The 70,305-nt window shown below is 36.8% G+C and overlaps 8 protein-coding genes and 1 long non-coding RNA gene across 12 annotated transcripts in view; 7 read left to right on the top strand and 2 right to left on the bottom strand.

Moving 5' to 3' along the window:
• The first annotated feature begins 11,442 nt into the window (after positions 1–11,442).
• LOC130988947 (uncharacterized) lies at positions 11,443–14,101 on the top strand. Its single transcript, XM_057912957.1, has 7 exons — positions 11,443–11,831; positions 12,839–12,993; positions 13,075–13,345; positions 13,435–13,534; positions 13,692–13,825; positions 13,926–14,010; positions 14,056–14,101. The coding sequence occupies exons 3-7, from the start codon at positions 13,153–13,155 to the stop codon at positions 14,099–14,101; spliced, it is 558 nt and encodes a 185-aa protein (XP_057768940.1). The 5' UTR covers positions 11,443–11,831; positions 12,839–12,993; positions 13,075–13,152.
• Positions 14,102–14,116: 15 nt separating this feature from the next.
• On the top strand, positions 14,117–15,600 carry LOC131006796 (replication factor A protein 1-like). The gene is made up of 5 exons (XM_057933936.1): positions 14,117–14,254; positions 14,331–14,497; positions 14,710–14,833; positions 14,992–15,159; positions 15,335–15,600. Exons 1-5 carry the CDS (start codon positions 14,141–14,143, stop codon positions 15,356–15,358), a joined length of 597 nt encoding a protein of 198 aa, XP_057789919.1. The 5' UTR covers positions 14,117–14,140; the 3' UTR covers positions 15,359–15,600.
• A 201-nt stretch (positions 15,601–15,801) lies between these two features.
• On the bottom strand, positions 15,802–16,590 carry LOC131006797 (uncharacterized). The gene is made up of 2 exons (XR_009095768.1): positions 16,026–16,590; positions 15,802–15,876 (listed from the first exon to the last, which is right to left on the bottom strand). It is a non-coding gene; the product is annotated as an uncharacterized LOC131006797 (long non-coding RNA).
• Positions 16,591–23,161: 6,571 nt separating this feature from the next.
• Positions 23,162–25,822, top strand: LOC130988889 (uncharacterized). The gene is made up of 4 exons (XM_057912892.1): positions 23,162–23,402; positions 23,511–23,544; positions 23,942–24,855; positions 25,035–25,822. Exons 1-4 carry the CDS (start codon positions 23,162–23,164, stop codon positions 25,820–25,822), a joined length of 1,977 nt encoding a protein of 658 aa, XP_057768875.1.
• A 630-nt stretch (positions 25,823–26,452) lies between these two features.
• LOC130988798 (ATP-dependent DNA helicase RRM3-like) lies at positions 26,453–27,515 on the top strand. Its single transcript, XM_057912787.1, has 3 exons — positions 26,453–27,148; positions 27,248–27,412; positions 27,459–27,515. Exons 1-3 carry the CDS (start codon positions 26,453–26,455, stop codon positions 27,513–27,515), a joined length of 918 nt encoding a protein of 305 aa, XP_057768770.1.
• A 1,280-nt stretch (positions 27,516–28,795) lies between these two features.
• On the top strand, positions 28,796–36,636 carry LOC131006792 (uncharacterized). Of its 4 annotated transcripts, none has more exons than XM_057933932.1 (14): positions 28,796–29,012; positions 29,153–29,242; positions 29,523–29,645; positions 29,870–30,037; positions 30,122–30,205; positions 30,345–30,481; positions 31,742–31,786; positions 32,088–32,852; positions 34,249–34,491; positions 34,575–34,724; positions 34,810–34,947; positions 35,045–35,937; positions 36,256–36,307; positions 36,420–36,636. In XM_057933932.1, the coding sequence occupies exons 1-12, from the start codon at positions 28,992–28,994 to the stop codon at positions 35,715–35,717; spliced, it is 2,637 nt and encodes an 878-aa protein (XP_057789915.1). In that variant the 5' UTR covers positions 28,796–28,991; the 3' UTR covers positions 35,718–35,937; positions 36,256–36,307; positions 36,420–36,636. The 4 variants fall into 4 exon arrangements, with proteins under 4 accessions (XP_057789915.1, XP_057789914.1, XP_057789913.1 ...); XM_057933931.1 differs by having other exon boundaries at positions 36,237–36,307; XM_057933930.1 differs by having other exon boundaries at positions 32,058–32,852.
• Positions 36,637–38,122: 1,486 nt separating this feature from the next.
• Positions 38,123–40,489, top strand: LOC131006794 (protein PLASTID TRANSCRIPTIONALLY ACTIVE 16, chloroplastic). Its single transcript, XM_057933933.1, has 5 exons — positions 38,123–38,683; positions 38,820–39,269; positions 39,416–39,484; positions 39,614–39,672; positions 39,776–40,489. The coding sequence occupies exons 1-5, from the start codon at positions 38,306–38,308 to the stop codon at positions 40,257–40,259; spliced, it is 1,440 nt and encodes a 479-aa protein (XP_057789916.1). The 5' UTR covers positions 38,123–38,305; the 3' UTR covers positions 40,260–40,489.
• Positions 40,490–40,511: 22 nt separating this feature from the next.
• Positions 40,512–45,498, top strand: LOC131006795 (uncharacterized). Its single transcript, XM_057933935.1, has 3 exons — positions 40,512–41,706; positions 44,650–45,171; positions 45,241–45,498. Exons 1-3 carry the CDS (start codon positions 40,915–40,917, stop codon positions 45,337–45,339), a joined length of 1,413 nt encoding a protein of 470 aa, XP_057789918.1. The 5' UTR covers positions 40,512–40,914; the 3' UTR covers positions 45,340–45,498.
• Positions 45,499–69,611: 24,113 nt separating this feature from the next.
• Positions 69,612–70,305, bottom strand: part of LOC130988715 (uncharacterized) — a 2,847-nt gene continuing 2,153 nt past the window's right edge. The window contains exon 3 of the mRNA XM_057912682.1: positions 69,612–69,707. Coding sequence (XP_057768665.1) covers positions 69,612–69,707 — 96 coding nt within the window. The remainder of the gene's footprint in view (positions 69,708–70,305) is intronic.

Here is a 70,305-nt window from a genome sequence, read left to right as displayed (position 1 = left end):
TTTCCCGGAGTGCCCATAGCCGAGCTGTCCATATTAACCTCGATCCACTTAGCTATAGGAGGCCACCAGTAAACACTAATAATGTGAGGAGGTGGCACCGCTCAGGTAGTAACGCCAATGGTTCAAATAATGGTATAATCGTCCCAACTATTTCGCATATGACCAAGCTTCCGAAAATTACCATCCATTTCCTAAAACGACACTTTGACATAATGCAAAATACGCTTAAGCTCAAAACTCTTGTTATGAAAAATGCAAGTGTTTGTTTGTGTCCAAATAATCCAGAGCATATAATAACGCCAGCTTTCCACAAATCGTTAATTTACAGACTAAACTTGTGATTGCAAGAAGCCACAACTGATTGCCCTGAACTATCACACGAAGAACGCAAACAACTACGACTCAAAAGAGATCACAAGTACGCAAAGAAGAAAGTAATGGTAGCTGGAAAATGCTGAAAGATTCTGGATCAGCAACCGTGTCTTCAACCAGCAACTCCACCAGCTCAAACGACGAGAGCCAGGCTCTCATGGCTAAAAGTGCCGAAAGCGTGGCTGATAACTCCTCCAACAGCTACGATAACGGAATGAATGGGCCTGAGGTAAACTCACTCTAGAACTCTTAATACTGATAACTCCTTGTTGTTTACAGGAGATAATTCAGAATCAAGAGGCACCTGAACCGAGGAAGTTGATGAGTATGATCAACTCATGACTGATCACCAACTGCTGAGATCAATGTTCGAGAATCTCCTGCGACAAAATGAGAAACTGGAAAGAGAGATCGGTGAAGATCGGTCAAAGAAAGAGACAATCAAAGTCTACTATCCAGATGATACCGGTCTTAATGAACTAATCAAAGAGAACAATCAACTGAAGACAAGAGTCAACACTCTTTAGTCAGAACTGAGCGAGCTCCAGTCTCAACTGAACGAGACCAAGACTGAGCTCAAGAAATCAACAGTGGAATGTGAGAAGGCCTCACATGAAACCAAGAGGCTCAACTACAAGTTGGAGCAAGCAGTCAAGAACTGCATGAAGAAATCTCCACTGATGGACGACTTTCCATCAACAGCTTTAGTGGAAAGTATCGGAGGAAAGTTGACCACTGCTGATAAGGAAAATGACTTATAATCCAGGATGTAACTGAAGCATCCGACGACGACACATCAGAAGAACCCAAGGATTATGATAAATAAGAAGTTTAGAAGAGAAACATGATGGTAAACAAGAATGTTCCTCCTCCACAAAATTTCAGACGAGCAAAGGAGGCACCCAATCAGCTCATCCTCCTAAAGAGACTGGAAAGTCAATTTCAGTTAAAGTATGGGGAAGGAACTTTCGGACTGAAGCAACATCAACGTAATGGAGCCAAGAATCAGAATCTTCCTCATCAGTCCAGGGGAAATAACAAGAGCAACCAGAAACTGAAACCAATTCAGTTCAGAAAAGAGCAACAACCATGGAGACAAGATAATGATAAGTCCAGTCGAGCTCAATATCAACCATGACATCATATGACTGGACCTCACCAGTCTCGGTTCAGATAAAATCAGTTCAACGCTCCACACTATCAGTCAAGACGCCATCAATCAAGATCAACTCCAGTATCTCAAGGGAGATACACTACCGATCAAAAGAGACCTCCAGTCTACACAAGACCTAACAACTACAAGAAGGAGGTTCCTAAAGAAGAAGAAGACTCAACCGAGAAAAGCTCATGTGCCAACTGAAGTACCTTCAACTTCAGTCAGACGACCAATCAACCGCAAAGGAGCAATGGCACAACCTGTGCTAAAGCAGATCTGGGTTCCGAAGGGAACACTAACTAACGCTCAAGGAACCAAACATTGATTGGGTACCTAAAATATCTTTTCCTTGCAGGGTAAATCCAGGAAACATAAAAAGAAGGAAGAAGTTAAAGCTCCAATCAAAACATGGTACCTGAACAATGGCTGTTCGAAGCACATGACGGGCTACAAAGAATATCTAACTCAATATGTTGAGAAAGCTGGATCAAAATTTGCATTCAGAGATAACTCATTAGGAGAAACTAAAGGCTATGGTGTGCTCAACATGGGTAATGTCCAGTATCAGTAATGTTAGCTATGTTTCTAGACTAAAACATAACTTGTTGTCTGTGAGTCAATTTTTTGACAGCGGATTCGCAGTGAAGATCAAGAAGGATGAATTCACTGTAAAGAACAATAAGAAGAAGGTGGTGCTGAGAGGAATCATGCAAGGGAATCTCTACGTTGTATCATGGAAAGGCAGCTCTTCTGAAACATGCCTCATCAATAAGAGCAACTCAGAGCTCAACTGGCTATGGCACAGAAGATTCAATCACCTCAACTTCAAAACGATCAACAAACTTGCAAAGCATCAACTGGTAGAAGGTTTACCTTCTATTGTGTTTCAGAAGACGCAAGAATGTGAAGCATGCCAAAGAGGAAAGCAAACCAGAGCCACATTCAAGTCAAAATCATGTCACTCATCTGAAAGGATTCTCCAACTGCTTCACATGGATCTTTTTAGTCCAGTGTCTCCTAGAAGCTATAACGGTAGAAAATACACCTTGGTAGTAGTAGATGATTATTCAAGATACACTTGGGTTGTTTTTCTATACAGAAAGAGCGAGACACTGAGGGAACTACCAAAGATGAAGAAAAGATTAAGTGTTGAAAAGACATGAACATCATCAGTATCAGATCAGACAGAGGAACTGAATTCCACAATTCAGTGATTCAGAACTACTGCGAGAAAAGAGGGATCAGTCATTGGACCTCTGCAGCAAGAACTCCACAGCAAAATGGAGTAGCTGAAAAAAGAAACAGGTCTTTGAATGAAACAGCAAGGACGATGCTAGCTGAATCAAAACTTTTACTAAAGTTTTGGGCTGAAGCCATCAACAACACTTGCTACACTCAGAACCGCTCCTTCCTCACTTAAAGACATGGAAAAATTCCATATGAGATATGGAAGAATAGGAAGCCAACAATTTCTTATTTTCATGCTTTCGGTTATAGGTGTTTCATCCATAACAAGATAAAAGAGAGTTAAACACTTTTGATAGCAAGGCTGATCCATGAATTTTTCTTGGATATTCTGGAACTGAAGAATCCAGCAAAGCCTATCGAGTGCTTAACTCTCGAACTTTAGTTATGGAAGAAACACCTTATGCTATTTTTGACGAGTCTATTGATGATTTCAGGAAGCAGGAAACTGAAGAGAATGCTAAGAATAAAAGAGTTTTTAGTACTGAAAAGAAAAGCACCGAACCAACAGAGGTGTTGGTGTGCAGACCAGGAAAAGATGAAGATAATGAACAACTTCAGTATAAGAAGATCAGTCAAGTAACTGAAGGTCCAACTGAAGTTGCTACAGAAGGCATCGGTCAAGGGGGAACTCCACCCACTGGAGAACCCAAAGAAATTGCAACTGAAGAACGCGCGGAACCAAACTGACCACCAGTTCAATACTCCCCTGCTCGAGGAGCAACTGAAGCCATCATAGAACAACAGTCAACTGAATGACTACGACCCATCCTGACTGAAGAACCTCCACCTTCACCAGAAGAAATCAAGAAGTACAGAAGATGGTTTGAACTACATTCGAAGGGCAACATCATTGGAAAACCATCAGAAGGTGTAAAGACTTGAAGATCAATATGCAACCTCGTCTATGACATCAACCAGAACTGCATCAACGAAGATGAAAATTTTAGTTGTTTCTTATCAGAAACTGAACCGAAGGATGTAGAAGAAGCACTCAAATCCACTCAATGGGTTATAGCTATGCAAGAAGAGCTAAATAAATTCAACAGGAATTCAGTTTGGGAACTAGTGGATCGCCTAGATGATGCAAAGGTTATAGGACTGAAGTGGAGTTTCAAGAATAAGAAGGACGAGAAAGGAATTGTGGTCAGAAACAAAGCAAGGCTAGTGGTCAAAGGATACAGTCAAGAAGAAGGGATCGACTACGATGAAACCTTTGCCCCTGTTGCTAGATTGGAAGCAGTAAGACTTTTTCTAGCCTATGCAGCATACAAGAGATTCAAAGTACACCAGATGGATGTGAAGTGTGCATTTCTCAATGGAGTGCTCACTGATGAAGTTTTTGTGGAACAACCTCCAGGTTTCGAGGTTGCTAGACCAGATAAGGTGTACAAGTCAAGAAGGCGCTCTACGGACTGAAGCAAGCACCGAGAGCGTGGTATGATACTCTCTCTGAGTATTTGATCAAACAAGGATTCAAGAAAGAATCAGTGGATAGAACATTGTTCACACTGAAAGAAGAAGAAGATCTCCTACTTGATTACTTATCAAGTATTGTATGCCTTATCAAATTCCCATCATACGGATTTATTTATGGGGAAAAACTTTATTGAAGTACCAGAAATTTTCAAAGAAGTGGCCAAGGCGATTAGCCCGAATCGAGTTGAAATCCTAACAATTAGGGAAATCGACATCCAGGTCAAAGATAAACAGGTGCCGAAGCACAATCAAAGTCTCAGATTAGGAGCACCAAGATTGTCATTCCAAGGAGAAAGGCTGATATCAAGGCCTTTGGAAAAAAGTTTCTCTCATTCATACGAGAGAAAAATAATACAGGAAGCACCAGTCCAAGGCATAAGGGTAAAACTCAAGTGCCCCAAATGATGGAGAAGTGTTTCCACAAGATTTGATACAACTGAAAGGAAAAATCAGTTTCCTTGCAACACATTGTATTATTTAAGGAATCAAAAGAGCAACCGTTATATCGGACTTCTGGAGATTGGAGGCTTTGAGATCGAGATCGAAGGCAAAGTCGGACAAGAAGCTGACGTCCTAATCCTAGGACGAAATTTCCTTGACAAATATCTACCATGGTCAAGGAAAGAAGCTGACGTCCTAACCCAGAAGATGGAGTTTCAGGGAATCGAGATCGATGAGACTGGGATAATTCTGCAAGATCATATTGTGGAAAAGGTCCAGAATTTTCCAGAGGATCTTAAGGAGAAGAAGCAGCTCCAAAGCTTTCTTGGAGTTGTTAACTTTGCAGGGATGTTCATCAAAAACCTTGCAGAGCATAGGAAAGTCTTCAGCTCTCTACTGAAGAAAGATGTTCCCTTCATATGGAAGGAGGAGCATCGTGAGGGTATGAAGAAGCTAAAAGAGATTTGCAAAAATCTCCCAAAGCTTTCAATATCACAAGATGAGGACAACCTAGTCCTCTACACCGACGCGAGTGATTTTTGGTGGGCACCTGTTCTCACTAAGATGTGGAGAGGAACCATGCAGATACTATAGTGGTCTCTTTTTTTACAGTGAGACTATGCGATGGCACATCAACGAGAAGAGTTCTATGCAGTCAGAAAGGCGTTCAAGAAATGGCCGCTATTTTTACTGGCAAAGAAATTTATTTTGGAAGTTGATAACACTAACGTTAAGGCTTTCTTAACCAAGAAAATAGAATCTAAACCTGAAAGGGCTAAATTACTTAGATGACAAGTTGAATGTCAATATTATGATTTTGATATTGTCATTCTGAAATCTGATGATAATATTCTTGCAGATTTCTTAACAAGAGATGAAGCCAACTGAGGTTGAAGCCATCACAACACGTCAGGGGCAACTCCGTGAAAATATGGAGATGCTATTACAAGAATGGCAAGAGTGTCTACTTCATGCCAAATAAGTAGGAATGATACAGGCGGCTAACGAAGCCAAGGTATCTGACTGAATACAAGTTTGCCTTAAGAAGATGATAAATCTTCATAATGCAATCCACATGCCGCTCCTTTGCGCAATCAGAGAACCTCTGATTCAAGAAGGCATTACCGTACAGGGCAGATTACCTGTAGCAGGGGATTCAATTACCCCTAGTACAAGTTTTGAGGCAATGGCTTCCAAGCCGAAAACTCAAGAAAAAGATGATGTTAAGGGGTCATACCCTGAATCATCATGTCAACCCACCACATCTGGGTTAAAAGAGGAAGAGATCAGTCTTAGGCCAACGACAGGCAAATCTAAGACTGATACTGACTTTTTGAAGTATCTCCAAGTTGGCAGGTATACCAGTCCAGATGGGAGAAACTCAACACAAAAAGGGGCATTAATCCGGGAAATAGTTGAGTTGATGTCAAAGAAAAATATCCTCGAGTATGGATGACCACCGGAGCCAATCCACAGGAAGTCAAGGAATGGTATGAATTTGGGACACTGGCCTCAGTTTATACTATTTCTCTAGCCTTCAGCGAAATCAAAGGTCTACCGAGGTGGATCCAATAAGTAGTCTATGACGCCTGGGCGAATAACGAATCCCTCAAACGAGGAGATGCTTTGGAACTGTATTTCTTCAGTGCAGTGCTAGAACCTGCAGGAAATGGCAACCACGAGGCTTTCCATTTCATAAAGCTTCGTCGGCCCGACAATCAAGCCTTGAACCGGATCAAGGCTCCCGATCATCAATCCTCTATTATAGCCACATTACGGAAGATCAGATTTCTACAAGGCGAGCATGGAGATTATGGGTCTGTCTCACAAAGATGGACAAAGTCAAGTCCTGATTTAAGTTCTCTCAAAATTCGAGTTTGAGATCATTCCTGGTAAACACCATGATAGGAAATACTACCAAATATGCCGAGAAAGCTTTTGAAAAAAAAAAAGGCTAACACTTTGGCAAAACAAGATCGCGGGGAGCAAAGAAGTTTGTCGCGAGTTCTGCAATATGGCTCACTTGGGCCATTGGAATGAGCATGTCTGCATGGAGTGTTCCACGCATGTTAGGTCCCGGAAAGTCTAGAATAGGTGTAGGGGAGGGGATACACCTATAGGCTATTTTTTAAAAATAAACCAACAACAAACTTTTTAATAAAAGAAAGAGTTAAGGAAAACTTTGATTCCAAAGGTTGATGACTGATACTGAATCTCTCTTCAGTAAAGAGATATCAGTTAAGTCCAAGACCTTAACTGATATGCGTTAGGCTTCAGTCAAGTTTGTAAAACAGAGGAGAGTTACGAATCTTACTGACTATCAGAAGATTTATCAGTTAGACTAATAACATTGGCAACAGAAAACTTTTCTTTTGAAAAAACCTTTAAGATTAAACACGTTGTCAAGATTTAGTTTCACTTTGCAATTAATCAGTTTCAGTTAACAAAGACTTTGTGCACAGATAAGAAAGTAAAGACTAAAAGCGATAAACGACAAAGGGATTTTTACGTGGTTCGGAATCCAATTCCTACGTCCACGGTCAGTTGATCACATTGACAAACACTCTGGACTTGTGCTTACGGGTGCACAACAAACCTTACAATTGAAAATCAAATTTCCAGTACCAAGACACTGGGTTGGATTTCTCGCTCACTCTTAGCTCGCTGAGACAAAACAATGTTTACCCTGTGACTGCTAAGATCTCTTGGAGTTAGAACACTAGTCTGAACTCCTCTCGGCTCAAACGCTCTTTTCGGTCAGTTGAAAGGAGGTTCGAAAACTTGCCAACTAGATGATCACTAATTTCTTAGCAACAAAAATGACTGCAACTAACACAGGTAATTGTAGCAAGCAACAAGTAATCGAGTATCGTATCCTCAGGGACTGAAAAACCGAAATCACTCTAGCTATCTCCTAAACAGACTGTAACAGTAGACAGGCAAACGAATAAAAAGAAGGTTTTAACTAGAACTAAACTCAAACAATAGCAAATAAAAGCACGTAGAAAAATCAAATATTAAAGACAACTGATCCTAGGGTAGTAAATTCATTAACTAAATCTACGCAATTAATCTATTAATCCTATGTACCAGTTTAATCCAGTTATGATGAGAGATCACTTAATTAATCAATCACTCTCGCTAGAGCAGCAACGATCGTAGATTAGTAAATTCTCTATCTCCGTTAGGTCTCAAGAAAATCTACTAACTCTCAATAGCTCCTAAGAATGGCTCCCTATGATCCACCTATCTCCGCTAGGTCTCAAGGTTAAAATCATATCATACATTCCTGAATCCGCTAAACAGTTATCTCCGCTAGGTCTCAAACCGAATAGCTACACATGCAAACTATTGATCAGATAAATCACAAGAAATTAAGCACCAGGAATTATGAATCATAAACTGGAAGGCACAAAGGTATTAACAAATAAATCACATAAATTCAATCAACTATTTACAAACCCTAGAATCAGCTAAACTAAACAAGCCAGACATAATAAAAGAAAGCATAAACATAATTAAAAAGAAATCAGTAATAAAAACTGAATTAAATAAAACCCGGAATGAATGTTGAATGACAGCTGAAATCTTGCAGGAAAAATAAAGCTAATGTATGGAAGCAATAAAATTCTAAGTCTAAAAATAAAAAGAATAAGAAAAGAAATAAAGAGAGGTAAAGAGATGTGAAAAGATGTGTCTAATAGGTCAGGGATATAGGCACAGGAGATAAATACAATGTAGAACTCGAAAATACTGAGAAAATATAAAAAAACACGAAAATTCCCGAAAATTCGGAAATTTCCGTCAACACTATTCACTGCTTGTGCGCGACTTTCTTATTTTGGCCATAACTTTCTCGTCCGAACTCCGATTTATGATCCGTTTGCGCTCACGAACTCCTATCGAGACGATCTACAACTTCTATTAAGACCAATAGTCCAAATTCGAACTCCATATTTCTGTAAAAATCATCAAAGTTCAAGCAAGTAACATATTTCACAAGATAAAGCAATTTAAGCACAAAACAATCATCAAACACTCAATTTCCTATAAAATTAACATCAAAACAACAATAAAAACCATGAAAACATGAGTGTTATCACTAGATCACAAAGAACAGACTCTCTGTAATCAGTAACTTAGGCGTTGGATATACAATATTTGCCTAAGGTTCTAAGGGAATACATGTAATCAGTAGTAGACTGATTTTGGCTTTGGGATTATCTTCTTCGATTCAAACTTTGGAAGTCTTTGATTTGTTGAGTTGCGAATTTGGCAGCGTTTCATCTTGTGTATTTAAATCGGTGAAGATCGAAGTGTTCCTCGAGCTCTATTTATAGGAGAGGTCTTGAATAGATCCGTTGGCGAAGATGGTCTTCAAGAATTCATCCGTTGGAGAGAAATTCGAACTTTGTTGAGGCTTCAATCTTCGAGGTTCCTTGTTTGGTGAGAAACGGCTACTCTGGTACAGGAGGTAGGACGTCTTTGAAAAGGTAATCACTAAAAAGGAATGCTCTGCAGAGAAAGGACGATCCTTGAAATCTCTGCATTTAATGCGGCTGTACTTGGGAGTGTGTGGCTTCCTTTTAACTCTGGAGGTTCAGTCCGATGAAGAATGTTAACTGATACTTGACTTTAGTATCAATCCGCCAAATTCACGTGGCCAGCATTAATGAATCAGTCATAATTGATCCTTCAGTTGAAAACTCATTTAGTCAAACATCAGTATTTGACTATGCCTTTAATTAATCGCGAACATCAGTTGAGTTCTCCAGTCTTTAGTCTTTAGTCCTCCGGTCTTCAGTCTTCAGAACACTTGGCAAACTAGAAAAAGAACTCCAACACTTGAGTTCGAAAAGTTATAACAAGGAAAACTTAACGATTTTGGTATCATCAAAACTAAGACAATGATATTTGGGATAATTGCGTGAAAATACACAAACTTTGCCAAAAATCCATATTTGACGCGAAGTTAGGATTTTACATTTTAATACACCAACTTTCGTTGTTGTCCAAATTTGACACGACTTAATTCTTAAAAATTCAAAAAATAACCCCTTTTTGTAAATAATTATACAAAGAACCACTTATGTTATTATTTGGGACATTTAAACCAAAACAAGATATTTCCTTATGATGTTTTCTTTTAATCTTTGATCCGCACCTAAAATGGTTTAAAAGAAAACATCATATGAAAATATCTTGTTTTGGTTTAAATGTCCCAAATTATAACATAAGTGGGTCTTTGTATAATTATTTACAAAAAGGGGTTGTTTTTTGAATTTTTAAGAATTAAGTCGTGTCAAATTTGGACAACAACGAAAGTTGGTGTATTAAAATGTAAAATCCTAACTTCGCGTCAAATATGGATTTTTGGTAAAATTTGTGTATTTAGGTGCAATTTTCCCATGATATTTCACTGAGTTCCCAACAACACAGAAGGAGCCGGAGTTTGCAAAAGGTTTCCTCCCGAAACCTGACAAAAAGAAGTTCCGGTCCGACGAGTACGAAGAGCACAAGACTTCGCGTGGACGAGCACCTCGGGCACCAAAAAAGTAAGAGGTCTGACAAAGAAAAGGGGGTTATGTGACTCAGGACAAGAGGACCACCCACTAAATGAAAAACGACAAAAGTGGGTGGAAAAGAATGCAGACTGATTACCCACTAGCAGAAAAGACGAAAGTGGGTAATTCTACAAGAGATCCACTCACCAAAAGGCAAAAGACAGTGTTGAGTTGAAGGAAAAGCAGCTGGTCCTTACCAACAATTATCACAAAAAGATAAAAGGAAGGTTCAGCTCCATGTGAAGGCACTATAAGGTGTCGGTAATCATGGCTGACAAAGGAAGGTGGTAGTCACCATCCAAGACTACTGGCCACCATCCAGGACAACTGGCCATAGGATAAGAATCTGAGGCCAACCGCCAAGCAAGGAGAGAGGGCATCAGACCTCTATATAAACCCAAGACTCTGGAGAGAAAGGGGCATCCGAAAATTCACACAACTTCACACAACACACTCTCTCCAGAATTTTTCTTTGTAATTTTAAATTTCTGTTTTCAAAAAGTTTTTCAGTTCTAATTTAGTTTCTTTTTCTGTATATAAGTATTAGCTACTAATGAGTAGTTAAAACAAGTTTGTCTCCTCCCTTAAGGAGATTTTATGAAATAAATTAAGTATTTTATAATTCTTCTATAAACGCTTAGTTCTACCCAACTTTTCAGTTTTGAAAAGATTTTCATTCATTTGCTAACTAAATATTATACGTCGAGCCTTAGAATTTCCAAAAGAAATAATCTCTTAACCATCTCTTGCGAGTGTATGGTTGGATTTATTCGTAAAACGAGGGTGATAGATTCTAGGTGATTCGAAAGGTACTGCTAAAGGAGGAGGGTCGCAACCATCTCTTGCGAGTGCGTGGTTGGACGGAGCCTAGGAGTGGCGGACGGTCCTTAAAACGCGACAGGACTGACTCCGAAAGCAGTTTTCGGCTAAAGGAATAATGTTGGTTTATGTTATGATTAATTTTGTAGTAATATAGAAGCATGTTGGGTCATTATCTGAGAATCTTTTCTATAATACGATTAAGCTTCGATTAATCTTATCCTATGTGGCAGCCCTCAAATCTCACCATCTCAAATTCCTTAGCCTACGTGGCATATATTCTCCCAGCCCTCAACACACGCTTTAGGTTATATTCTCCTCCACACACGCGTTGACTACCATATATTCTCCCAGTCCGTTGCCTCAATCACGGTGCAAGCAGCGTTTCTCACCCAGCCTGCAAGCAGCGTTTCTCACCCAGCCGTCCGTTTACTGCCTCAATCACGGTGCAAGCGGCGTTTCTCTCTTTTTGCTTGGAGGCTGGAGCGTTGACTACCAATTCACCCAGCCGTCCGTTTACTGCCTCAATCACGGTGCAAGCAGCGTTTCTCTCTTTTTTTCATCTACTCCCCTAAAAATTCTCTCAATCTCAGTGACGTTTCACTGCAATCAAGTCAGAAATTCACTATAAAATATTGTCGGAAAGATTTATTTTTTACCATGTTCGATTCTTTCATTCATACCACTGATTTTCACAAAACTTCACAAATCCGCCGCTCACCGGGTGTTGGGAACGGCCGTTCGACCGTTATAAGGTGCGTTGTCCCGTTGTAAATGTAGATGTAAATCTTTCCCTTTTTTTAGAAAAAATATGATATGGTATTGTTCACCAGTTGTTTGATAAAATGCCTAAGAATATAAGTGAGATTTTAGATTGTGTTGATTATACGCTAAACTTAAATCTATATGATACGGATTAATTGAATATAAGTGGAACCAATATGCCTAAGAATAATTCCCATGAAATGCTGGAGAACAACCATTCCCATTTTGTGTTAGATTGTGTCGCTGATGAATTTGGTTATTGAAATATTCATAGTTGTTTTTTATTGTGTTTCTGATGAATTTGTTGATAGATATAATTTCATATCAAAATTTCTATTGGTGATTATCAATGTCAGGAATTTTATGTCACTGAAAATATAATGATGCTTTTTGCATGTGCTTGGTGTATGTTGTAAAAGCTAATATTACTATCTTCTAATAGATGCACTGTTGCTAATGTTTATAATGCTCCACTTCTGCTTTATCTGTGGTGCTTGTGTTTATGATCCATCCGTAATATTGTTTACCAACTGGAAGATGAAATGCCTAAATGAAATTCAAATATTCTATTGTCTACCAACTATGGTGAGCGTGTTGGGATATGTTAGTTGTTTTTCATCCTAATGTTCGACCTTATGTATAACGTGTAGATGTTTTAATAATTAGTAACAAATCTCAATTTTTGTTGAAATCATTTTCGCTTATTACATCATCTGGCGAGCTCATAATGTCAAGATTTTTCGGAAATAAATTTATACTGATGATTTTTGCATCTGTTTAGTGTCTGTTGTAAAAGCTAATATTACTATCTTCTAATAAAGGTATTGTTTCTAATGTTTATCATGATCTATTTCTGCTTTCCTTGTAGTGCTGGGTTTATGATTCATCACTTTGACGAGACCTTGCTTATATATTTTGTGTGAAATTTTTGTGCTTTATTATTAATTAATATCTTTAATTTCATATCATATATATTGGTTTATGACTTTTTTTATAGCTGTCCACATGTCGACGACTAATGGATGTATACGCTTGAGTGCCCTCGACGATAAAATGAGAAATAAAACTGTAACTGTCAGAATCCTTCGCTTGTGGATTCAAAAGGACATGTCAGGCAAAGAAGGCATAGAAATGATTTTAGTCGACGAATGAGTAAAATTTTAGTGTAAATTAACTGTCATTCCAATGGTCCAGTAAACGTGGTTCTAAAAATGACGCTTTCTTCTTATGTAGGGTGATAAAATCCAGGCTTCCATCTCTGCAAGCTACAAGAGTAACTTTTTGCCTTTACTCAAAGAAGGGCAAATAACAATGATAGAAAAATTTCAAGTGTTGAAAAACAAGCCCAATCTCCAAAATGCAAAGATCAATCATGCGTGTAAGATTGGCTTCAGCCTTGCTTCGAAAGTGTCAATGCAAAACGAAAATGTCAAAATTACCGAAAATGGTTTTGATTTCATTTGTTTCAAGGATATATGCATGCACGACCCGACATTCGTCGTGGGTAAGATTTTTCTATTATTAAATATAATACATTTTTTTTGTGATTTACAATGATCATTTTCAAATTAATATTTTCTTCATCTTTTGCAGATATTCTTGGTGAAGTTCAGACCCCAATTATTAACATTGATTGGGTGGAATTCAAAAATAGCAAAGTTTCCAAGAGTGATGTCATTATTACTGATACAGAGTATGACTTGGAATTTTTATTTTATTTCAATCTTAGTATTTTCTTAAATTCCATTTTCATGTGTATATTATATCATTTAACTACTACTTAACAATTATGATTATTTTAATTGAAAGAACCAAATTATGTTTTTTTCATCACTTAAATGTTTACAAAGTGGGACAAGATTGACTTGCGTATTATGGGGTTCGTTCGCCGATCAACTAAAGTCATTTATGGATAGCAAGTCGAAAGAGGATAAAGAGACTGTTATAATTGCATTGCAATTTGCAATGATATCAAAATTCAAAGGTCAGAGCACCTTATTCATGATTTTTTCGATTTTCGTGATTTATTTTAAATACAAAATTTGAATTTTCAATCTACCGACACAATTAATGTCTTATTACAGGTGAAACAAAAGTTTCAACTATGAAGAATGCCACACGATTTTTCATCAGGCCCGATATCCAGGAAGTGAAAAATTTTATTCAAAGGTACATAAATATATTACAGTTCAAAGTTTGCTTTTTATATCTTAGTTTAACATATATCATACAACATTATGAGGATTTTGACAAATTTTAATGGCCTTGACAATACATTAGACGTGGTCTAAGGGGAGAAATGAGCATTAAGTCAACCACTGATATTTCTAGCTGTACTCAAGATTTGAAAAATGACAAGTGGTTCAATACTTCCTTAGCTAGAACCATTAAAGACATCATAAACTCAAATGAGGTAAACTATTATTAATAAGTATTTAAGAATATTATTATAAAGATGGGCCGCTCATTTCCATATTATCATTTTATAGGTTGGCACCTACACGTGCAAAGGGATAATAGTTGACTTTCACCCCACGGAATCATGGTACTACGAAGCATGCGGAAATGAAAGATGTTACAAAGGAATTTCCAAGGGAAGCAAAGTAGGAGATCATTGCAAAAAGTGCAATAAACCAATCAGCAAAATCATTATAAGGTGCATCTAATTATTATTGTTTCATATTTTCTAATAAATTTGCGAATAAGATAATTTTTTTTAAAACTTTTACCTGTTTCTTACTTTTTATAATTCATTCATCTAAACTTTGGATACCATCTGTTTTATAATTTGGTTTTTCTGGAATATTAAAGCCTCTTTATAATATCCAATTCATACTAATTCATTATCCTTTTGCATTTTATAAATAGATATTGCATGAGAGTGCTTGTGGAAGATAGTGGTGAGCAGACGTATTTTACATTGTTTGAGGACTGTGCATTTCATTTGCTGAAAAAAACTGCTACTCAATTACTGGATGAGATGGAAAGTGAGGTAATTTATTCTCTGAAAACAGCTTTTATTCTTTTTTCTTACAATAAAATGTCAGATTATTAATTTTATTTATTTTATTTCAAAATGCTAGAAAAGTATTTTAACTATTCTTTAAAATTTATTTTATTAATTAGAGATGTTATGAATTTTTAAATCAGACCGGTGATAGAAATGGGACCCCTGACATATTGGCCACGTTGCTAGAGAGAGAATTTCTCTTTGTAGTCGATGTGAGTATGAGATTTGGTGCTCGTGTTTGTACAATAAAACAAATTACAGAAGACATTCAAACCATAGCCCAATTTTCTGCCATATCACGTGTTCATGTAAGTTTATCTTATTTTTGAAATGATATGTTTCCTAAATTTCAGAAAGTAGCCTCCATATATACTAAAAATTTGAGTGTGGAAGAGGTATGTTAACGTTTATTCATTCATTAATACCACTAACTTTGATGATAATACTAAGATTATTTTTTCGTTCCCATTTTTTTCATTGCAGGATGACGTTGAAATCATTGAATAAACATGTTCCAATTCAACGTGCACTCAAATTACACCTCAAAAACGAAGTTCTAATGATTTGTCTAGAGATGAAGATGACGTTCAGTTCTCAGCAACGAAGGTCTTAAAGAAATAGAAATGTCTTCGAACAATTTTCACTTTTGGGAACTTTTGTTATTGTGATTTTGAACTTTGTTGATGAATACATTATGAGACTATTGATGCATAATACTGTTTGAGTGGAGTATATGACTTCTGAAATTTGGTTTTGTGACCAAACATGTTATAATATATTATTTTCAAATTTATTTTCGTGGTTGATGTCCATTACATATATTTAATTGCCATATATTATTCTCATGACTGAATGTTCACTAAGAAAAAGATTCTTCAAGTTTCTTCTTACCATGGTGTTGAAGTTCTCCCTCTGGAAGTGGGTAAGTGACAGAGCATACAGTACCAATCTCTCTTGCTAGACGATGAACTTCCTCGGCCATATCGATATCAAGGAGACTACCAAATATGACAGTCTTAGCAACCCTGTTCAACATTAATTTAAAGTTAGACCACAACAATTGATTGAGTAGGCTAATTGAAAACTTCAATACAACGATTGCATCTAGAATTCCCCACCACGATGTTTATCAATTACATATATACAAATAAAAGATCTAATACTTGAACTGAACCTTTGTTTCTCCGAAATTTTTGCTTCGCCGGGGGTAGCAGTTGAAATATCCTTTCTTTTTCTTTTCTCCCTCGCCTCACCTAATCATTACAAATTGATAGTGATGAAACCATAATTGGAAATTTAATGAGTGAGCATGTAAAGGGATGTACTTGGTGTGGAGCTTTAGGAGATGGGGAAATGGCAATAAAGTATGGTAGTCTTTTTGCGTCGGGTAATGATTCCCCAATAATCACTTGCAACTGGGAATGCAACGCGCCCCCTACAAGAGGGGGTTATGAACTTCATTCCTCATCAACTGCATATGTGTTACCCTAAAGTTCCAAGCACTCCCTAAATCAGAGCAATTCAGAAGCAGGACCTTTTCCTTTAATACTTGGAGTCTTCTCAGGTTTTTCTGCAACTGAAGTTTCAACAGCTTGGAGCCTACGTGGCTGCCCTCAAATTATTTCTTTTCATTCTCAATCTCCAATGTGGCATTTCATAATCCAATCTATAACTTTGGACGCTAATCTTTTATATTTCACTCTAATCTCTCTTAAATCTTTTATTTATATTTCACTCTAAATCTCCAGTCTTCCTTCCACAAGAGACGGCAAAGTTGCACAGAAAGAAAGTTCGAATTTTTCGTCCTCCAGAATCACGCTAATTTTTCCTAAGCTATTAACTGCTAAGTCTTCTCCTTTCTCCTTCTAATTTGCCTTCTAACTATAGTCATGGCTCAAACTCTCTTAAATCTTTTATTTATATTTCACTCTAAATCTCAATTACTGCAGTCTTCCTTCCACAAGAGACGGCAAAGTTGCAGAGAAAGAAAGTTCTCATTTTTCGTCCTCCAGAATCACGCTAATTTTTCCTAAACTATTAACTGCTAAGTCTTCTCCTTTCTCCTTCTAATTTGCCTTCTAACTATAGTCATGGCTCAAATACTATCTTTTCAAACATTAGACGCTGCATTCATCTCAATTAGTGCAGGATTTTCTTAAAATATCTCTCTATTCACTCACAATCAACATCCTCCTTTTCCACTATAAAAAATGGTTTCAAGATTTGTTTTTTACCAACACCACTCCAATCAGAATCCTACCTATTCCACTTTTGAAATCTACCGCTCCTCGCCGACTCCGCCAATTCACTCACTACCCATAAAGGTGTGTTGTTTTTTATTTTTCTTCTTCATAAGTAGTTTTTATTTTGGTGTTGTGTATTGTTTGACATGTGAAATTTGCATAGGGTAAATTGTAAACTGTTACATCCTGTTTGAGACATTTATAGTTGTGCTTGATTGTGTTGCTCATGAATTTGGTGATCGATTGAATTTCCTTCTTTGGTTGTTTGCATTTTAAAAACAGAATATGCTATTGTGTACTAACTGCTCGACGAAATGCCTAAATGAAATCCAAAGATTCTATTGTCTACCAACTATGGTGCGTGTGTTGGGATATCGTAATTGTATTAGATCATAATATATGACCTTATGTATAACGTGTAGATGGCTGAAAAATTCACAACAAATCTCGATTTTTTGTATATTATTTTTAGCTTATAATTTTTTTTCAACTATAAAGCATGGTATGAATGCTGTTATTAATTCAAGATGTGCGATTTGCATTACACTTATTTATATGCAAACCTGAAGATGTCAAAATTTCTATTGGTGATTATCAATGTCAGGAATTTTATGTCACTGAAAATATAATGATGCTTTTTGCATGTGCTTGGTGTATGTTGTAAAAGCTAATATTACTATCTTCTAATAGATGCACTGTTGCTAATGTTTATAATGCTCCACTTCTGCTTTATCTGTGGTGCTGTGTTTATGATCCATCCGTAATATTGTTTACCAACTGGAAGATGAAATGCCTAAATGAAATTCAAATATTCTATTGTCTACCAACTATGGTGAGCGTGTTGGGATATGTTAGTTGTTTTTCATCCAAATGTTTGACCTTATGTATAACGTGTAGATGTTTTAATAATTAGTAACAAATCTCAATTTTTGTTGAAATCATTTTCGCTTATTACATCATCTGGCGAGCTCATAATGTCAAGATTTTTCGGAAATAAATTTATACTGATGATTTTTGCATCTGTTTAGTGTCTGTTGTAAAAGCTAATATTACTATCTTCTAATAAAGGTATTGTTTCTAATGTTTATCATGATCTATCTCTGCTTTCCTTGTAGTGTTGGGTTTATGATTCATCACTTTGACGAGACCTTGCTTATATATTTTGTGTGAAATTTTTGTGCTTTATTATTAATTAATATCTTTAATTTTGTGTGTTTTGTGTAGAAAACAATGGAGATGTGCCAAAACAAAATCCCAATTTTTCTTCTCTTATTTTCCCTTAAAAAAATGTCACCGAATAAATATGTAAGACTTTACGAATAAATATTATTTAAAATAACCTTATGTTAATGATTTATTTATTCCATGATGTAAGACTTTGCCATTATATTTAAAATAACATTATTTTCATGCAAAAATAAAATAATAACACACACTTTTTTCAATGAATTATAGTAATCTATAATTGAGATTAAATAGAAACGCATATATTTTGGCTTATTTTCTTACCCCTTGATTTCTGTTGATTAGAATGGCGGTCATCCACGAAAAAATGAAAGAACTGCACAAGGCCTCAAAACATAGGTTTTTTCACCGCAAGTGGAACCAGAGAATGGGAATATTAGAAAATCTTGATCGTATCCGTGTTTTATGGTATAAAACTGGAGAGTATGGTAGACAAGTGAGTGATATAGAGGCTGCACTCAAAGTGGTTGATTCCATTCCGCAAGATCACTACTATACGGTCATCGAGATATATAATCGAATGATAGTTAGAAGAGCAGGTCGCGTGGACAAAATCAGCTTTGAGCGTTTCAAGATCGCCCTGGAGGATAAGTTTAGAGATTTATTTCTCGGCGTCCAAGTTATAGATGAGAACTACCAACCGATAGAGATAAGTGATTCGGAGGAGGAACCATCCGAAGATGAGGATGAAGTGATGGATGAGTACGAAGATTAGTTTTTATTAAATATTAGAATTCCTTTTCGTACGTTTTTTTTAAATAATTGCTTTGCGGTGTTTTTTTGAGGTTATGCTTTGTCGTTTTAATAATAGTTAATTTAATAAAAGTTCTTAATTTCGTATTCAAATTCTTATTTTACAGTATATATATAGATATATTGATGTATGTATATATATATGTATGTATATATTCAATTAAAGTATAACTCTGAAAAAAAATTGTCACTATCATTATCAAAGTTTATTCCTTTATTTTTCTTTTTTACGAATTATTATCATTTAAATTGAAACTAACTGTTTCAAATAGAACAAGAACCATTGTAAATCACTTATCTTCAATTCCCACATTTAGAAATCACAAATGAGCTTTAAAATATTCTTACAACCTTAAATTTAATTATGCATAAACTATTTTTATAAAAGCTATTAAACTATTAAATCATCATCCTCAGCTCTGGTATGCTCTCAACTGCATATGTGTTACCCTAAAGTTCCAAGCACTCCCTAAATCAAAGCAATTCAGAAGCAGGACCTTTTCCTTTAATACTTGGAGTCTTATCAGGTTTTTCTGCAACTGAAGTTTCAACAGCTTGGAGCCTACGTGGCTGCCCTCAAATTATTCCTTTTATATCTCAATCTCCAACTGTGGCATTTCATAATCCAATCTATAATTTTGGACGCTAATCTTTTATATTTCACTCCAATCTCTCTTAAATCTTTTATTTATATTTCACTCTAAATCTCCAGTCTTCTTTCCACAAGAGACGGCAAAGTTGCACAGAAAGAAAGTTCGAATTTTTCGTCCTCCAGAATCACGCTAAATTTTCCTTTGCTATTAACTGCTAAGTCTTCTCCTTTCTCTTTCTAATTTGCCTTCTAACTATAGTCATGCCTTCTAATTTGTCTTCTCCTTTCAAAGATTAGAAGCTGCTCAAATCTCGTGCAGAATTTACTTAAAATATATCTCTATTCACTCACAATCAACATCCTCCTTTTCCACTATAAATAATTGTTACAAGATTTGTTTTTTACCAACACCACTCCATTCAGAATCCTACCTATTACCGCTCCTCGCCGACTCCACCAATTCACTCACTACCAATAAAGGTGTGTTGTTTTTATTTTTCTTCTTCATAAGTAGTTTTTATTTTGGTGTAGTGTATTGTTTGACATGTGAAATTTGCATAGGGTAAATTGTAAACTGTTACATTCTGTTTGAGACATTTATAGTTGTGTTTGATTGTGTTGCTGATGAATTTGGTGATCGATTGAATTTCCTTCGTTTGTTGTTTGCATTTTAAAAACAGAATATGATATGTGTACTAACTGTTCGACGAAATGCCTAAATGAAATCCAAAGATTCTATTGTATACCAACTATGGTGCGTGTGTTGGGATATGGTAATTGTATTAGATCATAATATATGACCTTATGTATAACGTCTAGATGTTTGAAAATTCACAACAAATCTCGATTTTTTTAATATTATTTTTAGCTTATAATTTTTTTTTCAACTATAAATCATGGTATGAATACTCGATCGGTTTTTATCTGTATTACATCATGCCTAAATGAAATCCAAAGATTCTATTGTCTACCAACTATAATTTTTTAGCTTATCATTTTCGCTTATTACATCATCTGTATTATTGGATATACTTCCTGGAAAAGTGTAAAATGAGGAATTTTTTACTATTGAATTGAGTGAATATTTTTTATTCGAGAGCCTATTAAGTCATGGAAAGAAATGGATTTGCTCCAATTTATTTTTGTGTTTATATTATTATAAGTTAGACCCACTATTTTTTATTTTTTTATTTTTGTCTCCCTAATCGTCATTATAATAGTTCACTACAATTTTAAGTAAGGGAAAATTAGATGTTCGATTTAAAAAGTATAGGACATCAAAATTGGTATACATATTAATATTGTAACTTATTATAATATATTTAATATTAAAATTAATCTATATTTTTCTTTGTATAAAGTACTACTCACGGTACATTTATAAGTTAGACTTCATGTGCATACCATTTGTCTTTGTTTTATTGTATCTTATTGTTAAGTAATTGTTGAATCTAAGCACTTCAAGTTCCAAATAATAACTATTTGTTGTATCATATTAATGAAACCCTAGAAATGGAAGTGAAAATGATTAAAGATGGTTTATAAAGATATAAGCAAATTTAAAGTGATTGGTGAAGTCATAAGTGAGGTCTTTTCCAACAATAAAATATTATTCGAATTAAATTCACTCCTTAATTAATTAAAAAGTAAAATAAATCTTTGTGTTTACTTACACCTTCTTATCTGATACCTTTAAGGACACTAGCATTTTGTGCATAATAAACACCATTTGTTTATCTACTTTTCTTTATTTGCATACTCCTTATTAACTGTGGCCTAGGGGAATTAATACAAATTCATTATGTTAATGATTTATTTTTTTACCCATTAAGTGATTCGGAGGAGGAGCCATTTAAAGACGAGTATGAAGTGATGGACTACTATATTATTTTTTTATGATTTATTAAGATTATGTTTCATAACTTCTTTCGACCAAGTATATTGTCATTTTATTTGCATTCTATATTATTTAACGTACCAATTCTACAATTATGATTTTAAACGATTACTATTTGATAAATAATCATTATTGACAATGCAGTTAATTTTTCAACTACATTTGAAGCAAACAAAGATATATGCGCTATTGATGATCAATAAAGCCTCATAATGCTTCAAAACACATGTGACAAACCAGATACCCAAGGTTATATATTACAATCTTTTAGACGGACAATTGTTGCTTATGATCCGAATATCACCATCATTGAAGAAAACAATTGTAATCATCTATTCCATTACTATTTGTTTAATATATAACCATTTTTAAATCAGGATTTTAAACTAATAAACTGTATAATATCTTTATTGTTTAACAGACGCAGCATACCTATCATGGTTTCCTCAACAAAGGACATGTGCTGTCATTTCAACAGAAAGGAATAGAGTTCAACGTGACGCAAGTTACTTATACAATGATATAGGTACATAGTAAACAAGTCTATTTGTAGCAACAATCTACTAATATTACTTTAATATTGATTATATATTATTACACATTTTAATAACTGATTAATTATTTTAAACAGCCACAAAATACTCATCCTACATTGCTAGACAAAGAAGACGTCAAGTCATAGCAAGAAAAAGAAATTTACCTCTACGAAATGCAATTGCTCTAAAGCCTGATACAAGTATGTTGTTGATACATTCTGAAGCATATTTTAACATTATAAACTTCATATACCAAAATTTTGATAACATTATATAACTAATGTTTAAATAATCTTCCACATATATGTTATGCCTCAAACTAAAGAAAGAATATGTTTTGGCTCCATTATATAAAGTTCGTATGCAAAAAATTTGATAACATTGTATGACACATGTTTAAATACTCTTTCACGTAGATGTTGTGGCTCCAACTAAGAAACCAAGGTTGACGAAAAACCGGAGTTCTCCAAAAAAAATCGGTATGCATCTATCACAACTATAAGATTTTTTATATATATTTTATCTATTAGATTGAGTATTATAGAAAATATATTTATTTTTAATGTTATTTAGCTTTCTTATAGTAACCTGTCGTTATTTATATGTTAACAGAATATTTTGATGTCGGTTATCCTATTTATAAGTGTGAGTATTGTAAGGCAAAGATGTGGGGCGGAGAGAATGTGGAGCAATATTAATAAAAGAAAGAATATGTTATGGCTCCATTATATAAAGTTCGTATGCAAAAAATTTGATAACATTGTATGACACATGTTTAAATAATCTTTCACGTAGATGTTATGGCTCCAACTAAGAAACCAAGGTTGACGAAAAACCGGAGTTCTCCAAAAAAAATCGGTATGCATCTATCACAACTATAAGATTTTTTATATATATTTTATCTATTAGATTGAGTATTATAGAAAAGATATTTATTTTTAATGTTATTTAGCTTTCTTATAGTAACATGTCGTTATTTATATGTTAACAGAATATTTTGATGTCGGTGATCCTATTTATAAGTGTGAGTATTGTAAGGCAAAGATGTGGGGCGGAGAGAATGTGGAGCAGAACAAATCTAAAACCCCAAAATTTTCTTTATGTTGTTTGAAAGGCAGAGTCGTCCTTCCACTCCTGCAAAATCCACCTCAGTTGTTGAGCGATCTTTTGGAAAATAAGCACCACAAGAGCAAGAAATTTATCGAGGATATTCGTGCATACAACATGATGTTCTCATTTACTTCGATGGGTGGAAAATTGGACAATTCTATTAACAAAGGTGCAGGTCCTTATACATATCGTTTGGGAGGTCAAAATTTACATCACATTGGTAGTTTGTTGCCACTGGAAGGGTGCACTCCCAAATTCTCTCAACTATATATTTTTGAACCAGATTGTGAAATAGAACACCGTATGAATGCTGTGAGGTTAGTCTTACACTAAAATTTCTAACCATATATAACTCTATCAATATTTTAGGTTTAGTTATTTTAATTATTCAATAAATATTAGGGTAAGGTTAAGTCATAAATTATGATGATTTGTTGCGTTTATTTTTTGGTGGCTAAATTTTTACTAGATTTGTTATAATATTTTTTTGTTAGAATAATGTATTGATTCATCATCGATCTATTATAAATATATGTTGCTACATTAAGATGATTTCGTCAATTCAAAATCCAAAACAAATGATTTAATAACCTTGTTGCTTTTATAATATTTTTGTTCTGTAATCTTTCCATACTAATTTAAAATTTTGTTCAATTTAAATAAACGATTGTTTTTTTTAACATGTTTGTATCAATATATTTTACAATTTTTCAGTAAAGGAAATCCGAAAGATTTGGATGATTCAATTGTGCTTGATCTAAAACAAATGATTGACAGCAACAGTCCTTATGCCAAGATTTATCGAATGGCTGCTGATCATATATCAAGGAATACATATCTTGATTTGAAAATTCGATTGATAGGAAAGAGATCAAAAGATGGTCGAGCATACAACATGCCAACGGCACCAGAAGTTGCAGCTCTTATTGTTGGAGATTTTGAGACAATACCCGACAAGAGAGATGTAATTGTCGAGAAGAGGTGCGGAAAACTTCAGCGCATCGATGAATTCCATCCTTCTTACCTTCTATTGCAGTACCCGCTTATATTCATTTATGGTGAAGATGGATACTATCTAGATATTCCACATGCCGAATTCGACGCAAGCAAGAGAAATAAACTCACATTAAGAGAGTTTTTAGCATTTCGGATACAAGACAGAGAGAATGAAGGACACCAACTTCTACTTGCAAGACGTTTGCTCCAACAATTTATTGTTGATGGATACACAATGATGGAAACACAGAGGTTAAAATGGTTTCGTCACAATCAACCAGCCCTTAGGTCCGAAAGATATGTTAACCTAAGAGATTCTAAGATTAGAGGAAATGTCAATAGTTCATTTGTTGGTAAACCAATCATACTACCGTCATCGTTCACAGGAGGAAGGCGGTATATGATAGAAAATTACCAAGATGCCATGGCTATATGCAGGTGGACTGGATATCCGTCGTTGTTCATAACTTTTACCTGCAACCCAAAATGGCCAGAAATCACAAGGTTTACTGCTAACAAAGGACTACGACCAGAAGATAGGCCAGATATATCAGTTCGAGTATTTAAAATGAAACTTCAAGAACTTATAACTGATTTGAAGCAGGGGAAAGTGTTTGGTGAACACACTGCACGTAAGCTCCGTCTATTATTTTATAATTTGATATAGTATTCATACATTGACTTTACTTAGGTTGTGACGGTTATCTTTATTTTCATATAGTTGTCTCGACCGTTGAATTTCAAAAACGAGGTCTTCCACATGCTCACATTGTTCTTTTTATAAAACGTGAGTCTCAACGTTACTTGTCAGATAACATAGACAATTTTATAAAAGCAGAGCTACCAAGTAAAGAAGACAACCCCGAACTATATGATGCTATCTCTGAATGCATGATTCACGGTCCTTGCGGAGCTGAAAGACCAAACTCACATTGCATGGTAAATTCAAAATGTTCAAAGGGATTTCCAAAGAATTACAGTAGTTGTACAAAAGTTGATGATAATGGTTACCCAGTCTACATGAGAAGAGACACAGGCATCACCGTGGACAAAAATGGAGTGGCACTTGATAATAGGTATGTGGTGCCATATAATGTGTTTCTAATTATGAAGTATCGAGCTCACATCAATGTTGAGTACTGCAATCAGGGACAATCTGTGAAATATCTGTTCAAGTACATCAGTAAGGGGAGTGATAGGATGGGAGCTAGAATAACTGATCAAAATAATGATGAAATTAGTGAGTACGTTGATTGTAGATACATTTCTGCTTGTGAGGCTATGTGGAGAATATTTGAATTCGTAATTCACCATCGGACTCCACATGTGGAACGTTTATATTTTCATTTGGAAGGAGAGCAAACATGTGTCTTTAGAGATGGCGATTGCATAGATAATGTTCTCGACAAAAAAACTATTGCAGAATCACAATTTCTGAAGTGGATGGAATTTAATAAAAATCACATGGAAGCACGACAATGGTTGTACAGTGAGTTCCCTCAGCATTACGTATGGGAAGCAGATAAAAGAAAATGGAAGATAAGAGACAGAGGTGTTGCCGTAGGGACGCATCTTCCACGTCCGTCCATCTGCCGGTGATATGTACCATCTTAGAATGCTGTTGAATCATGTCAGGGGTGCAACATGTTATAAAGATTTTCGAATTGTGAATGGAGAAGTGAAAAAAAATTACAAAGAAGCATGTTACGCAATGGGTTTGTTAGATGACGATAAAGAGTACATTGATGGAATTGTAGAGGCAAGCTATTGGGGTACAGGAGATTACCTAAGACGTCATTTCACAACACTGCTCTTATCAAATAGTATGTCAAGGCCCGAGGAAGTATGGATACAAACTTGGCATTTGTTGTCAGACGACATACTTTATTTGAAGCGGAAGGCTCTTAACAAGCCAGGTATTTGTATTTGTTAAATGTTTGGCATTCCAACTTTTTAAAAAATATAAAAAGGTGTTTTAATTATTATTGAAACAATGATAGTGATAACAGTATAGTTAAATCGTTAGATATATACATATATATACATATATATACATATATATAATATTTTTAAATACTTCTTCAAAAATCACTTATAATTAAAAGAAAAATATTTCATCTATATTTTGCAGATTTACAATTGACAAATGATCAATTAAAAAATCTTACTTTGGTTGAAATTGAAAGATTACTTGCGGCCAACTCAACCAGTCTAATTAACTTTCCCAACATGCCGATACCAAATGAAGCTGTTATATCTTGTGCTGTAAATCCACTTATTTTGGAGGAAACGTCTTACGACGTAGAGAAAATGAAGACAGAGCACGCAAGCCTATATCATTCTTTATCAGATGAGCAAAGAACTGTCTATGACAGAATAATGACTGCAATTGATACAGGCGAGGGGGGATTATTCTTTCTGTACGGACATGGGGGAACAGGGAAAACATATATATGGAAGACCTTATGCTCAGCCTTACGTGGTAGGGGTGATATCGTACTTCCTGTAGCCTCAAGTGGTATAGCTTCACTACTCCTTCCCAAAGGTAGGACTGCACACTCTAGATTTGGTATACCATTAGATTGCGATGAGAACTCAACATGCAACAAAATTAGACCTGATACCGATCTCACCGGACTTCTCAAGAAGACAAAACTTATCATTTGGGATGAAGCACCAATGACGCACAGATACTGCTTCGAAGCATTGGATAGAAGTCTAAGGGATGTTATGAGATCGCATATAGAAAGTTGTTCTACAAAACCATTTGGAGGTTTAGTTGTAGTTTTAGGAGGAGACTTTAGACAGGTGTTGCCAGTTGTCCCTAATGGAAGCAGACATGATATTGTGCATGCCTCGATATGCTCTTCTCAACTATGGAATTCTTGTGTAGTTCTCAAGTTAACTAATAACATGAGATTACAGGTACTTAATCATAACGTATAATTTTATTACTATCTTACTCATACTAAATTTTGTTATTTAACAAATGTAATGATATTCAAATAAATCTATTCGTGTCAGCGTGGAACGTCTGCATCCACTTCTGAAGATACTAAGGAATTTGCAAAGTGGATACTTGACGTTGGTGATGGTTCTGCTGGAACCATTCTTGGTGATGGAGAAGCTGATGTGAGAATATCTGATGATATTCTTATACAAAATGTTGAAAATCCTATTGCATCCATAGTACAAAATACTTATCCTGATCTATTGCATACATCGTCTACTCCAGAGTCTTTCAAAGATAGAGCTATATTGGCACCCACTAACGAAATGGTGGATTCAATAAATGATTTTACCATGTCTCTGATGTCTTCTGAAGAAAGAATATACCTTAGTTCGGATTCAGTATGCAAAGATGATGGACAAGTTGATATGGACGATGAAGTATTTTCAGTTGAATATCTTAACACCATCAAATGTTCGGGATTGCCAAGTCATGAAGGAGGGGTGCATCATCATGCTTCTCAGAAATATCGATCCATCAAATGAGCTTTGTAATGGCACAAGGATGATAGTAACAAAGCTCGGGAACCGCGTGATTGAAGCAAAACTCATTTCAGGAAATAATGCAGGCAAAAAGTTTGCTATTGCCAGAATGATAATGAGTCCATCAGATTTGACTAAGTTTCCCATAAGATTTCAAAGGAGACAATTCCCGTTGAATGTTTGTTTTGCTATGACGATAAATAAAAGTCAAGGTCAGTCACTATCAAACGTAGGTCTATACTTGCCAAAACCTGTATTCACTCATGGCCAGTTGTATGTTGCTATCTCACGAGTCACTAGCAAAAAAGGTCTCAAAATTTTGATATGTGACGAGAATGGCCAAACAAACAACACAACGACTAATGTGGTTTACGATGAAATTTTCGATAGATTGTAAGGTAAGTATTATATATTTTCGGTAATCAACATCATATTTTATAATTCGTATAAAAATCTCTTATTTTGTCTTCCAAAATTTATGAGCAAGTTATGTACTATTATTTTATTTATGTTGAAATTTTATGATATAATTTCAGGAATTGTCATTGTCTTGCTTCAACTCGGAAATGTTTGGAGAGAGCACCAAGAAGTTTTGGCTTATTTTTTACCATGCAGACTCTTCACACGGACATGTACTTGATTATTTAATGGAAATAAACAAGAACTTTGTTCTATACTTTTTAGTTGTTTATGTTTAAATATAGATTACTATATTTTAAATATTATTATTGCATAAAATATTATTTAAGAAATAATTAATGTATTAAAATTTAAAAATTATCACCTAAAATGATAGCCCGTCGAATTTCGACGGGTTACTCACTAGTTATAATAATAAGGAATTCAACAGGGTATTTCTATCTTAAAATTTTATTATTGAGGGATTTGTGAACACTTGTGTTAATGGAGGGGTTGATTTCTAATTATTCAAAAATTGGCATGTTAAAATTGCTACAGTCAAAGAGTTCATATATTTATAGCTAAATTTTAAAGTTCATGTTAAAAATAAAAAAGTGAGTAAAGTATAATCAAAATACTTTCAATAAAGCTTGCAAATAGACACGTCTAAAAAAGCAAACGGAGAGAACACAAAACAGTAAGAGGTGAAAAATTGAAGCGAGGGACTAGGTTTAATTCGTCAAAACGATGTCGTTGGCAGTATATTGGCACAAGCAAATACCAGAGCGAGGAGCATAGCATAATAGACAAAGCCTGTTTCACTTCGCTCTCCCACCCTCTATCGCTACTCACACATAGCAAACAAACCCTAGAAACCATGTCGGGCGGATTTTTCAGGGTATCCATTGTCTCTCCTCCTCTAATGACGCATTATCTATTTCTATTCATCGAATCTCGTTTTTTTGAATCATGATTTGCCTGAATTGGATATATCTGTTGAATTATTGTTTTATTAATTAGTTTTCATTTCTGAACTAGGGCACCTCCGCCGATCAGGACACGCGATTCTCGAACAAGCAAGCGAAGCTTCTTAAGTCTCAGAAATTCCCCCCTGAACTGGAAAATCTGGTTTGTTTTCTGCAATTCTCATTTCCCATGAAGCTTTGCCTATTTCTCCGCCGTTCATTCTTTCTTCAACTATGAACTTTCTTGGGTTCTTTATATGTTTCTTTATCTGGCTATCATTGGTTAATCCACTTGCTAAAATGGATTCGCTGGACGTCAAGTGAGGAAATTTATGTCACTGGCAAATATTTAGTGTATTAATTCTTTTTCTGCCTTTCATGATGATGAAAGGGGGAAGTCTTATTTTTGCTCTTTGATTATCCTCTTGTTTTTTAATGTTTAGGTGGACATGACCAAAGTGAAGATGGATGTTATGAAGCCCTGGATTGCAAAACGTGTAACTGAGCTAATTGGGTTTGAAGATGAAGTGCTCATCAATTTCATTTATGGTCTTTTGGAGGGAGAGGTAATTTGCTTTAGTACTCGAATGCTTACTCTAACATACAATGTTATTTGCATAGCTTTTGCCTAGAGTAGAAATGTCATTTGTTGGTATTAAAGTGAGGCTTTCTGACAATATTCCACGGTTGTCCTAAGCTGAAAATGTGTTGGTTCTGCCAACTGTGCTGTTGTTTGTTGAAGATGGATGAATTGTCTTTCCTTTAATGATTAGAATGTCACTGGATGCAGGCAGTGAATGGGAAGCAGGTTCAGATTCAACTTACTGGATTTATGGAGAGAAATACTGGGAAGTTTATGAAGGAACTCTGGTCATTGCTTCTCAGTGCGCAGCAAAATGTAAGTGGTGTCCCTCAACAATTTCTGGATGCGAAAGAAGAGGAAACTAAAAAAAAGAAGGTCAGTCTTGTGCTTTATTGATATTGTGGATGGTCTATTGCATGTATTAAGTACTCTATCTTTGTCAATAATCCTTCTCTGCAGGCAGAGACAGATCGTATAGCTACTGAAATTCAAAGAAAGAAAGAGAAGGAGAAGCAAGAATATTTTGAAGAGAAAGCAAAGATGGTAACTACAATAATTTCCATGCAAGAGTTTGATTGTATAAAAACAGAACCTTTTCCCCTTAACTCTGTTTCTGTTTCATTGCATTCAGCTTGCTTCTGCAATTATTTCGGTTCATATCCTTTACCTCAAACTGCTGTAGGACGGTGATGGAGCAAAGTCAAGAGATAATCATAGTGAGTTGGAGCCTAATGTGAAGCATGATGCTAGGGGTTCTACTGTCCAACAGGCAAATGATAAAGAACGGCACAATAGAAATGGCCGGAGAAGAAGCAACAGGTTCTAGTTAAAGTTTATGCGACTATTCTGAAGATTTTTCTAAGCTTTTCTGTCATAATGCTTTCTTGATGAGATTGGATGTAAAACATAATTAAAATGGAGCACAGTTCAATTTGTTCAGTGTGTAGCTTTCTTTGGCTCCCAGCATCTTGTGAAGGCTATACTTTGTTTTTATTTGGCATCAGTTGCGCCAGGGAAGAGTTAGACATAATTTTTCCCTGAGAGCTGATTAAAATTTGAGTTACGAAAGTGCTCTGAATTTTTGTGATATCACTCTTTCCTGTTGGCCAGTGGAAATATAAAATCTGTTCATGCAAGACTTATTAGGGAAGTTGAAGAACTAAAATTATGGAAACCTAGAGAAAATTTTCAGCCACCGGTACCCTAGATGGCAGGCTGCTGATTTTTCAACAAGTGTGGATCTCTGGAGTCTGTTGTATAAGTGTATATTTCTGTTAACTAATACTGACTTTATTTGGAGTGAGTTCCCTTGAAATGTTTATATCTAGGTCTAGTAGATGCCTTTTCGTTTTACCTCGAAAGATGTTGAATATCCTAAGGCGTTGCTGGTCATCATCACTCTTTAATCTGCCATTATAAGAATTAAAGATGATGACCAGTTGGAAAAAAAAATAATATGAGCTGACTGTCCTATACGATCTTATCTTTTTTTTTTTTTGCCCCACTTATTTAACTTGGAATATTGCTATCACTGTTACTATTTGGCTTAGAAGGTTTCTTCCATGTTAGTATTGAATTCTTATCTGGTTTCTTGACGATTAGATACTGTTAGGGGAACTTTTGAGGCTGAATTCTATTGTGTGAAACTTGATCAGTTTGTTATTTCAGTTTTAGAAATGTTGATGCGTGAGTCAGGCCTGTATTGGAGTTGATGATAGGGTCTGTTTGTCTCTGACAATTCTTGGAGTAGCCTGGAAAAAGTTACAACTGCAGCTATGTTATTTATGAGCTGGTGCCCATAAATTCTTAATGTTAGCTTTATTGTAAAGATGCTTTGCTTGAATCCTATCCCAAAATCCTAGTAGCCTGGAAATATGAAAACTAAAGTATTAACATGCTGAATATGCTTGGAATCACATAACTGTGGCTTCTTTCTCAGGTTACTGTTTCATAACAACAAATTGTTGAGGCAGCTATTATTTTGATTTGTCATACTCCAGTTTTCATTAAGAGAAATCCCAAGTACCATTGCTTGCTGTCCTGTGCTATGTTAGACTAATGTGCATTCCATCTTGATAGGGGTTCGCGCTCTCCTGATTCACCTAACCACTCACTATCTTCCAGGTATGTATGAAGATCTTTCTACATTCCACCAATTATATCGACTTAACTGATCTTTTTTCCATATTTCATTTGAGAGCGTTCAGTCTCACCTAGCAAGTCTGATTCTAGAAGTTACTAGAAGTAGGTTTCCAATTAATTGATAAGTTTTTTTTCTGTTACCGTTTTTTGATTCGGTTTCTTAGATCTTGTACTTATCCAGGTTCGTTTTCCTTTTAGTAGTAATAGTAGTCTATATGTTAGTTTCCTGGGAGCTAATTTACTCTGGTTGCAGTTCCTGGGAGCTAATTTACTCTGGTTGCAGTGAACGCCGGCGGAGGTCAAGAAGTGTTTCTGCGGCACCACCATCAAGAAGTCGCTCCATTTCCTCCGAAAGACGCGCTCGCTCTCCGCCAAGACGGTCTATTTCGCCTCGCCGGCGTCATGTTGTTCGACGATCTCGCTCTCCAAGGCGTAGATCTTACTTGAATCGGAGATCGAGGTCCAACTCTCGGCGCAGATCTCCTTCCCCTGTACGATATAGAGTTCGTTCTCCAAGGCGTCATAGATCACGATCTCCCTTGCGTCGTAGGTCACGGTCCCCAGTACGACGTAGGTCACGGTCCCCTGTGCGACGTAAGTCGAGGACGCCGATACGGAGATCACCAGTTCAGTATAAGTCAAGGACGCCTTTACGACGGAGATCCCTTTCCCCTGTGCATAGCAGATCGCCATCCCCTATCAGAGGAAGATCTCCAATGCATCGCCGGTCGCCATCTCCTGTGCATCGCCGGTCACGATCTCCGTTGCGGCGGCGCTCTCCATCTCCACGTCGTCAGTCTCCTTCTCCTGCAAGAAGGCGGCACCGACGTTCTTTGTCAACTTCATCGCATCAATCTATGTCTCCTACTAGACGGAGGTCCTCTATGCATGGTAGAAAAAGATCATGTACTCCAGTGAGTCGAAGATCTCCTGCCCCTCAAGAATCAAGTTCCCCCTCAAATGTTCGTCGAAGTTCTCTTTCACCAGTCAGGAGAGGATCAATGAAACGGGCAAGATCACCTATTCATTCTCCTGGAGAAAGAGCAAGGTAATTTGATTTTATTGATCGAGAGAAGGGTGTGCTTCATCTTCACTACATTGCAATAACTGAGTAAAGTTAATAACTCAAGAAAGAAGGTTCCACAGGTAAAACGCCTGCCCAGCTAGGATGCCAATCCCTCAACAAAAAAGAAATCAATGTATCTACTAAAGTGATGACATTTAGCTTAAACAGTTGCTATCTAGGCTTATCGGTCCATAGCTGGGAATTTGATTGCAAAGCCCATAATACTAAAAGTAAACAATCAAAAAACTAATCATTTAATCAGATAATAAAATTTCTTGAAACACAATATATTAATCAGACTTCTTCCTTGGAGCTGCCTCCCATGGACCTGCATGGACCTTAGGTAGACACACTAAGATCCAACCCACACTTTCTAATTCATACCATTTATCTGCCTTTGATCCATAAGAGTTGGTGTTACCGTTACCACCACTCGCTATTTTATTTGAGTGTTGTAGTCAGCTTTGGCATGCCTGCTGTTCGTTTCATATTCTAAGTATTTTTAATGCATGCCCAGTCTACAGATCTTCAATCTGTTACTGAGATTGTGCACTCTTTTTTATGCAATGTCTAGATATGTAACGGAGAACCACATATGGACAGATGAGTTATTTTGTATGATTTTGATGCAACCTTTCCAAGAAATTGACATAGACTATATGGCAAGTTGAAAAGGCTAATAACAATGGTTTAGCATACCACAAATGGGCTTAACCACTTATGTTATCCTCCTTTGCCTTTCCCTTTATTTCATTTTATTTTATACTCCCTCCATCCCGTAAGAATGTATCACTTAGGGGATAGCACATGTTTTAAGAAATGTTTGGTAGATAATGTGTTGAGTGGAAAAAGGGACACTCTACTTTTTACATGTAGTGTTTTTAAGGGATAAAAATGTAAGAAGTTGTGTGGGGTCATCATCATGTACCAAAATAGACGTGATACATTCTTATGGGGCGGACGAAAATGGAAAAAGTGATATATTCTTATGGGACGGAGGGAGTATTATTTTATGAAGAGTGAGTTCCTTGATGAAAAGTAATTTCCTGTGTTTTTAGTGTGTTAAAGAGTTTGATTTACATCAGAATCATGATAATCACAGATTGCAGGCAACACAATCATAATAATAATATTATGTAACTAGCTGCATCTGGAACAGGAAGTCTCATTTTTACTTTTAAAGATGGTCCAGAAGTTCTAGATTTGTTTTTGAAACTCAGTGGTTGTGACTCCTGCAATTCCTAGAATTTCCTTATAGCAGTAACAAGTTTGCAAAGTGAAGTACTTTAAGTTTTTGCATTCAAAAGTGAGTGCTCATAAGCAAGTTGAATTTGATCTTCTGTGCTGTGCTGATCCACTTTTCTCGCGTTTGCAAAAGGCATGAAAAGTACTCTCCTGCTCGTCGTGGTTCTCCCAGTGAAAGAGCTGAAGTTCATTCAGGGAACCGTAAAGTAACAAAATCTGCGGAACGGAGGCCTGTTGTATCTCTGAGGTCACCACAGAGGGATGTGCTGGATCAAAGAGATTTAGGTGGGAAACCTCGGAACTTGTCACCTTCCTTGGAAAAGTCCCCATCTAGATCAGATGCTTCTAGAGGCAGAAGTGACAGTGAAGAACGAAGGTCTAAGCTTCTACCAACTCTACATTCTTTCCATGGATTGATATACTTATTTGGTTGGTGAGTTCAATAGTTTGCTTTTGTAGGTCTATTAGTCCTCGTGGTAGCCCCCGCCAAAGGAGGGGAAGAATGGCACCGCCCGAGAGTCCAGATCCTTTGCGAAAAGCTGCTGATCCTAAAACTCGTCGAGATGATTCTAGGAAAATTTTGGATGATGAAAACAATTTATCTAGCAGGTTTCATGAATCCATCACTATTTAAGAGATTTATATATTTTTCATATAATTTCTGCTTTTAGCATTTTTCATGTTTTGATCTTAGGGAGATTGGACGGTACAAAAAAAGGTCTTCAGGGAAAAGTTCTTTGATGCCAGTGCGTGATAAGGGCTCACTGGAAACTGGTGATACTCATGATCTAACTGATAGCACAAAGTCAAGAGAGCGACAATTGACAAACAGGTTGCTGTTGGTACACTATCTTTTACTAGTCTGATGACTTTGATTTTCTCTAGCTGACCTTTTCTGATGTATATTCTACGTTTATGTCTATAATCAGTGACAGGCTACGTGACAGTTCCGATCATAAAGAACACCGCGAACGGCAAGAGTTGTCGACAATTACAAAAACCACTGATGTGAGTATGAAAAGTAGGGAATATCGTGATTCTCCACGAGCTAAGGATATGAAAATTCCTCGCACAGAAGATGATGAGAGTGGTTTTCGGTTCCCAGAAACAGAAGGTTTGCCTAAATTGTTGAGGAAGTCTGAGCAGAATGATCGAAATGGTTTATCAGATTCTCCCCTAAAGGAGGAAACTGATGATCATATAAGTAAAGTCAAAGAAAAGAGGAAGCAGAGGAAATCGGATAGACAAGATGCAGAATCAGATGAGTTTTCTAGCTATGATTCCCATGAAGACAAGAAGGAGATCAGGAAGAAGAAAAGAGAAGAAAAAAAATTGAAAAAGGAGATGCGTCGACGACGACGGGAAGAGAAACGCCGTAAAAGGGGTGAAAGGCGTTCAGAGAAGCAAAAGCTGAAGTCAGGTGATGCTAGTAGTTCGTCATCAGATCTTGCAGGTGATAATTCTGAGGATGAAAGTGTTAAAAGGCGAAAGTTGCGAGCAAGCAATCCTGAGGAGACTGAATCTGAGCAGAAAAGGCTAGAGATAGAGCTGCGTGAGAAGGCTCTTAAGTCACTTCAAGCCAAAAAGGGCTCTGGAAATTAAATGTTATGATGCTCTAGAATTTATAGCCGTTATTTGTTATTGTTATGCTCTTATAATATTTTCTTCAGTGCTAGACCTTGCATAGTTTCGGGTGACTGTACTTCTGATACCTGCTTAATGTGATTTGTCTTTACTGGTGGCAGCTGAAATGGATAATTGAGGATTTCCTGAGCTAGTATCTTGAGTGAAACTTAATGCTGCTTTCCTGCTATCATTTCTGGTAATATAAGTCTTCCCTTGTCTGGGGAATCTGTTTGTTGTTTCTTGAATATATGCAAAGCGATCATCTTATTGCATGGCTGTGTCATGTTTGACTTGTGTTGTATGCAATTATGTCTTCAATTCCATATCTCAGATGAATATCATTTTTAGTTTCTGTGGGTATAGTGTTGAGGTTCTCTCTCCTGACCAATCTAACCTTTTAAAATTTTGGGCTGATTGATAAACTAGTGAAGGTCTTGACAGTTTTTTTCTCAACTATAACTTTGTTACTGAAGAATCTTTCTGATTAATTGATAGATATGTTATTACCATATAGATGACTTGGTTGAGCAGATCTTCGCAGCTACTCAGTTTGGACATTCAATCAGGTGAAATTCTATTTCTACAGTTTTTCTCTATTCAATAATTAATTAGCTGGCTTAAGCAAATTTCTGTTTGTAAACTATTAAATTACTGATTTGGTCTCCACTTGTTTGGCAGCTTGAGGATTGTCCCCAAGCAATTATGCAAGAGAAGTGATATAACAGCTGAGATGGTGACATTTGAATTTCAATTCATTGGTCTAGCCTTTAACATAGCGTGTGTCAAGCTTTTCTTGGTTTGTATATACACTTTTAATCTCTCACCCCTGCCCCCCCACCCACAACACTGAACCTGTGTTATTAGGTATGTATATATATTTGAGGGATTCTGATTATGTTGTTTGTGGCTCTTGAGGTACTTGACATGATGGCCTTTTCCTTCTTTTACATTCCCCCCCTTAACGAAGCTGTATTTGACGTTTTATAGGTTTTGCACAGTTGTGCCTCTATGTGAATTACTTTCCTACCTACACTTTCTCATCTTCAATCTCTAAGAGATAAAACTATTTCAGTTGCGTACTTGTGTTAAACTACATTATGCACCATAAAATTGTGTTTTTAAATGAATTAGGTGCAGTTCTATGCTTTTTCCTTCCGGGTTTAGGTTTATTTAAGTGACTTTCTTTTTGCGTGTTAGTTCTTTAGTTGTAAAATTGTGCTCTTAGATTGCTCTGGGTTGCTGTTGCAGAGGCTGCTTCTCAGTCGTTTAGTTTGCTGTATCCGTTGAGATTATGTTGCAGCAATTGTACTATGCTCCAACCAAAATACCAGCAACTATCTCAAAAGGTTTTGGAGCTTAGTGGAAAGCTGATTTATCTGTTGTCTACATGGATCAAAGCTTATATTAAGTTTGTTTAATTGTTTTGGTTGAATTTTAATTTGGATGATTGATATTCAACGGGGGTTCGAGGAAGTATTTAGTGCGATTATTTCTTATCTTCATTCAGGTGTGAGGTTTTTCAAATAATTGATTCATAAGTGCACTATTTGAAACTGAGTTTTGAGTTCAACTAATGTACAATATGTATTTGTGTGCACTGCCATGCTAGTTGATTATGTAAAGTATGACATAATCACCGATGCATCTTAAATAATTGCTCACCCAGGGTTAAATAAAAGAAGCATTGTGTAGTAAATCTTTGTTTGAGTTTAGCGTACTTACTTGAAAGTCTTACTGCATAGCTATGGTTGTGGTTTCAACAAAACTCATTTAATTTTTAATATTGAACTGTGCTATGTATGAATGATCTTCTCATTTCATGGTCTAGTTCTTCCAATCTTTACAATTGATGAGGAGGCTCATGCGTATCTATATTATTACAAGCAGTGGTTGCAAATGAATACAAGCGAGGAGCAATTCCATCCATGTGTTTCTAGGTCGAGCATTCTTATGCGTTTTATATTGTGTGTATTAGCAAAATAGTAGCAAATATAAGAAATTTTTATTTCCAAGAATTTGACTTTTACACCATCAGCCAGAAATTCTCAGCCTGAAGAAAAATACCGATATTATATCCGTTTTTCATAGTAGCAGAGACTTGCAAACTTATGAAGCTAAAGAAATTAATTATGTGTAGTGTTCGATTTCTCGGTCAATAGTCTTGCTTTTGTTGTGTTATCTATGTTATGATTTGGTTGTTGGATTTACCTTTCTAACTTTTAGATACTGCTCATCTTGATATTAATAAAATCCTCGGAGAAAAAAAAAAGAAAAAAAAAGGTTAATAAACTGGTATGGATCCATGTGAGTAATAAATTAAGCACCATAAAGCCTCTTCCTTTTCTGGTTATAAATATGTGTGTTCGATTAGTTGTAGATAAAACAGCACCAAATGGCGGAGTCTGATTGGGCAGGGCAAGGATATCCAATCACCAGAAAAAACGAACTCAACATTCTATCTTCCTCACTTGGATACTGTGACTCTCTCATTCCTCAACACAACCTGAATGGATAAACCAAGTATGATGATTCTCTGATCATTCATCTCTCCTCCCCATTCATTCATGGCGCCTACTCTCTCTTCAAATTCCTTCCTCCTCACCACCACTCCTCCTTCAAGCTACTATCTCCGCCCGCCCACTCTCTTCGCCAAGAAGTCCGATGACGAACCCCAGCTGGATTCTGCCAAGAATTCCAACCCCTTCCGCTTTGATTTCGGGAAGTTGCCCGATGTCAAGTCTCTAGTCCCGGTCGTGGCCAGCCCATCGTCTGGATTGGCTTTCCGCCGTAAGGAAGCTGGCACGGTGTTCGTGGCAGGCGCAACCGGGCAGGCGGGCATCCGCATTGCCCAGACGCTGCTCCGCCAAGGCTTCAGCGTCCGGGCAGGCGTCCCCGACCTTGTTGCTGCCCAGGAGTTAGCCCGTCTTGCTGCCCAGTATAAGGTACTAATAATTAACTCCTGCGTTGGTCTAGTGGTGGAGTGATTTGGGAAAGATATGGTATGGATTTGGGATGATTATGTGAAGCATGCTTATAATTAAGATGATTAATCTCTTTTGATATCGTTGGTGGTGGCAGATCATCTCTATCGAGGAATCAAGGAGGCTGAATGCGGTTGCTTCAGTGTTCGACAATGCAGAGTCAATTGCTAAAGCTATTGGTAATGCCAGCAAAGTGGTGGTGACTATCGGGGCCGGGGAGAACGGGCCGAGTGGTCTAGTGACCACAACTGATGCCCTGCTAGTGGTTGAGGCCGCGCAGCTGGCTAATGTTGGACATGTGGCTATTATCTACGACGAGGCTGCTGGGATTTCGTCCACCTATAACGTTCTTGACGGTATCACGTCCTTCTTCAACAACCTCTTCGCCAAATCTCAGCCCTTAACAATTACAGAGTTCCTGCAAAGTGTGGTGAAGACTGATGTCAGCTACACTCTCATCAAGACCAAGCTCACTGAGGACTTTTCGCCCGAGAGTTCTTACAACCTTGTGGTCTCTGCTGAGGGGGCTGGCGCAAACGACTACAAAGTAATGTAATGTATGCAATGTCTTTTTCGTTGAGAGGAAATCCATGGAAAGGATCTAGTTTCTAGTGTGATTCTGCCATTCTTGTTTTTAGTTAGAATTCTTGTTTACATCTCATGGAATTTTACTCTTGTTGTGCTTGTAAATAGGTTGCAAAATCACAGATAGCTTCACTGGTGGCGGATGTCTTCTCCAATACAGAAGTTGCAGAAAACAAGGTATTCTTTGGTGAATTAGACACAAAATAAACTCTTGTTGATTTCTGTGGCTTATACCATATCTATATGAAAGAGGGAATTCGAGTGCAAAAAGGAAACAGTACTGAATCCAAATTTGTTCATGTTCAGGTCGTTGAGGTCTCTACTGATCCATCCGCGCCATCACAGGCAGTTTTCCAACTTTTGAGGTATTCAAATCCCCATGTCATGTCATGTCATGTCATGTCATGTCATGTCATGTCGCTACGATCATCTCTAACTGTTGAACATTTTCTGAATGGTTGCTTCCAGTGCCATCCCGGTCGATGGAAGGAGAAAGGCTTATGCAGAAGTCCTTGCAAAAGAAAAGGCCGAGGAAGAAGCTCTCAGAGCAACAGAACAAGCTCGTAAAACTGCTGAAGCAGTGAGAAAGCCCGAGGAAGATGTGGCAAAGGAGGAAGACCTAGCTTCCGGTCTAGCAGCAGAAGCTGGAGCATCGGTTGAGAGCTTCTTGAATACGGCCAAAGGCTTCAGCTCGGGCATAAATTGGGAAAATTTGAGTTCACAGCTTAAATCAGCAGTTCAGAAGCCTGAAGAGGAGCCAAAAGTGCAGGTTGCAACGGTCAGGGGGCAGGCCAAGGCGCGTTCCCTGCCTTCTCTCAAGGCAGTCGTGAAGAAACCTGCCAGGCCTCCTCCCTCCAAACCAAAGCCAAAAGCACCCGAGCCCAAGAAGGAGACGCGAAAGGTTTTTGGTGGTTTGTTTAAGCAGGAAACCATCTACATTGATGATGACTAGAGTTTGATGAGAGCAAATAAGCAACTTGCAATGCTATGGCCCCATCGTCTTTGCCTTGGTATAGATCATAATTTTTTTTCAGGTATCAAAATTCATATTTTGAGACGGTGCTACTTTCCTGACTCATGGTTTTGTGAATTTTTGCTCTTGTAATGATGTGTAAGCTGTGCATAACCCTTGAGCAAATACTTTAGCTAAGTAAATGTATTTCCATTTTCTCTTTGCTCCAATATTGCAGCAACAAAAAAATAAAACAGAAGATGCTGAAAGCATAATAGTGTTATAAAAAGTTGAAATGCTTTCCAAAATTTCATTTCCATCAATCTCATCTTCAAGAATGAGTGAAAAGCCAAGAAAAGGGCACAGGCTAATACAAGGAAAGCATGTTTCCAAAAGCTAAAACAAATGTTGAAATCTCCCTCATGAAATTTGTGAAGTTTACCCTCATTTCTCATGCCAATTTCACATTATTTCTCTCTACACTCATCTCTTCTACATGCTCGAACCCGATGTCACATGAAGTAGCAACATTTGGACACTACACAACGACGTTGCATGAAGATATATACTTCTCAGAAAACCTTCTGCTACCTAAAAAGTATTTTTCTTTCCCAAAGACTTAAAACATCTACACTTCGTACGTACGTTTGCCTCGATGCTCTCCAATCTCATGATCAAGCTGAGAACCTCTTTCCCCAAAATATTGAACAAAAACATATGCAAATATGTAGTGATTTGTGCAGTATTAGTAGTCTGTGTTGCCTTCATGTTGGTGTCAAGCCACCCTCGTTGCCAACTGCAAGCGAAATGGAGGAGATCCGATTCAAAAGGCGTTGTCTCAGCTACAAACACGAGCCATCTCGTGTTTGGGATTGCTGGGTCATCAAACACATGGAGAAACAAAAGAGGCTACATTGAAGCATGGTGGAGGCCTAATGTGACCCGAGGCTTCCTGTTTTTGGACCGGCCCCCAACAGAGCACATGCCATGGCCTTCAACGGACCCTCCCTACCGCGTCTCTGATGACAACTCGCGGTACAAGGACTACAACAGGCACCGCATGCCATTTGCAATACGGATGGCTCGAGTGATTGAGGAGACGTTCAAGGCGGATCACGGAGGAGAGGTGAGGTGGTATGTGATGGCAGATGATGACACTGTTTTGTTGTTGAACAACTTGGTTGAGGTTCTGTCTAAGTATGATCACAACAAGTACTTTTATGTTGGGATGAATTCAGAGTGCTTTGTGTGTAATGTTGTTCACTCATTTGGGATGGCATTTGGTGGGGGTGGATATGCCCTCAGCTATCCCCTTGCTAAGGCTGTGGCTGACAACATGGATTTGTGCCTCAAGAGATATCCATTTCTCTATGGAAGTGATCTCATTCTGCACTCATGTATTGCCGATTTGGGAGTCTCTCTCACTCAAGAATATGGCTTTCATCAGGTACATCTTCTCTTCTTCCATCGCCTAATCCTTCCAATACTCGACATTCAGATTTGCATCCTCGTTAATTTCACTATTTTAACAAGATTTATTAAGAATTATAAATTACTCCCTCCGTCCCAACTTTTAGTATCTACTAGCAGAAAGAATGTACGTCGTACGTGTAATTAATGTTATTTTATTTGATAATTTATTATTTTAAAAAATCTATTAATTCATTACTTTTATTAAATTAATTTATTTAATGAATATATTTATTTATAAGCCTTATCAATATCTATAGAAATATATCACATATATTTAGTGTAATTAATATATTCTTATAAATATATACTATGTAAAATAATTTTAAAATAAAATATATAATAGGGGTAAAATAGGCAATTCACAAATTGTGCCTTAAGATTCCTTAGGCTCTTTTTCTATTAGTATAGATTTGAGAGTGACACAAATTTTAATAAAATGGTTGGATGTGTTGTGAGTGGAAAATATGAGTCTCACCTTCTATGTGATTGTTAAATAAAAAGATCCCAGGCGCTTGTTCAATCACATCAAATACTCAATCTTTTTTATATAGTTTCTCTCTCCCCAAATAATTTTCTATCTTTTATTTTTGGCCCGTCTTACAAATAACTTTCTATCTATTTTAAGATAATACACTACCACTAATAATACTCCAGTTATTTTTATTTTTAAAATTTTCACTACTTTCAATACTAATTATTACACATTTTCACAATTTTCAATACTAATTATATACTTTTTCACCACTTCCAATACATTCAATAATTTTTGTCTTAAAATCGATGTCACTCCCTCCTAAGAAGTTATTTGGCGGACGAAGAGAGTATATAATTAAGGATGTCAATCGGGTTAACTCATCAAGTTTTGGGCCAACCCCTTCTTGGGTTGCAAATTATACGAGTTGTGGGTTATTTGGATTGAGTTTCTTTTTCGGACTATAAATTCAACTCTAGCCTTAATTTTTTAGGTTTTAGGCTAGTCCATGTGGCTAATCAGGCTAAAAAAAATTATAATAAAAATTAAATACTATATTTCTCTTAAAAATTTTATATTTATAACAAACAAACACACGTATAAATAGTGCTATTTCAACATCGACTTACATAACACTACATTCTTCCACAAAAAATAATCCTAATAAGGGATGCCACATGTTTTAATAAAAATGGTTATTGTATTGTAAGTGAAGAAATGATCTCACTTAAAAAGTAGTGTTTATAATGATAATTAATTGTATTGTGAGTGGATGTGATAGATTGTTTTCAAAAATGAAAATGGACTAATTTAGTGGACATTCCAAAATGGCAAAAAATGACTATTTTTGTGGACGAATAAAGTAACTAAGTATAAAACTTTTAGAGAGACATAAATGCACACATTTCTCTTAAATGTCTGTCTTTTTTTAATTTTTACATTGTAAGTGGAGAAATGATCTCATTTAAAAAGTAGTGTTTATAATGATAATTAATTGTATTGTGAGTGGAGGTGATAGATTGTTTTCAAAAATGAAAAAAGACTAATTTAGTGAACATTCCAAAATGGCCAAAAATGACTATTTTTTGTGGACGAACAGAGTAACTAATATACAACTTTTAGAGAGACATAAATGCACACATTTCTCTTAAATGTCTATCATTTTTTTATTTTTACATCTAAACATTTTATGTTAAGTATTAAATTAAAAAATAGAGAAGTAAAATAATGAGTACTATAACTTTCAAAAATTGAATAAAAATACATTTCACAAACTTTTGAAAAAAAAATATCTTATTATATAACTTTTAGAAGCAAAGTAATGAAGTTTAATAAATAAAATAATGAGAAAAAATTCATATAACCAGGCAAATTTTCGAGCTCAGGCTATTTTCGGGCCAATCCAATCTAAGTGTTGGGCTATTCGGCTGAAATTTTATTGGACTGAAAATTTTCAAGCCTAACTCACTTAAGTTGTCGATCTATTTGGGCTAGCCCATGAATTTCGATCTCGATTGACATCTCTATATAAAATTTGGCTTATCATCCATTTAAGAGACATTATTTTACAGGGAGAGTTATCCAACTTATATATTAAGGATGTGTTTGATAGGTAAGTTGAGATAAAGTGTGATAAATAAAGCTTAGATCAATAATATGAATGAGGTGGACTCTTGTACACCCGGGTGTACCATACACTCAGGTTGTACCCAACCCGGATCCTGACTGAGTTGGACTATTCTGACTTATTTTTTCTTGAAATGACACTAACAATAACACGAAATGACACTGACACTAACACGATCTTGAAATGACACTAATAATATTTTATTTTACTAATGACACTAACACGATATTGAAATGACATTAACAATACGTGTAATATGACATTAACACTATATTGAAATGACACTAACACTTGGCATTCGAGTAGGATAGTCCAGTTGAATTAGATTCGGGTCAGGGTATGATCCGAGTGTACCGTATCCGTACATGAGATTTTGTGAATATGAATTATGTAAGATTGTTATTATTTATATATGTTCGGTAGGTAAGATAGTTAATATTGTTGTTTCGTATAATGATTACAATTATAGATTAAATTGGTAAATGAAAATTTTAACCTCATATAAATTGGAGTAAGTAATTTAACATGAAAGGAAAAATGAAAAAAAAAAAAAAAAACAGACCTTTAATCCCTCAACCGTTGCCCAGCTCGCACAACCCACATTGCCCCCTCCCCAACCCACCCACCCAAAACGCTTGTACCAAGCCCTCATTCTCTATAGAATGATGCAAGAGAGCCGCCTTTCCCCCTAATAGCAAAAGTCGAGGCCGACCTCCACGCCAACGTTCACCTCTCGAGAGAAAGTTTTCTTGAGTTGAGCATCCCCTCAAAAGGCATTTGAAAAGGGACGATGAGGCTAATTTTAATATAATTTGCAGATTGATTTCATAAGAGACATCTCAGGGTTCCTATCAGCCCATCCGCACTCTCCTCTACTATCCCTCCACCATCTGGATGCAGTTGATCCGCTCTTCCCCTCCACCAACCGCACCCACTCACTAAAACTGTTGATGAAAGCTGCAGCAGTTGATGAATCCAGACTGCTGCAGCAGAGCGTATGCTATCTCAAGAGATACAATTGGACAGTTTCTGCAGCGTGGGGCTACTCCGTCCAATTGTACGAGACCCTTCTCCCACCCAGCCATCTCTACCGCCCCCGCGAGACCTTCGCCCAATGGATGAAGGGCGCCTCGCCGCCCTACATGTTCAATGCTCGCCCCCTCTCTCACGACCCCTGCGACGCGCCTCACCTTTTCTTTCTCGCCTCCGCCGCCGCGCGCCTCACCAACTACACTAGAACGTCCCCGCGGGGTCTGCCGGTGTGCCGTGGCGCTCGCTCTGCCGATAACGTCACCACAATTCGCATTGCCTCGCCCTCCAAGAGGCTGGATTGGCAACAGGTATGTATGAATTTTTGTGTCTAAATTGGATTGGCAACATGAGTCGTGACTGAAATTTGATGTTTCAAGGATGAGGGGAGGAGAGAGTGCTGCGATGTAGTGGAGAGGATGGATGCTTTGGAAGTTAAATTGAGGGACTGTGGCGCCGACGAGATGCTACTACCTTAACCAATATATACACATTATTCGTCTCTTCAATTTAAGTGCTACTGCACAGAATTCATTTTCATGTACTATTTGCCTTCACAATTTCAATATCTTTCTCAAATTTATACTCAATTGACTATAGCTCCAAATAATGAATGCATATTTCCTCAAAATTTTTAAGTTCCACATCGTTGCATTTAATTTTCGACCCAGTGAATAAATCTTAAAAAATTATTTATTTATTTATTTATTATTATTATTATTATTATTATTATTATTATTATTATTATTATTATTATTATTATTATTATTATTACTCCATCCGTCCCACTCTAATAGGCTTGTTTTTCGTTTTGGGACGTCCCACTAGAATAGACTCATTCTTTATTTTGAGTTAATAAATGTACTTAATTGGTGTAGACCACACCACTTTCTTATTAAAAAGTAAGTTTCTTGATCTTCGTGTTCAAAAGAAGTGAGCCTATTAAAATGAAACAAATGAGGTATTAATATTATTAATATTATTATTATTAGGGTTAATTGCACCAAATATCACCAACTTTGCCCGAATTTCATTTTTCTCATAATTTTGAAAAAGAAATACTTGATCGGTTGCAAAAGAAAATGCATTTTTGTGTAAAATGTTATGCATTTTATTGTGCAAAGTTATGCATTTTCGTGTTTATACATATGCATTTTTGTGTACAAAATTATACAAAAAAAAAAAAAAATTGACAGAGGGAGGAAGTGAGGATGAGGGGTGGTGGGTGGGTTAGCAGAGAAAAAATCTGATCGGTCGAAAAAATACAATGCATTTTTGTACAATGTAATGCATTTTTTTAGTAATGTTATACATTTTTGTGTGAAAACTTATTTCAACTTAAAAATAATAATAAGAATAATATATATATATATATATATATATATATTTTAATATACAAAAAAATTATTTCGATTTTATCTTTGTGCGGATTTTGCCTTGAAAGGCCTTAAAAACTCTTTGCCACGTTTCGCATTTTTGGCGTGCTATATATACAAAATTTATCGCCTAAATTTGGTACTACAGATTATCTAACCATCTATATATATATACGAGTCACATTATACTGTTAAGAACACCATCGCCAATTTTAGATAGATTTATTCAAAATGACTAAATTATGTTTTGCATAGTTTTAAACACACTAGTCAGACAAATCAATTCACATAAAATCACTAAATTTAATCAAATACCACACAAACGTAATTCTTCAATACCCTATATTAATAAAAACTTGACCAAATAAGTCAAACTAGATCAATCAATTTAATCAAAATAATTAATACTACTTATCAATTGATTTGATAAAAAAATCTCAATATACAAATATAAGAAAAATTGTTCATCGACTAACAAATTAAAACTAAGTATTTAGAACGTGTTACTTTATAACAAAACAAAATGTTAGATAATGATTGTTTCAAATTTAACGAACTTTATATAAAAATAATCAATTTTTATAAAAATTCAAAATTACCGTAGAAATGTAGAAAAATACATCTAAATATGAATATTGAAAGTTATAATCAAATATACATATATGAATAGTTTTTCTTTTTGTTTAATTGGATCCACATATGCAAACGTATTGCTTAATTATGTTGAGCAAAAAAATAGATAATAATTTTCTTATGTTGTATTATTATATTTTTTCACGTTAATTTTGATACTCATGCATAGTAGGCGCATTAGGGTGCCTCCAACAAAGAACTAAAATTCTAGCTTCTAAAATGCCACCTCAATTTACTCCAACCGTAAACTAGCTAGTTTCTAATTTTAAAGGGTCCCACGATACTTCACAGAAAATATTAAAAAAGGGAAACATTGTAGCAGATTTTCAAAAAAATAGAAAGAAAACTCAAATAATATTAAAAGTAACTTGTGGAGCCCACATAAAGTGATTTGGGAGCTGGGTGCACAGCTGCACCTGATTTCTCGAAATCTGTAAAGAAACTGGTTCCTAAATTCTCCAATTGTAGTTTCTAATTTTTGCACCTCAAATTTCTAACCATTGGAGGCACCCTTAGAGGTTTCATAATTTTCTCAAGAAAAGTAAGAGTGTAAATAGATTAATATATATTACTTACCTATTAAAAAACAAATATATATAAAATTTAACTTAAGCTTCAGTTCGATGAAGAATGTCAACTGATACTTGACTTATGTATCAGTCCGATAATTTCACGTGGCCAACATTAGTTATTCAGTCATAACTGAATCTTCAGTGAAGTCTTCATCCATTAAATACTTCAGTATTTGACTTGAGTCTTTCAGCTGCGATCTTCAGTCGAGTAGTTTTCAGTTTTCAAGCTTCAGTCCGCCGGTCTTCAGTTTTCATAACTTCAGTCTAACTAGACAACTGAACTCTAACATTTGAGTTCGAAAAGTTCTAGACTACTAAAAAAAATTCTTATAAGTTTTGGTATCATCAAAACTATGGTAATAACATTTCATTAATTTCCCAGCAACCTTTTTATTCGTAAATGAAACTTTATTTTTGTTTATATTTTTATTTTTTCACAAAAACTTGTTTGCACGAATAAAACATTATTTTTTATTTATATTTTTATTTTTTCACAAAAAATTGTGTGTGGCGCGATGCATGTAAATAATACTTCGTCCGTCTACGAAATGAGTACTCATTTATTTTTTGGCCCTTTCATTAGATGAGTACCTATTTTCTTTTTTGATATTCCGGGCCGGGCCGAAAACCAACAGTTTTCAGGCCAAAATCGGTGGTTTTCGGTTTTTTTTTATAATATTTTTTTATATTCTTTTTTATGAAATTAAATGATTTATGTTGAAATTTTAATTTTTTTTACTTTACGAGTGTTGAAATTTTTTGAAATTACTCAACTTAAATAATAATATTTTAATTTTAATCAAATGTAGCTTCTCTATTTATAGTGTACTACACATTGTAAAGAATCCTACATTTTTCAATGTGTGATAGTTTTAACTAAATGTAGCTTCACTATTTATAGTGTACTACACATGGTAGAGAAATTTACATTTTTCAATGTGGGATAATTTCAACTTAATGTAGCTTCACTATTTATAGTGTACTACACATGGTAGAGATCTTACATTTTTCAATGTGGGATAATTTCAATTTAATTTAGCTTCACTATTTATAGTGTACTACACATTGTAAAGAATCTTATATTTTTAATATTGGATCACTCAACTTAAATAAGTAATATAATAACTAATAAATATATGTTGTGTTTTTCAACACTTGTAAGTTATTAAAATTTTAACACTTGTAGGTTATTATATTATTTAATAATTTCAAAATAATTAAAATTAAGTATATATATACGCAAAATTTAAAAAACACAACATACATTTATAATTTATTATATAAGTTATATATATAAGTTTTTTTTTTTTTGACATTTGGGTGAGGGGGAGCAGCGGAGTTTGATCCCTAGACCTTATAAGTTATAAGTTATATATTTATAAGTTCTAAGTTATAAGTTATATATTACATGAATATAAGTCATATATTTATAAGTTAAGTTGAGTGCTCCCACATTGAAAAATGTAGGATTTTCTACCATGTGTAGTACTCCCTCCGTCCACGAAAAAGTGCCTCATTTGGGTGCTGGCACAAGTACTAAGAAAGCTGATAAAGTTGTTTTGAGTGGGGTAAAAATTACAATAGGGGTAGTTCTAATGACATTGATTAGTTTGTTAATATTTTCTTGTCTTTTAGTTGTTGAGAGTTTAAACAATCCTACTCTTTATTGAGTTCGATTTTAATGTTAAAGACTAGTATTTAATTTTTATGCCTATTTTAATTCTTGTGTTTTTTTTTTGACATATTCATTTTTGTTTTTTTATGCCTATTTTAATATTAAAGAGTATTTAATTTTTATTTTATTGTATAATTGTAGAGACATCAATTGATTAGTTGGCACTAATATATAAAAATAAAATTAAATTTACTTTAATTTGTCAAAATATAAATATAAAAATTATTATCCACACATATATTATGTGTGGTTTAAAAAAATTAATAGAGGTGCACACCAAATATAAAAATAAACTTCATTAAATAAAATAAAACTTAAAAAAGAATTCCCGCCATATAATAAATGTTACAAATAAATTTTCTGCTACACATTTTAAATGTCAATAACTAATTGAAAGTTTCAAATTGTTTCACCTACACATTTTTCAAAATATGTGTGGGTAATTATGTGTGGGTACATCAATTAAGATTTGCATAAATAATTAATTTAAGCCAAAATATAAATGTAGCTAAAAATATTTTCCCACATTTCTTACATGTCAAGAATAAATAATGATAAAAATTCATTACCCACACATAGATAATTTAGAATTATGTGTGGTTAATAAATTTTATTAGTTTGCCACGTTGGCGCAACAAATTTAAAAATAAATTTTATTATACATAAATAAAACTTAAAAATAACCGTAAAACAATAAATGTCACGAAAATATTTTTGCCACACATTTTAAATGTCAATAACTAATGAAATTTTTTTGTATGAATTACCTAAACATTTTGAAATTATGTGTGGTTAAACTACCACACATTATTATGTGTGGATAATTATGTGTGGGTAAAAACTCAATTTCTTATAGTGCGGAATTCACACGTGAAGTGGAGTTAATTTTCAGAACATATTTATTATTCAATTGAGCTAATCAACAAACACACATAGCCCAAAAGCCATTAAATCGGGTTGTAGATACAATTGGAGATACAATTTGGAGGGTTTGTGTGTATTTCTTCCACTTGTTTGAGTCCAAAGAAAGAGTAATTTAATTTTGGGGGAAATGGAATTTGATTAGGCGTGGGGAGTTGGTTTCGTAGTTTTAATTAGTGAGTTAATTGTGTGGATTAATTGCATAGATTAAATAAAAGTGTGGATTTATTAATGACATAAGTTGTAAATAAATTGAAAAGTAAAGGGTATGGATGTACAAAAAGGTAAACATGACACTTTTTCGTGGAAAAAAAAAGGGTAAGTAGGGCACTTTTTCGTGGACAGAGGGAGTACACTATAAATAGTGAAGCTACATTAAGTTAAAATTATCCCACATTGAAAAATGTAAGATTCTCTACCATGTTTAGTACACTATAAATACTGAAGTTACATTAAGCTGAAATTATCCCACATTGAAAAATGTAAGATTCTCTATCATGTGCAGTACACTATAAATAGTGAAGCTACATTAAGTTCAAATTATCCCACATTGAAAAATGTAAGATTCTCTCCACCATGTGCAGTATACTATAAATAGTGAAGCTACATTAAGTTCAAATTATCCCACATTGAAAAATGTAAGATGTAAGATTCTCTCTACCATGTGTAGTACATATAAATAGTGAAATTCTCTACCATGTGTAGTACAATATAAATAGTGAAGCTACATTTAGTTTAAATTATCCCACATTAAAAAATGTAGGATTTGAATTTGAATTAAAAAAAAAATTAAAATTTTGGCCGGAATCGGCGGGCCAAGGGTCAAGTTTCCATGAACCTTAACTGACCCTTCAAGTTTGGCGGTTCGGTTCCGGAACTGGCCCGTGGTCAACGGTCCGGGCCGGAACCGTTGACCACCGGGCCGGTTTCGGGCCGACCCGCCAAGCCCGGTTGGCCCATGACAGCCCTAACTCACAATAAAAGTTGACTCTTTTTTCCATTCAGACACACTTAATTAATTTCTTGAAACCCGTGTCACCCCAAATGAGTACTCATTTCGTGGACGAAGGGAGTAGTATTTATTTACATAATCAAATAAGACTTTTTATTTATAAATGAGATTTTGCTTAAACATAAATAATTATTTTCATAAAATCAGATAAGTATTTTATTCAGAACAAATAAGACTATAAGACATTTTATTCGTAAATGAAACTTTGCTTAAACGTAAATAAGACATTCCATAAAATCAAATAAGACTTCACTTTTTATTCGTAAATAAGACTTTATTTAAATGCAAATCAAATAAGTCCTTTTTAAATACCCTCTTCGTCCATTAAAAGTATGGGCACAAGTTTTAATAAAATTGTCACGACCGCACTTGCTAAGGATAGCAAATTCGGGAAAATCGCGACTAAGGGAGGGAATTTAGGAGCGGGATTTAGAAAGGGCATATTCGTTTTCTTGATGACTCGACTTGTATAAAGAAATCAATCGAAATATCTAGATATCAATGAAGGCCACAAGGGGACCGTACATAATATTATTCCAAAACGGGGTACTCAATGGTTTTAGTACATTATTAAATAATACATATTGTTTGACAAATGACATAATATCTTAACATAATCAGTGTTCGCAGCGGAATAACAATAATTTGAGTATATGTATGAAGACATATACTCTACTCTGAGGTTCTCGTCCTAAATTGACAAAAGCTCCGCTTGCACACTACATCCTCGATCACAGCTCAACCTGCACATTTAAAAATACATGCAGGGCTAAGTACAAAAGTACTTAGTGGACACTTGCCGAAATTTACATATATGCATAATATTTTATTGTCAAGCCTTTCAATAGTAGTAATATACGAGGGTTTTCCTTTAAAGACTCGTATTTACCAAACATAATATCATTTCTTTCATCAATAACCCGCGCAGGTATTTTATATCATTAATCACCATATCAGTAACTCGTGCCGAGAGGGAGGCCTCCCTCTACGGACACTATGATCGGCCAACCCGCTAGATGACTCACGATCACAAGGGTGTACACTAATTCCGAAGGGATTTGCGGTCCCATCCAGAATCCGAATTCGATTAACATCAGATAGGCAATTAATAATAAAACATAAAGCATTTAGGCATTGACAATATCATTTAAATTCATAAGCATAAAGTCTTAACAATTCTAATATATAATTTTAGTTTATACGTAGAAAGCCTACCTGAATAGCAGACTCACGGTTTAGCTCTAACTCTGGTGCTTGACCTTTAATCCGAGAAAATAAAATAAGATTCTAATTCTCGAAAAATCTCAATAAATGAGGATGCGTGAAATGATTATGCATGACTCATATTCCTTTAATTAAATTATGAGATGCTCATCCTATTTAAGGAATTAAAGCTCGTCTTATAAGGTCGGATTATTAATCTTTAATAATCTACTCATTTTAAAATAATCTAATTCACTTACTAATTAATAATTAGTAAGTCTTAAAATCTTCTCTAATTAAATTTAATAGAATAATTATGAAAACCCAATTAAAATAAAATAATCAAGGCCCAAAAGGAATTTAATTCGAGCCCAAAAGAACAAATTCGAAGCCCAGTGCATTAATAATATTAGGCCCAACATCAATTAAATTCTAGAGCCCAACAAATGAGGCCCAAAATAATAAATTCATGAAGCCCAATAAGTGAGCCCATCATCACCCTTAAAAATAATTAGTAAATTTAAATATTAATCACTAATTAAAATAATTAGGATTAATGAAGAGGCCTAAAATAATAATTCTTATTGGGTTAAATAAATAAATTTCATTGGACTTAATCAATTAAATCGTAGGAGCCCAAGTAATATAAATTCGAGACCCATTATTAATAAATAATAGGAGTCCAAGTAATAATTAATGTGGACTGGAAAGAATTAATCTTAGTCCAATAGACACTTTAATCGGCCCAAATGACGAATTAACAGCTGGGTTGAACTAAACAAATCTGAAACAGGCCCAATAGAATTAAATAAATTCCAGCCCAAGAACATTAAATAAATTCGGCCCAGTTAGAAATAAAAAGATGGCCCAATGAATTAATCCCCGACCCAACAAATAAAATGAATTAGGCCCAATAAAAGAGTCCAAAAATTCTCCCCATAAGTCTTCACTCTCGGTTCTCTCACTACCGACAATTCTCCTCTCTCTCTCTAAATTATCGGTTCTCTCCCTTTCTTTTTTTATTAAAGCAGACACTCTCTCTCTCTCTCAATTATCAAGAAAAGAACATTCTCTCTCTCTCTCTCAATTATCAAGAAAAGAACACTGTTCATCATCTCTCTCTCAATCGCTCGATCCAGCCGTTCACTCGGCCTCCTGCTGCCGCCCCGGACGGCACGCCGCCGCCGGAGGCCGGCGGCTCTGCCTCTCCCTCCCGTCTCCTCAACCCCTCTCCCTCTTCCCTCAGGTCTTGTCTCCCTCTCGCTCCCCGTCGATCTCTCTCTTCACCGCACCCAGCTGCGGTCGCTCCGACGACCTTTGCCGACTACCAGATCTGGCGTCCTCTTCCTTTTCCGGCCGGCAGAAACGGCCGCCGCCTGGAGTTGTTGCTTCTTCGCCTGAGGTCGACGGATCTGGCCTTCAGCCGTTCGTCTCGCTCGGAGTTCCCGCCGCCGTTGGCTTGCCCGGAGTCGCCGCCGACTGCAGCTGCTTCGCGGGAGTCGCGGCCTGGAGTTGCTGCAGGCTCGTCCGGTGGTCAGTGGCTCGCTGGAGGAGCGCCGCCGCCGGCCGCTGCTGTTGGCAGCAAGAGCCCGACAGCCGCCTCTCCCGGAGCCGCCGTCGCCGTGAGTCGCAGAGCTCCGACAATCCACCATCCTTTCTCTCTCGTTTTATCACTCACGATAGGTTCGTAAATTTGAATAATTTTCAGAAAACTCAACTGTAAAGACTTGATTTTGAAATGAAAACTTGGTTTTCTGTATTCCTAGTGAGATACAAATTCTAATTCTGATTTCTTGTGAAAGCTTTGATGCGTATACAAATTATGTAAACTGTAAACAAAATCATATGTGATCTCATTCATGTTGAATTCCTGGATAATGCTATGTATGAAAAGGAAGAAAGTTGCGTGTAATACCTTCACCGAATCTTGTCAAAAGAAAACTCTGCGTTTAAGAATTTGCTTGTTTTAGAGCTGAAGTGTTTGGATGAATTTATAGATGGGTCTCTGCGACAATGAAATCTATGAATGTGGAATTTTTGTGAGTGAAAATCGGCTGCGCCTGAACAAATAAGATTTGCTGCGGCTGTATCTGTATCTTTGAAAAAATGAGATTTGCTGTTGAAAACTGAGATTTTGGTTGAAGAATTAATGAGATTAAATTTGTTGTTTGACAAATTAGATTTGTCTATTGAATACTTGAGATTTTGCTTGCAGCAATTTTGTTGACTACGTAAGAGTGAAATAAAAACTAAGCACGGGTGAGAATAGAGTGGTTGAGGGAGCATGGCGTGCTAGATTTAATACACGGAATAATATCTAAATTAATATCGTAGATTTAATTCTTCACAAGCCGGAATAAATTCACGACTCAAGAAATAAAAAAATAGAAAATTAATTCTATTGTGATTAATAATTAACATGACTTTACTAAGTCAGTTATGAATCTGAAATAAATAATTATTGGCTTACTCAATAATTCTCATCGCGGTTTTATTTACGCGAAGCTACTGACTTGGTAATAAAATAATAATCCTGCTTAATAGAATATAATCCAGTGTCATAAGCTGAATTTAAATCATAAATAATTACTGGGTTTGATTTACTGAAAGATGAAATAATAATTATCGTATTCCTGGATTTAAATATAATAAAAGAGCGGGTTGTTACATACTACCCCTCTTAACAAAAATTTCGTCCCGAAATTTGCATACCTATGTGAAAAGTTCTGGGTATTTTTCTTTCATCTGGTCCTCAAGTTCCCACGTTGCTTCTTCCGGTCCATGGTGTCTCCACAGTATTTTGACTGACGCGATCGATTTATTCCTTAACTCTTGCACCTTTCGGTCCAAAATGGCTTCAGGTTTTTCCTCGTACGTCAAGTCTGGGTTAAGAATCATTTCATCTTGGTGAATCACGTGTTTGGGGTCAAACACGTACCGTCTCAGCTGTGACACGTGGAACACATTGTGGACGTTTCCAAAGCTAGGTGGCAGTGCCAACCTATACGCTACGGGACCTATTCTTTCTAGGATCTCATAAGGTCCTACAAAACGGGGTCTCAACTTACCCTTAACACCGAATCTAACGATCCCTTTCGAGGGTGATATTTTAAGGAAAACCTTGTCTCCAATCTGAAATTGTAGTTCAGTTCGTCGGGTATCAGCATAAGACTTCTGTCTGTCCTGGGCCTCTTTAATTCTTGCTCTAATCTGGCGGATGGTCTCAATCATCTCGCTTACCGCATCTGGCCCAAGGATTTTTCTTTCACCCACTTCATCCCAGTAAAGTGGTGATCTACACTTCCTTCCATACAGCGCCTCATAAGGTGCCATATCAATGGTTGCCTGGTAACTATTGTTGTAGGCGAATTCGATTAACGGCAGCACTGATTCCCAACTTCCTCCTCGGTCTAGCACCACTGTCCTCAACATATCTTCAAGGGTCTGAATTGTCCTTTCTGATTGTCCATCTGTTTGAGGGTGAAAGGCGGTGCTAAAGTTTAATCTCGTTCCCAACTCTTTCTGCAAACTGATCCAAAATCTAGAAGTAAATTTTGAATCTCTATCTGAAGTAATGGATATTGGTATTCCATGTAGCCGTACAATCTCACGAATGTACAGTTGGGCTAGTTTCTCCGATCCATGGGTAATTGGAATCGGTATAAAATGAGCGCTCTTTGTGAGAAGGTCTACTATTACCCAAATAGCTGTGTTGCCCCTATTTGTCTTGGGTAGACCCGTCACGAAATCCATCGCTATGTGCTCCCACTTCCATTCTGGAATTTCCAATGGCTGTAATTTCCCATATGGTCGTTGATGTAAAGCTTTCACTTGCTGGCATGCAAGGCAACGCTCTACAAACGAGGCTATATCTCGTTTCATCCCGTCCCACCAAAATTTCTGTTTTAGATCTTGGTACATTTTGGTACTTCCGGGATGAGCGGTATAGGGCGTGTCATGAGCTTCACTCATGATCTCGTTTCTCAGTTCCTCGTTATGGGGAACACACAGTCTTCCTTCAAAAAGAACTGCGTTATCCGTTGCCTCTTGGTAGCCTCCTGGCGTGCCTGTTCGGATCTTGAGACGAACTTTTTCCAAGCTCTCATCCGCTCTCTGGGCACTGACGATCCTTTCTCTGAGGTCTGGGACGGCTACTAGAGTTGCAATAATTGCTCTTGTCGTTGCCGGTGGCTGAACCACTTCTATCTTCAATTTGTCAAAATCCCTTACAAGCGTGTCCTCTTGAGTGAGAAGAAGTCCTAACTCGGATTGAGTTTTACGACTTAAAGCATCAGCTACTACATTAGCTTTTCCCGGGTGGTAGTTGATACCGCAGTCGTAATCTTTTACGAGTTCGAGCCATCTCCTCTGTCTCATATTCAAATCTTTCTGCTCGAAAAAATACTTAAGGCTTTTGTGATCAGTGAAGATTTCACATCTAACTCCGTATAGATGGTGTCTCCAAATTTTCAAAGCATGCACAATTGCTGCCAGTTCCAGATCATGAGTGGGGTAGTTCAATTCATGTGGCCTTAGTTGTCGCGAGGCGTAGGCAATGACCTTTCCTTCTTGCATCAACACACAACCTAGCCCATTTTTGGACGCGTCTGTGAAGATCACGTATTCTTTATCGGCTGCTGGAACTGCTAGCACTGGTGCAGTTGTCAATTTCTTCTTCAGCTCTTGGAAGCTGGCTTCACACTCTTCGTTCCACTTATACTTGATTCCTTTGCGAAGTAATTGCGTCATTGGTCTCGCTATTTTAGAGAATCCTTCGATGAATCTCCGGTAGTATCCTGCCAAACCTAAGAAACTCCGGATTTCATTAGGTGTGGTTGGTGATTTCCACTCGCGCACTGCTTGCACCTTAGCGGGGTCCACCTTGATTCCATCTGCTGATACGATGTGCCCTAAAAACATTACTTCTTTCAACCAAAATTCGCACTTGCTGAATTTGGCGAACAACTTCTCCGTCTTTAATGTCTCCAGGATGATTCTTAAATGATTTTCATGCTCTTGGTCATTCTTAGAATAGATGAGGATATCATCTATAAACACTAAGACAAATTTGTCTAAGTATGGATGGAAAACTCGATTCATGAGGTCCATGAATACTGCCGGTGCATTGGTTAGACCAAATGGCATGACAATGAATTCATAGTGACCATATCTTGTGCGGAAAGCGGTCTTAGATATATCCTCTGGTCTGATCTTCAGTTGATGATAACCAGACCTTAAATCTATTTTTGAGAATACACTGGCTCCTTTGAGTTGATCGAACAAATCATCTATCCTTGGAAGAGGGTATTTGTTTTTAAGCGTCAGTTTGTTCAACTCTCGATAATCAATGCACATTCTCATGGTTCCATCTTTCTTCTTGACAAAGAGTACAGGCGCTCCCCAAGGCGAGACACTGGGTCTGATGAAACCCAAGTCCAAGAGTTCCTGTAGTTGCACCTTTAATTCTTGTAGTTCCTTTGGGGCCATCCTGTACGGTGCCTTTGATACTGGGGCAGATCCAGGTTCTAGATCAATGGTGAAATCTAGTTGCCTGTCTGGAGGTAGTCCTGGCAATATTTCAGGAAAAACTTCTGGAAAGTCTCGTACTATTGCCACATCTTCCACCTTCTTGTCTTCACTAGCTTCCCCGTTTAGGTAGACGAGATAAGCTGTGCTTCCTTCCTTCATCATCTCTTTTCTGGCTTGTAATGCGGATATCACTGGTACTCTTTTCTTCATACCTATGCCGTGAAATTCCGTCGGTTCCTTTCCAGGTGGTCGAAGAGAAATTTTTCGTTCACTACAAAGGATGGTGGCGTGATTCTCAGCTAGCCAGTCCATTCCTAAGATCATATCTACGTCCCACATGAGCAGAATATTAAGATTGTTCGCTACCATCTTAAGTTCTCCTATTTCAAATTCTACGTTCGAGCAAACATGTGTGGTGGTAGATCTTTCTCCTGAGGGTGTAGTGATTCTTAAGGCACACTTAGCTCGTTCTAATTCGATTTCTATGGTATCTACGCAAGGGGCAGATATAAAAGAATGCGAGGCACCAGTATCGAACAGAATCATTATGGAAAAACCTTTAAGCTTGCCCATACCTGCCAGGTTTCCTTGGTTTTTCTCGGGCTGGTTTTGGGTGAGAGCGAAGGCTCTCGCCTGCTGCGGCAATGGTTGTTGCCGCCTCTGTTGCTGTTGGCGCTGTTGGTTCTTGTGTTGGTATTGCTGCTGGTATGGCTGTTGTTGGCGGGGCTGGTATTGGTATTGCTGCTGGTATGGCTGTTGTTGGCGGGGCTGGTGTTGCCCTTGAACTGCTTGCAGGGGCTGGGCATAAGTGGCCCTGATTGCCGCGCCCTGCTGTTTGTTGGGGCATTGTAAGGAGTAGTGGCCCTTCTGGCCACACGTGTAGCAGCTGTCAGTTCCAGCCTTACAGACACCACGATGTGGTTTGTGGCATTTTGGACAAAGGGGAACTTCATTTTGTCTTTGGCTGCCTCCAGCCGGGGCAGGACCCTGTTGCTTCCCTTGTCCTTGTTGCTGATATTGTCCCAACGGCACATTTCCTTGCCATGGCCTCTTGTTAGTCTGGTTTTCATTTCCTCTATGATCGTTCCAGTTGCGCTTCCCTTTAAAGTTCTGAGGGCGTGCAGGTGGGTTGGCTGGTGCTGAGGTCTGTGATGGAGCCAACCTTTCTACTGGCATCGCAGCTTCGATGTCCAGTGCCCTGTTCAAAGACTCAGTGTATGAGAGTCCACCATGACTAGCTAGAGTCATCCGAATCTCGTGCCTCAGACCAGCACAAAATTTCTCCGCCATTTTCTCATCAGTATCCACCTGTTGTGGAGCATAACGCGATAGATCGCAGAACTCTCTGTCATACTCTGTCACCGTCTTCTTCCCTTGTTTCAGGCTATAGAACTCAGCCTCCTTCTTCTTTCTGTAGCTCTTGGGAATATACTTATCATATAATCCCGTCTTAAAGTCTTCCCAAGTGTATGCTGCCCATTGTTCGGGAGTCAGAGTCTTTCGGCGGGCTTCCCACCAAAAGTCAGCCGATCCGGCTAGTTGGAAAGACATACACGAGAGTCGCTCCTCTTCTGTGCAGTGTAGGAAGGTGAAGATACGCTCCAAGGCGCGTATCCAAGCTTCGGCCTCGGCTGGGTCGCCTGTCCCAGTGAATGTGGGCGGATTCTGTCGAAGAAACAGTTCTTCAGTCCTTCTAGCAGGGGGTGGAGGGGGTGGGGTAGGTTCCCTATCGTTTCGCCGCCCTTCAGGTATTTCATCGCGATTTCCATCATTGTTAACGTTTCTCCTAGGGGGGCGACCTCGTTTAGGCGGCATTCTGCAAATTACAAACACCCTTTTTAATACATTCTATACAGGAATCTCTAAGGCAATTAATAAAGAACTGTTTGTCAAATTTAACTTATCATAACTCCAAAACTAAGATATTAACAGGAACCGTTGCATACACAAGTCACATTATTCAAAGTTACTACATTCTTAACTGACTTATGAAGAATAAAACCCGTAGAGAAACATAAAACATACACGAGATCGTCGCAGAAAACCCATGCTAGGGTCATTTATATCTCATGGAAAATTGTCTCATCGAGGGCTTTTACATCGTCAACCCAAAATGTAAGTAAAGTCTATCTAGTACTCCCTATGATGTATCGGCTTACTAGTTAAGCAATCACAAAAGGGTTTTTATTCACGGAACGTCCTAGAGGCCAACATTTCCGTACTAATGCTAGCTAGAAACAACATAAATAAAATCATAGTCATTGGAACGAATTATCGTTTCCGGAGTACATCCACAAGCTAAAACTATCAAATTTGTGAACTCTGAGTCGCGGTACGACTGCTCCTCGGTGATGCCAGGGGGTCCTCTTCTGGATCCTCCTCGGGGTCCTCCTCCTCATCCTCCTCGGGGTCCTCCTCCTCATCCTCGCCCAGCTCCCAGCTGGGCAACGGAGTCTCTCCCTGGCCCTCGTCTGTCTCCTGCATGATCTGGGCTGAGCGGAAGATGTCGTCCATAATCTCACGGATCGGATCGTCTCTGGTGCTGATCCTGGCCGTGGCACGAGGCTTGATCGGAGCTGGAGTTGGCACGGGTTCAGGACGAGTAATCCTTATCGTACCATACTGCGCTGTATCGTCATCCTCCTGCATAGGGTATTTGCCCCTATCTAGAAACTCCCTCATGTTGGCCATGACCCTGTCGACATCTGCCATGGCAGCCTCAAACCTTGCGTCTATCGTAGGTATCAGTGGTGGTGGAGTAGCAGTAGCTCGGATCGCTGAGTTAGGAGGCGATGGGAAATCCCTACGAGCCCGTGGACGAGAAGGGCCTGTCTCGTCATCGTGCCTACCACGGCGCCCTAGAACTGAGGCACGTGGTGGAGAATCTCGTGGCAAGGCCATCGGAGACTCAGGGGCAGTAGCGGGTGTCTCCGCTGGCAAAGGCGTCCCCACTTGTACGTAGTCTCCCGGAAGGATGTAGGGCCCTAGAGGGGCGCGGCCCCACAAAGTGAAACAGATCTGAAGCTCCGCAATAAAGCTAGGGAAGTCTCCCATGAGGTCGTGGTAATCTTCTCGGCGAAAGATGTAGTGGGCAGAAATCTGTCTAGCCCATCCCTGCCACTCGGAAGGTAACAGTAAGATCAACCTCTGGATACCGTCATACCCTGATACTCCATGTGCACTCGCCTCGACCCAGTGTCTGTGAAAACCTGCGAGGAACTGTCCGAGGTTATCCCCGTGACATGGAACATAGGTGCGGTAGGACCGCTCGACCTCCTCTGGACTAGCCCATGGGGGCAGTGGTCGTCGTCGGGTGAAAACAGTTCTCGCCATCTAACAAAGGAAATTCTATCGTCAAAAGTAGCACACGACAAGTAACTTAAGGCGATAAGGTTCTAAATATCTAAAATCGGAAAACAAGTTCGGTTCAATAACTATAACGTGCAAAAACACTTCATCATCTAAATCTAGCATTTACACAAGTCATACAGGTTCTTAATACTTAATCACAGATTACCTAATTCGACTATCATATAGTTCTAGTGTCGTTGTTTACCGAACTTAGGGCTTGTTATGTGATGATGATATTTTCTTAAATCTAGCAACGAGCACTAAAAGTTTCAACAAAATAAGTTCAAAAGGCCAAGCTAATTCGAGATCTCATCGTAGAAAAACACTCGAATATTTAAGCTATGCCCATGCCATCAACGTACTATTGGCGTTCGTTATGCTGCTCAATCTTCATGCTCGTGGTTTCATCATGCGACCTTTCGTGTGATTCTTCTTTCTCTATTTCGACCGTCATTGTCGATGTCATCGTAACATGAAGAAAAAGTTAAGGCATCTCCCTAAGTTCTCTTCTATGTTCCGTCGTGAGAGTGAGCATATATAACTTAACAGTTCTAAGTTCTTGTGATTCATACAATAGTCATACTTATGCTTCATACATTTCAAGAAATTAACTTAATTAAAACTTGAAAGTACTTACCATAACCTCCGTTGAGCGTGACGAGATGTAGTGCCAAGCTTTTGTCAACTAGTTCAAAAGTGTATTAACTTACTTAATCTAGACTCAACTTAGAAGGAATGAGTAGTACTCAGAGCAAAAGAAATGCTCTGATACCATTCTGTCACGACCGCACTTGCTAAGGATAGCAAATTCGGGAAAATCGCGACTAAGGGAGGGAATTTAGGAGCGGGATTTAGAAAGGGCATATTCGTTTTCTTGATGACTCGACTTGTATAAAGAAATCAATCGAAATATCTAGATATCAATGAAGGCCACAAGGGGACCGTACATAATATTATCCCAAAACGGGGTACTCAATGGTTTTAGTACATTATTAAATAATACATATTGTTTGACAAATGACATAATATCTTAACATAATCAGTGTTCGCAGCGGAATAACAATAATTTGAGTATATGTATGAAGACATATACTCTACTCTGAGGTTCTCGTCCTAAATTGACAAAAGCTCCGCTTGCACACTACATCCTCGATCACAGCTCAACCTGCACATTTAAAAATACATGCAGGGCTAAGTACAAAAGTACTTAGTGGACACTTGCCGAAATTTACATATATGCATAATATTTTATTGTCAAGCCTTTCAATAGTAGTAATATACGAGGGTTTTCCTTTAAAGACTCGTATTTACCAAACATAATATCATTTCTTTCATCAATAACCCGCGCAGGTATTTTATATCATTAATCACCATATCAGTAACTCGTGCCGAGAGGGAGGCCTCCCTCTACGGACACTATGATCGGCCAACCCGCTAGATGACTCACGATCACAAGGGTGTACACTAATTCCGAAGGGATTTGCGGTCCCATCCAGAATCCGAATTCGATTAACATCAGATAGGCAATTAATAATAAAACATAAAGCATTTAGGCATTGACAATATCATTTAAATTCATAAGCATAAAGTCTTAACAATTCTAATATATAATTTTAGTTTATACGTAGAAAGCCTACCTGAATAGCAGACTCACGGTTTAGCTCTAACTCTGGTGCTTGACCTTTAATCCGAGAAAATAAAATAAGATTCTAATTCTCGAAAAATCTCAATAAATGAGGATGCGTGAAATGATTATGCATGACTCATATTCCTTTAATTAAATTATGAGATGCTCATCCTATTTAAGGAATTAAAGCTCGTCTTATAAGGTCGGATTATTAATCTTTAATAATCTACTCATTTTAAAATAATCTAATTCACTTACTAATTAATAATTAGTAAGTCTTAAAATCTTCTCTAATTAAATTTAATAGAATAATTATGAAAACCCAATTAAAATAAAATAATCAAGGCCCAAAAGGAATTTAATTCGAGCCCAAAAGAACAAATTCGAAGCCCAGTGCATTAATAATATTAGGCCCAACATCAATTAAATTCTAGAGCCCAACAAATGAGGCCCAAAATAATAAATTCATGAAGCCCAATAAGTGAGCCCATCATCACCCTTAAAAATAATTAGTAAATTTAAATATTAATCACTAATTAAAATAATTAGGATTAATGAAGAGGCCTAAAATAATAATTCTTATTGGGTTAAATAAATAAATTTCATTGGACTTAATCAATTAAATCATAGGAGCCCAAGTAATATAAATTCGAGACCCATTATTAATAAATAATAGGAGTCCAAGTAATAATTAATGTGGACTGGAAAGAATTAATCTTAGTCCAATAGACACTTTAATCGGCCCAAATGACGAATTAACAGCTGGGTTGAACTAAACAAATCTGAAACAGGCCCAATAGAATTAAATAAATTCCAGCCCAAGAACATTAAATAAATTCGGCCCAGTTAGAAATAAAAAGATGGCCCAATGAATTAATCCCCGACCCAACAAATAAAATGAATTAGGCCCAATAAAAGAGTCCAAAAATTCTCCCCATAAGTCTTCACTCTCGGTTCTCTCACTACCGACAATTCTCCTCTCTCTCTCTAAATTATCGGTTCTCTCCCTTTCTTTTTTTATTAAAGCAGACACTCTCTCTCTCTCTCAATTATCAAGAAAAGAACATTCTCTCTCTCTCTCTCTCAATTATCAAGAAAAGAACACTGTTCATCATCTCTCTCTCAATCGCTCGATCCAGCCGTTCACTCGGCCTCCTGCTGCCGCCCCGGACGGCACGCCGCCGCCGGAGGCCGACGGCTCTGCCTCCCCCTCCCGTCTCCTCAACCTCTCTCCCTCTTCCCTCAGGTCTTGTCTCCCTCTCGCTCCCCGTCGATCTCTCTCTTCACCGCACCCAGCTGCGGTCGCTCCGACGACCTTTGCCGACTACCAGATCTGGCGTCCTCTTCCTTTTCCGGCCAGCAGAAACGGCCGCCACCTGGAGTTGTTGCTTCTTCGCCTGAGGTCGACGGATCTGGCCTTCAGCCGTTCGTCTCGCTCGGAGTTCCCGCCGCCGTTGGCTTGCCCGGAGTCGCCGCCGACTGCAGCTGCTTCGCGGGAGTCGCGGCCTGGAGTTGCTGCAGGCTCGTCCGGTGGTCAGTGGCTCGCTGGAGGAGCGCCGCCGCCGGCCGCTGCTGTTGGCAGCAAGAGCCCGACAGCCGCCTCTCCCGGAGCCGCCGTCGCCGTGAGTCGCAGAGCTCCGACAATCCACCATCCTTTCTCTCTCGTTTTATCACTCACGATAGGTTCGTAAATTTGAATAATTTTCAGAAAACTCAACTGTAAAGACTTGATTTTGAAATGAAAACTTGGTTTTCTGTATTCCTAGTGAGATACAAATTCTAATTCTGATTTCTTGTGAAAGCTTTGATGCGTATACAAATTATGTAAACTGTAAACAAAATCATATGTGATCTCATTCATGTTGAATTCCTGGATAATGCTATGTATGAAAAGGAAGAAAGTTGCGTGTAATACCTTCACCGAATCTTGTCAAAAGAAAACTCTGCGTTTAAGAATTTGCTTGTTTTAGAGCTGAAGTGTTTGGATGAATTTATAGATGGGTCTCTGCGACAATGAAATCTATGAATGTGGAATTTTTGTGAGTGAAAATCGGCTGCGCCTGAACAAATAAGATTTGCTGCGGCTGTATCTGTATCTTTGAAAAAATGAGATTTGCTGTTGAAAACTGAGATTTTGGTTGAAGAATTAATGAGATTAAATTTGCTGTTTGACAAATTAGATTTGTCTATTGAATACTTGAGATTTTGCTTGCAGCAATTTTGTTGACTACGTAAGAGTGAAATAAAAACTAAGCACGGGTGAGAATAGAGTGGTTGAGGGAGCATGGCGTGCTAGATTTAATACACGGAATAATATCTAAATTAATATCGTAGATTTAATTCTTCACAAGCCGGAATAAATTCACGACTCAAGAAATAAAAAAATAGAAAATTAATTCTATTGTGATTAATAATTAACATGACTTTACTAAGTCAGTTATGAATCTGAAATAAATAATTATTGGCTTACTCAATAATTCTCATCGCGGTTTTATTTACGCGAAGCTACTGACTTGGTAATAAAATAATAATCCTGCTTAATAGAATATAATCCAGTGTCATAAGCTGAATTTAAATCATAAATAATTACTGGGTTTGATTTACTGAAAGATGAAATAATAATTATCGTATTCCTGGATTTAAATATAATAAAAGAGCGGGTTGTTACAAAAATGAGTGGTTATTTTTATATAGTGGAGAAAAGGTCTAACCATTTATGAAATGAGTGATTGAGATTGAATTAAAAGTGAGATTTTTTTGTAAATAAGGGTTATTTATAAGGATAAAAGATAAGGAAAATATGTGAAATCATATTCTAAAAATGAAAGTGGTATATTTTTCGTGGACGAAGGGGAGTAACAAATAAAGCTTTAAGAGTTTTTATTCTTGAATTAGACTTTTGCTATTAAATGCAAATAAGATTTTTCTTAATAACAAATAAAGCATAAAAAAAATTTATTCGCAAATGAGTCTTTTAATTGAATGTAAATAATAGTTTTCATAAAATCATATATCAAATAGGATTTTTGTCATGAGAAAATAAGACATTCTTAAGATTAAATAAAAGTTTTTATTCGTAAACGAGACTTTTTTTAGATGATAAACAAGACTTGTTTAAATGTTTTTCTAAGAGTAAAATAAGATTTTTTATTCGTAAATGAAACTTTGTTTAAAAGTAAATACTCTCTCCGTCCACAATTTAAAGCCCTACTTGCTCTTAATTTTTTGTCCACAAATTAAAGCTCTATTCAGCTTTTTGAATATTTTTACTCTTCTTCTTTTCCTATATTTACTACCCTTTGCCACTAATGGACCCACCTTAAAACACATTTATCATTTTTATATTCTATATTTACTACACTTTATCACTAGTGGACCCACTCACAACACATTTATTACTTTAGTCAACTATCTTTATCACTTTAGTCAACTACCCTTATATTTCATCCACATTTTTTCAGCTTTCTTAGTCTCCGTGCCCACACCTAAGTGGGGCTTTAAATTGTGGACGGAGGGAGTAACATTTTTTATAAAATCTAATAAGACTTTTATTTTGAGCAAATAAGACTTTAAAACTTTTATTCATAAATGAGACTTTGATTGAACGTAAATAAGTTTTTTCACAGAATCAAATAAGAATTTTTTTAAGAATAAATACTCCCTCCGTCCCAATAAAAGTGACTACCTTTCTATTTTGGTTTGTCCCACTAAAAGTGGCTACTTTCTCAAAATAAAAATATTTATTATTTAATTAAGCCTAATTAGTTAATTTAATTAAAATTTCTAACTAAACCTAAACCCTCTTTCAATAAAAGCACACACACAAAACACACACACACAAGTGCCGCACCCTTTACCTCTTATCTGCACTCTCCAGTCGACGGCGGCGCTATCACGGCACCGCGACCGCCGTCTCCAACCCCTCTCGCATCTCTCTCTGACTCTCTTTCTCATCTCTCGCTTATCTCTCTCTCTACATACCTCTATGTATGCTGCCGCCGCCTACTCCCTTCCGTCGTCGCCTCGACAGTCGTGTCATCAATCGGTGAGGCCCACGGCCACTCTCTCTTCTGCTACCTGTAGTAGCAATAGTCACCGCATATGAAGCCACGACCGCAGCCCTCTGACTCCGGGAGACCGCGCCGCTGTTCCAGCTCCGCCGCTTGACGCGCTTCGTCCCTTGATTGTGTGTGTGTGTTCTATTTGGGGCAAGGGAGAGATAGAGAGATGAGGGAGACGAATTCAGAAAATGAGAGAGGGATGAGCAGAGGCGGCGGCGACCGCCGGCGCTGCATGCGCCGCCGTGGCTCGCAGCGGCCACTGCGAACAGAGCAGAGAGAGGGAATAGATCGAGCAAATGAGAGAGAGTTAGAGGGAGAACATAGAGGATCAAGAGGGAGATCTTGCGAGATTTGGGGGAAAATTAGAAACCCCAGATAGATCTAATCTTGATTTGGGGGAAAGAGAAGAAAGAAAGGAAAATAGGGGAGAAGAAGAGGCATCGGCCTTGCGGCGCCGGAGGCAGCGAGAACCGGCGCCGTTCGCTGAAGAAGGGGGGAGAGAGACAGTAGAGAGCAGAGAGAGAGAAGAAGAAGAAGAAGAAGATAGGTTGTTTAATTAATCCATTTATTTTGGTGGAACACATTTAATTAGAACATAACAATCTCTTTTTAAATCTCCGTTCTCAAAAGAAAGTGACCGTTTTTAATGGGACGAAAAGAGTAAAACTTTTTTCTTAAGAGTAAATAAAACTTTTTTTAATAACAAACAAAATTTCATTTAGAAAGACTTTTCATATAAAGTTATATGGCCCATTTCAAATAAGACCTTTTGAATAAAGCTTAAACTAGCTAAGAATTAATAAAAACTCTATGGCACAATGAATAGGACTTTGGTCTTTAAAATTAGAGATTACAGATTCAATCCTAAATTGAAAAATTTATTAAATTTTATATATTTTTTAAATAACATGGGCCTGCAATCCAACCCAGCCCGCTCCACGTCCAACCCGATCTCATGTATAAGACCATCTCATCTAAAATTAATATGATGTTGTAATCGACGCACTTCAAAGTTACGTGTAATTGAATTACACGTAACTTTGAAGATGATGGTGATTATTTTTCCAACAACGTTTTTCTTAACAACAAATAAATAAGTACCTTAAAAAATTATAAATCGTCTTCAATGGGACATCAAGCGACGCGACCTCCTGTGTGAATAGTGAGGTCTCGGGTTCAAACCTCACTGTTCCCCCTCCCCAACTCCCCCCCAAAAAAAAAAAACATTATAAATCATGTTCAGATATATCAAACGGTAAACTAAAAGATCATACCAAAATACCTTTTCAACACGTGAGTTATATAGAAGTTTTTGGTTGAAGTCCTACTAGTTTTTGGTTGAAGTCCTACTAATGTATAAATCGTATCCACCAAATAATTCCTGCAATACTATCAAGAATTAAGTGAGTATAATGATAAGTACGTAGGGTCGAACCACATAGAGCAGGTAAAATCATCCAATTTTCTAAAGATCTAATTTTTTGGTGTAGCCACCACGCTTTTAATTGAGAGAAAATATTAATTAACCTAAGAAAGCAAATTAAATCAAATAAAATAACTCTAGAAAATAATCAATAAAAGGTAACTCTTCTACTAATGTATAAATCGTATCCACCAAATAATTCCTGCAATACTATCAAGAATTAAGTGAGTATGATGATAAACAGGGTCGAACCACAGAGAGCAGGTAAAATCATCCAATTTTCTAAAGATCTAATTTTTTTGGTGTAGTCACCACGCTTTTAATTGAGAGAAAATATTAATTAACCTAAAAAAGCAAATTAAATCAAATAAAATAACTCTAGAAAATAATCAATAAAAGGTAACTCGGCTCGAATAAATCCACACTAATTCAAATCTCTGATCATCGACGCAAAGATTAATTAATCACTATCAACCAACCAGTTATAGGATACCGTAATACGCACTGACATACCCCAATTCCTACTTACTATGTCGATAAACAGCTGGAGACGTCAGACCTGCCTATTTCCCTTATTAAAATATAACCTAGCTGGAGACGTCAGACTTAGATTTAATATTATAACAGAAGGAACCCAGTTTAGACCAATTATCCTAAATACGCTAGTAATAATTAATCCATCAATTTATTCCTACTGCGAACACGATAGTTTTATCACTAATCAGCCATATTCCAACAATTACGGATTGGAGGAACCAATTGACTGTAATCCAATTTAACCTAAGTTGATCAGACTTAAAGACTTAAATTAAATCAGAATTATCTTTAAACACAAGGAATAAATTGAAATCAATAGAAATCAATTTTATGCTCAATTAGATCTCACAAATTATTAAATCAATATTTCATTATTCTCGCCAAATTAAAAATTAACCACACATAATTAAACTAAAACAATTAAATAAATAAAGATAAATAAAAAACAAGAAATTTAAATTGCGAATAAAATAAAATCACCACTTTGAAACCAAAATCACGTCTTCCGTATTCTTCACAAGAGCCGCCAACTTCAATTCTCCAATTTTGCAATTCTCAAAATTAGTATCCATCAAGTCCCCAAAAATTTCACCTTAAAACTAAAAGCTAAAATAATACTAAAGTACGTAATTCTAATGTATATATTGTCGCTTAAGTGGCGGCTGCATCTATTAGATTTATATAAGGAAATCAATTCCTTCAATCTCTTTCAGCCGCCCTACGCCAAATAATGGGCTTATCGGCCCCTTTCCAAAAATAAGTCCAAAATTAACATAAACAAGAGCTTAAGGGCTTAAATAAATTCTAAACAATTAATTTCAAACCCAATCTTCAAACATCTTCAAAATTCACACGAACGTCATCCAAAAACTCGACTTCCACCATCTCTCGACATCTACTAGCATCCATCTCCAATCGATCTAATTCCTGCGCCAAATACCAACAACTTGGATAATATCAAAACAAAACCAACGGCAAACGAAACTAAAATAGATAACTAAATCACACACATCAAAAGGACAGTTCGACTTAAGCCTAACGAGCATGTGATAGAGGGTAGGTTAAATTCATATGTTTATTTTAAGTGTATAATTATATTCTTATCGCATTTTAAGTTGTATATATATTTTATTGTATTAAAATATAGCTTGAAATACAAGGCGAGTCGAGGAGTTATGCTCAACTTATGGAGAAATATAACTTGAGGGAAGGTCAGCCGGATTTATAGGGAGATGACGATAAATCAGAAGGGCGTAGACTTGGACTAGGCATGATATCGCAGATGCTTTCTTCTGATGGATCAAGCACTCATTCCACGAGCACGTCTCAATTTCCTTCAACAACATTATTCGAGCATACACAATAGATGAAGGCTGAGATGAAGGAGCAACGATAGAGAGATGTTGCACCTAAGTTGGATGAGATGCGTCAGAGGGAGGCCATGATGAACACTTAGCAGCAACTCACCCATATTAATGCAGTTCTTGCAAACATTACCCCTCCCATGAGTCCCACCCCACCCCTA

Source organism: Salvia miltiorrhiza, chromosome 1 (assembly GCF_028751815.1).
Source record: "Salvia miltiorrhiza cultivar Shanhuang (shh) chromosome 1, IMPLAD_Smil_shh, whole genome shotgun sequence".
Taxonomy (NCBI): Eukaryota; Viridiplantae; Streptophyta; class Magnoliopsida; order Lamiales; family Lamiaceae; genus Salvia; species Salvia miltiorrhiza.
This window is presented reverse-complemented; position numbering and strand designations above follow the sequence as displayed.

Excerpts from the sequence above, each read along its gene's own strand:
- LOC130988947 (XM_057912957.1), top strand. The coding sequence starts at position 13,153 with ATGATAGAAAAATTTCAAGTGTTGAAAAACAAGCCCAATCTCCAAAAT. Across the intron at positions 13,535-13,691 it reads GTCATTATTACTGATACAGA|TGGGACAAGATTGACTTGCG; the intron begins GTATGACTTGGA and ends ATGTTTACAAAG. Across the intron at positions 13,826-13,925 it reads AATGATATCAAAATTCAAAG|GTGAAACAAAAGTTTCAACT; the intron begins GTCAGAGCACCT and ends GTCTTATTACAG.
- LOC131006796 (XM_057933936.1), top strand. The coding sequence starts at position 14,141 with ATGAGCATTAAGTCAACCACTGATATTTCTAGCTGTACTCAAGATTTG. Across the intron at positions 14,834-14,991 it reads TGGATGAGATGGAAAGTGAG|ACCGGTGATAGAAATGGGAC; the intron begins GTAATTTATTCT and ends TTTTTAAATCAG. Across the intron at positions 15,160-15,334 it reads CTGCCATATCACGTGTTCAT|GATGACGTTGAAATCATTGA; the intron begins GTAAGTTTATCT and ends TTTTCATTGCAG.
- LOC130988889 (XM_057912892.1), top strand. The coding sequence starts at position 23,162 with ATGTGGGGCGGAGAGAATGTGGAGCAGAACAAATCTAAAACCCCAAAA. Across the intron at positions 23,403-23,510 it reads TTCTATTAACAAAGGTGCAG|ATTGTGAAATAGAACACCGT; the intron begins GTCCTTATACAT and ends TTTTTGAACCAG. Across the intron at positions 23,545-23,941 it reads CACCGTATGAATGCTGTGAG|TAAAGGAAATCCGAAAGATT; the intron begins GTTAGTCTTACA and ends ACAATTTTTCAG.
- LOC130988798 (XM_057912787.1), top strand. The coding sequence starts at position 26,453 with ATGCCGATACCAAATGAAGCTGTTATATCTTGTGCTGTAAATCCACTT. Across the intron at positions 27,149-27,247 it reads CTAATAACATGAGATTACAG|CGTGGAACGTCTGCATCCAC; the intron begins GTACTTAATCAT and ends TATTCGTGTCAG. Across the intron at positions 27,413-27,458 it reads AAAATCCTATTGCATCCATA|AGTCTTTCAAAGATAGAGCT; the intron begins GTACAAAATACT and ends CGTCTACTCCAG.
- LOC131006792 (XM_057933930.1), top strand. The coding sequence starts at position 28,992 with ATGTCGGGCGGATTTTTCAGG. Across the intron at positions 31,787-32,057 it reads AACCACTCACTATCTTCCAG|TTCCTGGGAGCTAATTTACT; the intron begins GTATGTATGAAG and ends CTCTGGTTGCAG. Across the intron at positions 32,853-34,248 it reads TCTCCTGGAGAAAGAGCAAG|GCATGAAAAGTACTCTCCTG; the intron begins GTAATTTGATTT and ends CGTTTGCAAAAG.
- LOC131006794 (XM_057933933.1), top strand. The coding sequence starts at position 38,306 with ATGGCGCCTACTCTCTCTTCAAATTCCTTCCTCCTCACCACCACTCCT. Across the intron at positions 38,684-38,819 it reads GTCTTGCTGCCCAGTATAAG|ATCATCTCTATCGAGGAATC; the intron begins GTACTAATAATT and ends TGGTGGTGGCAG. Across the intron at positions 39,485-39,613 it reads CAGAAGTTGCAGAAAACAAG|GTCGTTGAGGTCTCTACTGA; the intron begins GTATTCTTTGGT and ends GTTCATGTTCAG.
- LOC131006795 (XM_057933935.1), top strand. The coding sequence starts at position 40,915 with ATGCTCTCCAATCTCATGATCAAGCTGAGAACCTCTTTCCCCAAAATA. Across the intron at positions 41,707-44,649 it reads AAGAATATGGCTTTCATCAG|ATTGATTTCATAAGAGACAT; the intron begins GTACATCTTCTC and ends TATAATTTGCAG. Across the intron at positions 45,172-45,240 it reads AGAGGCTGGATTGGCAACAG|GATGAGGGGAGGAGAGAGTG; the intron begins GTATGTATGAAT and ends TGATGTTTCAAG.